Raw genomic sequence first — 72,089 nt, 5'->3', positions numbered from 1 at the left:
TTCGAAGTGTTATAACGTTAGGTCTAGCCTTAGTAAGAACATGTTGAAATTGTATATTGAATCATTAATATAAAATATTACGCTATATTTTCTAGACTACGTATCTTGGCTTATCATACAGAAAAAATTTTCAAGGATTAAAATATTTTATTCGTATCAGATTTAAATTTGATAAATAATCGAAAAATGTACAAAGTGATAAAATAAATCGTGTTTCAAACGAATCCAAATTCATATTCAATTATAACAAAAAGCTATTTGACGGTAATTTAATTATATTATTTTTAACGACGTGAGTAAAACAAAAAATGCTCCAAGGGGTGAGCGATAAAAGCTATTTATAGTTTACCTTAAAAGCTTCATTCAAGAACCAAGGAGAGAATAAATTTAAGCTAGATAAAAACCACAATCGATAACTCGCCGCGTAATCGTTTAACAAACAGTGAGACCGGTAAAGGTTAACCATTCAATTAGCAACACGTAGGCTTGCCGCAAACTGCGCACAAATCAAACAAGCCTGATAATCGCTCTCGTGAATAGACTCGGATGAATAATAAGCTTATATGTAAATTAATGGCGAATTTCAAACATATTAACATTATGATAGTTGTGTATTAAAATTAAGTAAAGGTATACATTAAAAGCCAGCAGTTGGATGGTTATCCCGCCATCAGTCGGCTTCTTAAGTTCCAAGGTGGTTGTGGAACCTTGTTATCCCTTAGTCGCCTCTTACGACACCCACAGGAAGAGAGGGGGTGGCTAAATTCTTTAGTGCCGTAGCCACCTTGGAACTTAAGAAGCCGACTGATGGCGGGATAACCATCCAACTGCTGGCTTTGAAATACACAGGCCGAAGACGGGCAGCAGCGTCTTCGGTGTGACAAAGCCAGTGCTGCGGTCACCAACCCGCCTGCCCAGCGTGGTGACTATGGGCAAAACACATGAGTTCACGTTATTTTTGGCGTAAACTTGTGGAGGCCTATGTCCAGCAGTGGACTGTATAGGTTGTAATGAGTGATACATTAAAAATATCATCGTAAGGATTAAATCTGAAAATGTTATGTATATTATTATAAACATTTTGAATAAAGAAAATCAAATCAAAACGTAAATTAATGTATTCGATTGGGGTACTACCTAAAACTAGTTCTAGATCGCTTAACTCACAACCTAGGCTATGCTATTAGGTTTACCACAAACAGCGCAGAAATCAAAACAATCCGCTAAACAGTCGCCTACAAACCAGGCATGATTAAGTTGTGGTACAAATAATAAATTTATTATCCATGAATAAAAAGCATGCATTAATACTAGATGATAAGCAAACATTGCCAAGACTAGTTTCAGCTAACCGTACAATTATCAACACGACGCAAGTCACTAAATTAGTAGCAGACTGCACCAAAAAGTAAAGTATCATGTTCTTAAGTGGACGCTGCTAGTGACAATTGATAACTATATTACCTTGCAGCTTTAGATTTCGTAATCGTTTCGTTTAATAAAATTAGTTTAAAAACTAAATAAGTATATTTTTGTATTTTTTTTTTTCTTGGAAATAAATATATGTATGTATGTATAAAAGACTAAATTAAAACTGATGATTTGTATAACAGGCCTCATTTACAGCTTTCCATTAACGCATATAATTAGTTGGTTATGTATATTTATGTGATTTCAAACAGCAAACTATAAGGCATTTGAAATAACTCTAGAAATTGAAGTTAGCGGTGACTGTTATTTCATTGTTTGGAAACTTCGAGAAACTTGATATCTACAAGCGACGAGCCTGCAGGCGGTCATGTATGATTTAATAAATAACTAAGCTTTAGCTAACGCGAGATGTTCGATTCATTATTAGAGCTAATTTTGACTTTTATATAAAAGAGGATTGTGAATATTAAAAAGAATATATATTTTATAGTTATTTAACATATTCATACAATACGTATTTTAGCTGTCAATGAAATAATGCTACGTACGAATAGGTAAATATAAAATCGATACAAACTTATTTATCTTTTATCCTAATTAAAGAAAATACAATATAACGAATCGCGATAGAATACTGTAACTGTTAAGCCCGCTAGAATTGAATATTCAAAATGTTGAGACGGCCACGTAGATGATTTGGCAGAAGCGTAACCAATATTTTAGACAAAATAACCGTAGTTTAAGTGCTTTTCTCGAAACGCAAATTCGTAACGGTAGTTTCTGTGGTAACTTAATGTGAGGACCACCGAAGTAGATAATACTGGAACAAATCGTAAAAATTCATTGTATGAGCACTCTCACCCATTATGTAAGGAACGCCACGCAGTCGAAGCTACAGAGTTGATATTTAGTGATTCAATTTTATATTATTCATAGATGAACCGGTTTCACTCGCGTTGACGTTTATGGTTAGTGCTCCACCCTTAGGAGTCATATTGTGATCTGGCTTTCGAAAATAATTATGTTTGCTTGTAAACGAAAATAGAACTGACTTCAATTACATTGACCAGGAGTACAACGTAGGCAGACGAAAGAATAGCCAATACACACAAAAAAAAAATATCGTCGAGTTGAGAACCTCCTCCTATTTTGAAGTGGGTTAAAAAGTAGAATAATTGATCAATGGCGTTTGTCTCTATACTGATTACGACTGATTGCAAGACTCAAGAGTCGGGCTAATTCGCGTAACTTTTACCGATAGTTTCCGTAATCGTAATTATTATAGTACGATACGAATAACTGTAAATCGATTACAAAATAACTTTTTTGTACTTACAATATAACTGAATCTACTTTCTCCATTGTTTCATCGGCATTTATTATTATTAGTCTACTTGGTTCTCTTTGCATAAAATCCTTTGCAATATCTCAAAAAAAAAAAGAAGTGTTTTATAACTAATTAATATAAATCATAACACTAATAAATAAAATTATTTAATATATTTTTACTTGGACACAATTCTCACAAACAACTAGCGGATCGATTTATTTTAATGTTATCAGATGGGTATCTTTATTTATGTAAGCGTAAGACAGCTTCATAGTAATAGCGATTTGATTAAACCTATTGACAATTTCAACTGTTTAGAATGGATTACTTTGTTTGAACTTCCCTAGTATGCGTTCTTAGTGACAAAAATTCAAATAATAATAATAACATAATTACATTAATAAAAGGTAAAAATAGTATAAATTTTAATGTCAAACAAAAAAAAAATTTAGGAAAAAATGTCACTTTCACTGTCACTGGCGAACTTTGTACGCCTTATTTTTTTGTGAATATATTAATTATAATTATTGTAACAAAACATAGCCTATATTTTAAGTTTGGCAAAATTTCTCTAAAATCGGTCCAGTAGTTTCGGAGAATAGCCCGGAGAAACATCGTGACAAGAGATTTTTATATATATAGAAGATACAGTTGTTAAAAAACTAAAATACTTAATAGTTACTAAAATTTCGATAAAATGCTATTAAAGATTAAAATTGAAAAGGTAATAACTTTAAGATGACGCTATTTGCTTATGCTATTTTGGTATATTTGGATAAGTGAAAGAACTTTCTCTTTATTCAAAAATGATGTATGACAATAAAAAAACGTCGCTAGGCAATGACTGTAACATGAATACTGCTGTCTAGACTGTCATTTTTTGTGTCTACGTTTGAAAAAATTCACGTGATATCTGTTCTGTTGCATTCGGTAGCATTTGTATTGAAATGATCTAAAGTATGAGACAACATCATGTAGTAATTATACGCATACATAGAGTATACGCTGCTATTTAGGAAATATATAACTATAATTTTTAAAACTTAGTAAAAAAAACACATGTTTAAAAATATAAAGTTATTACCATATTTTAGATGGTACTAAATAGAATACAGTTGACTAAATACTCAGCATAAAAATTGTGACTTTACGTGAAATATACGTAGGTACCTATATAAGATAGCCACTATTAGTACAATAAGCGTGAAAAAACTAAAGTGGTATAACCACTTGCTACTTTTAGTTCTCTTCTAGCCACTGTACACGCTAAAAACGCTCTCAATATTGTTTTTATTTAGTAAGTAACCTGTGAGAGCTAAGACGGTGTCGCCTCGGATTTAAATCCTGTGCCAACAATATCATTTCGTGCTTGACGTTAGAGAGTATCGAGAGAAAACCAGGATATTGCAGGTAACATTTTTAGACAGGTATCACCCGAGGTAAAGCACCCGTGTTAATTAGGTTCAAATACTTTTCTATTACAGAATAATTGTGTTTGCTCGCAAACGAAAAAAAAACCGACTTCAATTACATCGACGAGTAATACAACGTAGATCGAAAATAATCAAGTAACTACGCGTTATCAAAGATTACTTAAAAAGTAGTAATCAGATCTCGATAAAATTTATATGTGACCACATGATAAACATCAGCTTTCGATTAAATTCAAAATTATCAAAATCGGTACACCCAGTAAAAAGTTATTGCGGATTTTCAAGAGTTTCCCTCGATTTCTCTGGGATCCCATCATCAGATCCTGGTTTCCTTATCATAGTACCAAACTAGGGATATCCCCTTTCCAACAAAAAAAAAGAATTATCAAAATCGGTACATCCAGTAGAAAGTTATGCGGTATAATACAACGTAGGTCGACGAAAAAAGCGTCAAGTAAAAACGCATTATTAGATATAACTCGAAAAGTAATCGTTAGATCTCAAATAAATTTAAATGGGACCAAATGACACATACCACTTTTCGATTAAAAGAAAATTTGTCGAAATCGCTCCACCCAGTCAAAAGTTCTGAAGTAACATACATTAAAAAAATATACAGTCGAATTGAGAACCTCCTCCTTTTTTAAAGTCGGTTAAAAAGAGGCCCCTTCCTAAGTATTAACCGTTCCGTAAACAAAAGTATATATATTGCTTATTAAAACACATAACGTGTTAAGAACGTATATTAATTTAAACATTCATCTGCTGGGTTTACACTCAACACAAATTCCTATATTGTTGCATCGTGGACAATTAGTTTTTGCAATGGACTTGTTGAAGAAAGAATACAAATACCTTACACGACGGGTGTACACATGGTACATTTTATACTTTTAAAATGCAAAAAATATACTAGTGCGTGTAGATCTCCTTCATGATAATGAGCCATGGTTTAATGGTTAGTATTTCATCCATACAATATCAATTTATAGTAATTTTTTCCGCCTCTAAAATGTTCCTTACAAGGCGTTTAGTCGTTAAACGCTCAAAAAGTCAATGAAGCGTTCTACAACTTTTTATTTACTTTATGGGGAAGTAAATTAAGTTTATTTTTGGCATTTATTGTTCTAGCAAAACAGAATATTATTCTCTGTTAAAAGTGTATGCAACGGAACATTTGTACCACTATTCAAAGCAATAAATTTGAAACAAGAATTGCACATTAGATCCTGTGGTATTTCGTTTAAACAACAATTTTGTAAAAAGGAACGATAAGAATGTTGGCAAGATGTCTGGTGCAGACATATCAGAAAATAAGATATAAGATTTTTGATGATAAAATTTATACTTTTCAAAACTTTTTTACGTTTAATAATACATACCTTTCCATTATAATTATAAGAATATAGTCATTATAAATTACATAATTTATTCGTGGGAGCGCATCGTTATAAACGAAACTAATTTAATGTTTAATAAATACATTATTACATATGTTAAATTACTTATCGACTATTAAAAAAAAATTCTAGTATTTAATTAATGAGTTTGGTGGAAATATTCCGGGTTCGACCAGAGTCAACGGCCTCTCAGATGACGTAATCGAAATAATGATTCTCTTACAGAGCGCTGAATGAGCTGTGATAATGATATTCATGGAAACGCCCTAATAAGTAGTATTTGGACTAAGTAAATATATTATGTCACCGACATTAATTTTATTAATTTAATTGTTATGTACCTGATTACATAATAGATTATTATAATATATTTATAGTAAAGTGATATTAATTAGATGTATATTAAACGTAATACATTAAAAAATACAAATTACATACGCTATTATTTGGTACTACGTTAGACATCGTTTAAAAATACAACTTATTCAAACGATATCTTGTTCTTATAAATAAAAACATGCGACATATTTAATTGCCTATTTTGTCTAAATGTTATACGATATAATATTGCAAATTTCTGTAGCAATTGATTTTTTTTATTCTTTATTATTTTGATCAAAAGTTTAGCAAAATCCAAAATAAAAACTATGTGTTCCAGAACTGTATAAATCTACAACTTGTAGTAGGTGTTGAAAGGATATGTTCGCGTGGGTGTGATTTAAGTAAATAATACCAAAAAAGTACGATTCGTTTGCCAAGATTATAAAAGTTTAGGCTAATAAATAGTGAATACAGTATTATTTATTTATTTTAATTATGTATCATGGTCATTAATAGTCAGCAGCTCTGAATGACAGTATTTCGCGGCATTTTGACTGGAAATCTATACTGTTTATTTTTATGCATTCGTGAATACTAGAGCCAAAGATCGTATTTGTGAGGTCGTCGTCCCCAGATTAGTTAGACACGACGAATGTTCAGGTTTTTTTCTCATTTCGCGGCTTTTTGCTCGCGTGCGTTACCCTTTCTATTATAGATGGCCATTTTTACAAAACGCCTACGCTATGTTTTTTAATAAAACCATATAATCACTTACGATAATGCCGTATTAAATTGTCTGAATTAAAAAAGAAATTCTATTGAATATTAATGTATATTATTACGCAATTATCATTATTTTAAATTTAATTTTTTATATCAATAGATTTAAAATAAATATTTACAAAATGTAATAAGTATATAAATTATAAGCTGAATACTTATAAAACCTTTTTTTTTCAATTTATTGTAAATACGTGATGAGAACGCATGTTATTTAAAAAGTTAAATTAAAACAGTTCCTAGATCGGTACAGTCAAGTGAAACCTAGGCAAAACGTTCGGTATATAATCAACAAATTCAGTTCACACATGTAAGCTGATAACATAAATCGGCACGGCTCGTAAAAACAATGCGAATGATCGCGTTTCGCGGAAAACGCTAATAAAAGTCCTTCGTGAAGCGAAACAACTACACAGCATATACGCATTCATACTTTGATCTGCTCTTGAATAAATGTTATTATCTCTGTCTAGAGATATCTCTTATGTCATTATTACGAATTGTATAAATTCTTTTCTCGACTCCAAAATATGCATTGCACTTTATGGGTTAAATTACGATAAAATACTACGTGGAAATGTTAATACTGTATGGGAAAAGGAAGCACAAAACTATATATGTGTACTAGCTAACCCCGCAAACGTTGTTTTGCCATAATTATATGTTATTAACCCCCCCCCCCCCCCCATCCCCTTTATAATTTAGGGGTATGAAAAATAGATGTTGTTCGATTCTCAGACCTACCCAATATGCACACAAAATTTCATGAGATTCGGTCTAGCCGTTTCGGAGGAGTTTAACTACAAACACCGTGACACGAGAATTTTATATATTAGATTACTTTTTCAACATAATTTACACTTATACATTACTTCTGTCTATACATTAATTATCTATTTCTTGAACTAATTTCGAGTTTTTCTTAGCATGATTTTTCATTCATGTGGTATTGATTAATCCATCTTCATCATATTCAAAAAAAAAAAAAAAATAGATCCCAAACATAACACCAAAATTATTTGAGAGATTTATCCACCAGTTTAATGGTGCTTTTCTGTATTATTTTCGCATAAACAGAGACTTATTAACTTTAAAACTTGTATTACAAATGGATAGTTACTATCCTGTCAACATAATATAATGTAAATGAAATTTAAAATGTAAAAAATAGACTTTCGTGAGTAAACATCGAAATTTAAAACGATTCGCTCGCTTACAGTTAGCTCCTCGTAATAATTCTCGTCCGTTTTAATATTTAATATTTCAATTTCACGTACCTATGTGTATAATTTCAATGTAACAAATTGCTAAAATTATTGAGTTTAATATAGTTTTAAAACAAAATTTATTTCAATGAGAGATGATATTATAAATGAGAGAGAAATTCATATTTAAATTTTTACGTCCATATGTGTATGTGAAATTAATATTTAATTACTATGCGACGAATAGTCAAACAATATCCCAGACTATTTACTTTTCGTTACATTGACGGTTATTTTACATTGTAATTAATAAATGAAAATTAATATTTTGAATTATAGTCTGTTTTTTTTAAACGATTACCGAAAACTTGGTTTGGCTACGTTGTTATTGGTCCACGTAATTAACATAGAGTCCGTTTCACACAAACACTGTAGTACACGCACAACCATTTACTCAGCAACTACCTGCGCTTAGCACGTGTTTTAGTAAGTGAACGAGACGATATTGTTTGTTCGTGAGCCATAGCGGACATGTTTCCTGTAGTTAAGCGTACTAAGCGCCCTTTGCAATCTACAGGAAAACTATATACAATTTGTATTATATAATAATTACAAAGCATATACAATTTGTTTAAATCATTTATAGATTCTGATTGTAATAGATCACATAAAGAAATTGCTCAGAATATCAAGAGAGAGAATGAGAGAGAATATCAAGTTGAAAAGGAATTCATGTCTTTACGGTGTACAAGGAAAACATTTTACTGTTGAAGTTAATATTGTATAATAATATATAATTGAAAACAATATTAAATTATACATTACTAGCGACCCACCCCGGCTTCGCACGACTGTAAAAACTATCAGTGTTCCTCTACTATATGATGCATATATACATATAAACCTTCCTCTGGAATCACTCTATTTACTAAAAAAAACCGCATCAAAATCCGTTGCGTAGTTTTAAAGATCTGAGCATACAGACAGCGGGAAGCGACTTTGTTTTATACTATGTAATGATTTTTTATTAATAAATCAATTAATTAAATAGACATTAGTAAATTATAAATTACGTCAAACTAAATTATAAATAAAAAAATCATGTGATATCTATTAACAGATGTGTTTCGTCTTTTTAAGGTTATCGGAGACATGACATCAGGTGAACCACCAAAATCACCGAAAAAAAAATCGCTTGAGTGTTATTAACTAATATGATGATGATTTTACGAAAAGCGTTCTTCGAAATGTGGTCCATAAACTTTATTTTTAAAGTAAAATGTCTACATAAGATAAAAGTCTGGTTTCCAGTCTATGTCAAGATCGACGCTGTCAAAGCACTAAAAACTTTGGGATTTTCCTATAAAAAAAGTAGAATATCTTATTTTAGTAGAAAAACCGGATACAGTTTGTGGCGAAGAAAATCTTCAGACGAAGTAGAGGCAGCGAGACAAAACGAAATTACTATGTATATATTATTTGGATGAGACGTGGGTAAATGCTAGTCATATAAAACTAAGTCTGTCCGAGTCACTGACGGGTGCTTTATTATTATTATTGCAGGAAAAGCAAACGGATTGTAACCGTACATATAGGCAATATTATTTTATTTAAGATTTGTAGAAGGAGGATTGAAATATTTTGAATCTAATAAAATCGGTAACTAACGCCAAGATATGGACGCCAAAGTGTTTGAAAATTGGTTCCAAGACGTTTTGCCTAAATTGGATGAAAATGCAGTTATTCTGTAAGATAATGTATCATTCTCGAAAACTTGACAAAACTTCTTCAACTTCATCTCGCAAACAAGACATTATTGAAAGGTTAAAGTATAAATGTTTAAGTTGCAAATTTTGGATTTAGTTAAAAAAACAAAGATCGCTTTAAAAAATTTGTCGTAGACGACAAGGTAAGTCCACAAACCGTCTCATCATACGTTTGCGACCGTATCATTGTAAGCTCAACCCAATTAAACTTGTTTGGGCTCAAGTGAAGAGCTAAATGGCAGCAAATAACAAAAGTTATAAAATTGATGAAGTTCGAAATATTTTGTTACAAGAAATAGTTAAAGTGGATATTCGAAAATGGTCGTCATGTGTCAATCATGTGATAACCAAGATCAAAACAGAAATGTACGAAGTACAATTCTTTAGAAAATATATTATTCATGTGTCTGTAGAAAGTTCATCAGAAGGAAGTAATGACGATAGTTTTCAAGATTACAAGAATTATATAATAATTATTTTATTTATAAACTTTAACTTAACTACTGTTATTATTTATTTATGAAATTATTTTTTTCACAGTAAATTTTAGAAGTATCCAATATGAACGGGCCTTTACAATTTCAAAACAAGAATAAAGGCGTTGACCCCACCCCTAACATTGGTCTATCTCACTCTGTCCATATCAGAAATGTGCGAGAGACATACTCAGTACAAGTTTGTTAAAAAAACAGAGTAGTAAAACAATTATCTCATTCAACACGTAAACGTCACCCGTCAATTTATTTTTTAATTGCTAACAATATAATAAGTTACAATGTAAGCTACCGATGGATGCCTTACACGGTAAGTGTACACTGAAATAGATGCAATTTAAAACAGCATTCATAAATAAAACAGATCGGATTGTGAGCACCCTTGTGACCTTGAATTGTCGAGGGTTGGCCCCTCCATAGACTGCAAGTAGAACAGACTACGCGATACCGATTTTAAAGTTAAATAACGGATTAGATGCAATATGTGGCTTTATTCCTTTTTTTCTTTTTAAATTAATAAATATCTTCAAAATTTTTGAAGTAAAATTCAGTTTCATTTTTCTTTTTAATTGCAAATCGAAAAATGTTGATTTTGTACTATGAAAAAAATCCCAATTCTAATTAAAAATACTGATTGTACAGCTTAATATTTACTGCAATATTTTATTTTTAATTTAGCAACAATTTATTCTCGTGGCGTATCGCTATTTATTTTTAAATGTACAGCTTTTTTTATGAACGCACATCTAATAATGACTAGAGCACAGTAAACTTATTACATTTTTTATTTAATTTTGTTCTTTTTTTTATCACGGTGCAATTTATCTAAGTAGAATAGCATTTTATTTGAAAATATAGGCTAAACATTATTTTATTATTACACCTTAGTATCGACAATCAATTATAAAATAGCATACGAACAGTTAGAAACTTCCATTTTTCTGTAACATTATTGAATTGTAAGAGCGGGTTTTGTCAGAAGAACAGAATGAAGATAACTACAAAAAATAAATTTAATTTGTAATCATCAAAAATGATCTAATCAAGATTGGATTCAGTTATTCATATATATAGAAAAAACAATCCAAACCAACCCAACAAACTAATTATTTGAGTAAACAATAAAAATTGCCTTGCAATGTATTTGTGTATTAGGTATTTATCAGACTGCCTGAATATCATATGGCGATATTAACAAGAAGCAATGTGATAAGAATATTTGAATTATAATTGTCTTTCGCCTTAAGCATTATTTATAAAATGCTATTTATTTCTTGGTCCGTGAGATCTATAAGATATAATGTTATATCTATATAAATAAAAACGTATGTTGCTAAGTGCATAACTCGAAAATGGCTCGAACAATTCAGCTAATATGTTTTTGTTTGTTTCTTAAGGCCAACCCCACGGAAGGTTTTAATACAAAAAAAAAAATGAAAAACAAAAGACTATTAACTTATGACGGAACGCAGTTTGTCCGGGCCGCTAGTAGAAACATAAATTTTCTGAGCGTGTCATTTGAAATTTCAAGTATTTTATGCCAGCATGTTTTGATATGCTAATAGGTAACTTGCTGCAAGAATAGTTAATTTGCTGTGCAATCAGTATATTTGATATGAAATTAATTTATTTGTCTACAAAACAACTTATTCGTGTAACATTTGAGAAAAAGATACAATCAATATTGATGTTATTTTTAGAAATATTTGTAATGTTAGTTTTGATAATCGATTGCTGTGAAATCATATATGTGATGTAAAATTATTCTTTAATTGCTTGACATAAATTGCTGGCTTAAGTTTGTGATGTGCAATTAAAAATATTCTCTTTAAATATTGAAGAGTGTGCGTAGTTTTTATGGCAACGTGTTTATAACTAGTGTACTTAAAACTGTCTAGTTTGTGACGCAATAGACGGCAATATTGAATTAGTTTAAGGCGAATTAACAATTCTTTCCTGTATATCAACAAAGTTATTCTGTAGCACGATATTATACTTATTGCATATACAATTTTAAAATTTTGTAAGTATACACACCACAAAATCAAAGCATAAAATTTAGCATTATCGCTTTGTCTCAATTTTAATGTTCACCTTTTATACTGTTAGTACTTTATTATATAATTTCGTATAAACTTTATTTTAATAAATTCAAATGCAACAAAAATAAAAACAACAATGAGTATTATCATTATTATTTAATATAAAAAATAAAATAATTACAAACCATATCGTTCGCGCAGCAAATTTTATCATTTATGAATGTTTGTGTTTAGGATTTATGTTATACATACGTATTTGAACTCTGCACGTAGTTCACTTCACGTTGTATTATTTAGTTTTTTAAAAACATTTTCAAACTTTCGGACTTATATTTCCACCAGCGCTAAAAATAAAAATTAAACTTATGCATTGATAATTGTATTTACGTTACGTAAGGATGCAGTTATATGGTGTCTAATTTATTGTTTAACAATTTTTTCATATTTACTATATGATTATAAATTTAGATCACATAAGTATATATATAATGGCTGTGTTAAATTAGGGTTGTTGGATCGTCTCACTTATTCGTGACAAGCTCGAGATACACATACAATTAAACTTGTAAGCCTTGACACGATGCATCGACAGTTCTATCTTGAATGGCCTCTTCTTTAATCAACGTATTAGGTCGGGGAATAAGTTTCTTCGTATTTTATTTAGAAATTCAAGGTAAAATTTTATGAAATTTATTTACATTAATTATAATATGTACCATTTTGTTTGATGACTTAGAGCCATCTCGTAGGTAGTGATAGCATTCCGTGGCAGCAGAAATTTTGGGTCTTCTCATTAAAAAGCCACTACAACTTTTTTCTAACTCTAACTAAAGAATACCGAAGAAACAGAAACAGATGGAAATCTGAGGAGCTATATGGTGGATGCATTAAGACTTCCCAGTCAAACTCTCTCGACTTTTGGTGAGTGGTTAAAGACGGTTGTCGCGCCTCAAATTTTCTGTTGATTAATTCTGACCGCTTATTCTTAATTTCTTGCTAAAGTTTCATCAGCTGTTGCCAGTAGAAATCCGAATCGATGGTTTTGGCCGGCGGTAAAAGCTCATAATGAATAGTGCCCTACCAAATCTTATATCGTATAGCCAGCCTTTTTCAAATGTGTCAAATCTGATTTACGGTTAACTCTCAGATCTTCAGCTATTTCGTAACCTCCATTTTAAAATGTCACCTTTCATCATCAGCTAATTACAAACAATACCACCAAAAATATTTAATTACGACTTTTTACTAGAAAATACGAAGACTTTTTCCGCGACCTATTAAATAACACTTGCCTGGATTTGGCGCTAACTAACCAAAAACAATCACATAAACCAAAACACTTTAAATACCGTTATAAGCCTTGAGACGGTGTTCAAACAATCCTTATAAATTTATGTATTATCTTCATTTCATAATGTTCCTAATTTAAGTAGTAGTATTAATATATAATGTCCTTATGTTATGCTTTTATGTTTGAATTCAAGCAACAGCTTCGGAGCGTGATTCATAAAACAATAACGAATCGATTATCACTCAATCAACACTTCGTGTGCCAAGAATCATGGCCTAATTTTCTGAAGTAGAATATCAGTCTGCATTGATTTATTTTTATGATACGTTCAGTATGAATTTATAATATTATTAGTATTATAGGTATTGTTCAGTTCGCAGTGCCAGCGAAAGTCCCGTTAAAATCGGCTCAGCCGTTTCAGAGATTATTCGGAACAAACAGACGGACAGAGACAAAAAATTTAAAAAACTTTATTTTGGTATAAGTTTCGTGTATAAATCCATGTGCATTTAGTAAAATGCGGTTATTTTAATTTTACAAACAGACACTCCAATTTTATGTATTTGTATAGATTTAAAATATGTCATGCTACTGCGAAAATTTTTATGAATATTTTCAATCAAGTATACTTTTTCGAAGGAAAGTAGAGTAATTAGCAGTGTGTTTACAAATTTTTGAAATATGTATCGAAAATTTGCCGATCAAGGAGTCGTCATAGAGGGGGTTAAATTAAACGAACAGAAAAGCACTCGGAATTGTTCTCGTTCACCGTTTATTCGCATAAATCGAGACTGGAAAAGGAAAAATATTGGCAATACGTAAGCGTTTTCGGAGCAATGCGATGAATAACTCAGTTATGTATGGATTTAGAATTTGATTCAGACATTCAGGAGTCTTGAAAAGTGTTGTGGAACTATCTTCATGGTTTTCAATCACGTCTTAGATCTGCTACTGTAAGTTTATTGTATAGTGAAGACAACGTGAAACTGTAATAGTTATTCGATCATATCTTTAGTTAATTAAGGAATTGGTATTGAGTTTTTTTCTTAAATGCAAATAGTTAATATAATCCAACTTTATAACAGGTGAACATTAATGTTATATATATATTTTTAAATGTTCTTAAAATACAGAAAGCGAATGCAGTACGTCTAGCGTCGGTTAGTCGCGACTCTACGCAATGAGATCTCGAGGCGCCGGCCTGTCCTAGATCGCAAACCAGACGTTTGACTGATCGCCTCACTGAATTGTACCTACACGCAACATGGAAATAGGACTTCATGTCTTTGTGACCCTTTTATTTACATAAGCGAGTCTTTGGTTCATCCGACCGATTTCGTCACTTGTTTGCGGTGTGTGTAACAGAGTAAAATATTTATAGAAGACTATCTTTACGACTAAAACATGTAGTGATAACTTTTAATTAATTCTTAATTTTGTTTCTTTTATAACATAACACACATATTTATTTATTTTAATTTCATGCATTTATACAATGATGACCATTATTATTTCTTATAATAATTTATTTGTGAGAATTTTAATTCTTAGAAAAATTCTTCGAAAATTTTATTATGTGTTTGCAAGTCTGTTTATAGGAATTAGGTTTTTTTTAAAGCCCAGATTGTGATAGTGAATACCACGATAAGAGTATTTTTAATATAATAGTACAGAAATCATTAGCGAATGACTGATAATGATATATGGTATATATTAATTAGTAAAATTATTTTCATAAGTAAAATTAGAGTACATGAATATATTGGGTTATAAACAAACCTATGAGTATCTACTTAATACTTTAAAATTGAACTCGGTTAAAAAAAACTATGTTAGTTTGTTCGCATAAATCGAGACTGATCGAAAATTAGTACAGATAATCATATACTAATATAATAATGTATTTAATGATATAAATATCTTTATTATTATGTTTATTATACTTTATAAAACCTATTTCAATCAACGGAACATCTCGCCTCCAACTGGTATGGAAGTAGGCTAATATTCACTTTACCCCAAATTGTCAGCATAAAAACTATTGTGCTATTTGCACATCATTATAGGATACCTAACAGTCATAGACCGCATATAAAACTGATGAGATATAGATAAACTGCTCGGTTAGACCCGCGTTATAGATTGTATAGAATACTTTTAACTACCTCGACATCTTTGAAGCGAAAAAATAAATTTTGAAATCAGACGTTTAATCTAAATGAAATCCTCTAAATAGACAAAATCTTAACTTCATTACTAGTATATTTATCGCTAGCATATTAGATTTAAACTGCCGAACGATACGGATGTATGAAATGTATGATTTAAAAACGTGTTTTTTGTTTTATTGACGTTCATACGAGCCTGTTTCCGTATTAATTATTTATAAGTTAAGTTTTTCTCCAAAATTGTATTTAATTGAACATCTATGTTAATATTATTTAAGAGTGAATTTTTATACTAACGTTTAGCTGTAAGTAATAGCGTTACTGAAACGATATAGTTTAATTACAGGTTACTCGTTAATCATAAAAGTTTATTACGTTGAGATACTTACGATTTTGTTCATTTTGTTGTGTGACCTTTAATTAAAGTGAGTAAAGCTTTTTTTTAAACGGGCAATTCTTGTATTGCTTTAACGTCACGTGCTGTTTTAGAGTGTGTGCTGCCACGGTAAATTAAACAGAAATTCATTCAGTGACAAACAAAATACAACGCGTGCGCTAAAACACTACATACAGACACGTTGTCGTTTCACTTTTATTACTCATATTCATGTACAATAAAGATACACTGGATTAATATAATGGGCAGAAGTGATGTATAGCTTCTAATGGATGTAATTAAATGCAAAAAATAATTAAATCGAACTTATAAATTAGATTGATGTGCGAGTATACATACAGATATGTATGAATGTATGTATGCATGATTATATATGTATACATATACGTTGGGATGTACTTTATCTATTAATGTTGGAAATCGTTAAAATAAATTTATTCACATAATTTTAGTATTCATAGCTATAGTAAGTTACTTTTTATTTTAACACTGGTACTTACATTGTCTTTCAAAATTTTGTTCAATGGATCTTCATAAATCTTTTCTCTAATAAAACGATGACATGTCAGTTTCGTAGTTGTATTGAAAGAAGACACGCGGGCGCAATATATAAAAAAAATTACATTTACAACAAAACAATAAGAGTATATTCGGTAAAGCTTTAGATTAGGTAAAACCGAATTTCGGGACCGTGGGGGGATGGGGGGGGAGAGGGTGGGGAACGCTACCCCTGGTACCACTGTCACACCTCGGAACCCCATGGTTATGGAGATATCCATGGTTAAAATTTTGAGGTTAGAAGAAGAATTTCGAAAGTTAGAGGAACGCTTGGCTCCGGCGCTACGGGAAGTGCAGCCCTTCCGCCCTTGCGTGCGAAAGCACGCTCACTCATGCTCCGTTCCGCAGCGGAGGCTGGTCGCCGAAGGCGACCAGCCTCAGCCGCTCCTCTACGCATTCGTTCGCGCGCTTTCGCACGGCGGGCGAGGGCTGCCCTCCCTTCGCGCCTTCGCGGCACAAAAAAAAACACTCTAGGGGTAGGACAGACCACGACCACGTGGACAGTGGGGTGCTCCGATTCGGTTTTGGGTATTTTTCGAATTTGCATGCAATGTTACTAATTTTATTAGAATATTATGTCTGACGCGTTATTTTGTTTAAAAGTGTCGATTTGTCACACAATGCAAACAGTACGAGCTCAAAGGTATTATAATAGCTTTAAATTCTTCTTCTAACCTCAAAACTTTAACCATGGATATCTCCATAACCATGGGGTTTTGAGGTATGACAGTGTTACCTTGTATAGATTCCCCTACACCCTCCACCCTCCACACCCAAAAACCCCATAATTCGGTTTTTTTGTACGGAGCATGAGTGAGCGTGCTTTCGCACGCAAGGGCTGCACTTCCCGTAGCGCCGGAGCCAAGCGTTCCTCTAACTTTCGAAATTCTTCTTCTAACCTTAAAACTTTAACCATGGATATCTCCACAACCATGGGGTTCCGAGGTGTGACAGTGGTACCAGGGGTAGCGTTTCCCACCCTCTCCCCCCCCATCCCCCCACGGTCCCGAAATTCGGTTTTACCTAATCTAGATCTTAGCCGTATACTCTTATTGTTTTGTTTAAAATTCCTCGCATATTTAGCCATTAACTACTTGTATTAGTTTTTTTTTGTACTAAACGATTATTGTTGTAAATTTTATCGTTTTATTTTATTATTGCATGTAAGGCTAAACATAATTCAAAAGCAATTACCGAGTATACAAAACTAAAACCAAATAAATCAATGCCTATTGCGGTGTAGTCGAAACTATTACTTTGTGTATTATTCAGGATCACGGCTGTTAGGACTAGAAGTAAAATCATTATTGCAATTTTATCTAATTATTTTCAATATGAAAATATCTTTACAACTTTTTTTTTTCATTCTGGTTAAAGATTCATAGCAAGAAATTTATAAGACCTACTGAATATATTTTAAAATTTTATAAGTATATTTGTCTGTCTGTATGTAATCCATATCCATATCATAAATACAAAAGTAAGATAGATTAAACCCTAGAAAAGGGCATAGGCTACCTTTTATTGCGAAAAAAGGCTTGAATGGAGGCTAATAATTTGGGTTGTCTGGAAGAAATGGCTATTTAGCAATTATTGTACATTTGTTCCATTGTACTTCACAGTCAGTAAATATTTTTTAAATGTGTTTATTGTTTAAAATGTAGTTGTGATGTACAATAAGTATAAATAAATAAATAAATAATAATAAAATGCAGGCAACGTCGCGGGTACCATCTAGTAGGCTAATAAAATAATATAAACGCATGCGAAATCGCGAAAAATTTTTTGTTATAAATAAAGCAAGTTAAAGGTAGATAAAGATTGAAGTTATTATAATACAAAGTAATTTCACAGATTAGTCTACTGGGTTTAGGCATGAGCTGCTCCAGTTTGAGTATCTGTGTTAAGAGGACACCGCGGGCAACGACTGCTGTCAAAATTACACCTTATTTCTAACCTAGTCGAACTACTAGCGATTAGCACAAATATCTTACGGTGGATTTAATATTTTCTTGTTTGGTGCCCCGCGATTTCATCCGCGTTAATTTGAGGAAAAAAAAATAGCCTATAGCCTTCCTCGGTGAATTGGTTATCCAACACAAACATATTTATTTTTCATTCGAACCAGTAGTCCTTGAAATTAAGCTTTTAAGCTTTGCATAGTATAGATAGCCAGAGCTTAGCATTATTTATTAATATAACAAGTTTATCATTTTGAATGATTATTAATAACTAGCTTCTGCGCGCGACTTCGTCCGCGTGGAACACATGCGCGCGCAATATTTGATCATTATTTTGCTGCGATGTTATTTTAAAACTACGGTATCTCCTGAGATACTCATTGAAATCGAATAATGTAAAAGGCTATTTTATTTTAAATTAAATACTTGTGATAAATAACGTATTTTTTTAGATAAGGATTAATATCATGTTTATAAAAAAATCTTGGTTAGCATAAAAAAGTTTATAGAGAGCCAACCTTAAAAGTTAGATATATGCTGTCGCGGACTTTTTTTAGAACTTTTCATCATTACAGCCTATACAGTCCACTGCTGGACATAGGCCTCCACAAGTTTACGCCAAAAATAACGTGAACTCATGTGTTTTGCCCATAGTCACCACGCTGGGCAGGCGGGTTGGTGACCGCAGTACTGGCTTTGTCGCACCGAAGACGCTGCTGCCCGTCTTCGGCCTGTGTATTTCAAAGCCAGCAGTTGGATGGTTATCCCGCCATCGGTCGGCTTCTTAATTTCCGAGGTGGTTATGGAACCTTGTTATCCCTTAGTCGCCTCTTACGACACCCACGGGAAGAGAGGGGGTGGCTAAATTCTTTAGTGCCGTAGCCACACAGCACGTTTTTTAGAACTTTTTAAGAGGATCAATTCTGTCATACATGATTTTTGCGAAACTTTAACTGTTTTCACAGCACACGCAGCGGAAGCTTTCAAAAGGAAAAAAGAACCCCCGATTTTGAAACATTCTTCATTGGTGCTCCGCTCCTTTTGGTCTTAGCGTGATGATATATAGCCTATAATCTTCCTTGATAAATGGGCTGTCTAACAATAAAAGAATTTTGAAAATCGGAACAGAAGTTTCTGAGATTAGCGCGTTCAAACAAACAAACAAACAAACTCTTCAGCTTTATAATATTAGTACAGATTATAAATATCAACATTATCTTAATTCGAAGCGTGTAATGATAAAATGATTTATTAGAAGTAGGAAAGCATCATAAATAATTCTGAAAAAAGTACGCCAGATAAATTTGTGGAGGTACATATGTTCGCGAAATTGCAGTACATATCAGAGAGACAGTAAAAACAATAAGTGTTTAGTATAAATATTTCATCATTTCTCTTTATTTTCATTTTATAAGAGAATGTCTAGATGTTTTCTCATATTATTTTTCTAAGTTTTAATCGCAGAGGTCGAATATAAATGTGGCCTAGGCAGTAGGTACTAGTTTGTCGCAATAAGCCTGCAACTTGTCTACAAGGCAATTGATTTATTTATAATTTTTATTTGATGGAGTATGTGTAGTTTCTTACTTAAAGGTTAATCTTGATTATTAAATATAGTAGTTTCCAAAATCGTATTTCCCCGTGTGTTTATTTAAATTTTTGAAGTAAATAATAAGCAATAAGTTATAGACGATTTCAGTTTAGAGTTATGTATTTTTTAAATTAAAATCATTTGTCGTAAATGGATTTAATTTATTTATTATATAATTTTATTGACAAGATGAAAACGTTAGTTCTGTTTTATTAAAATCCTATAATATTGTTTAAACTTTAGGCATATAATAATAATAATGGGCGCTTCACACTTAACGGCTCTCAGTAGGATTTTTTCCTGTGTCGGGGGTTCGGAAAAACACAATACACAAGCAAAAAGCCCACAATATAAGTAAAATGATGGGCCGACTAGTCGCCGTCTAATTAGACAAATTTAAATATTAATTTTGCAGGCATCATAACGTCACCAATTTATCTAGGCTTTAGTGATTTTTATATCAAATGAGCTAACCTGTACGAGTCCTAAACGGGATAATTATTTTAGCCTACAAGTTAATTATAGTATCTTTATTTATTTTATCGAATCGTTAGCATTAATACTATACATGGGTATAATAGCATTGTATTTATTACTTTTATGATAAATTAAATCATTTGATCTACGCAAGTGTGCCGCCTTGAACTAGTTTCTTATATTTTCTATAATGATAATATACGGAGCTAATAAATTAAAAACTTAGTTTAAGATATGTTTAATTTATATCGATTCATATTGGTCCTGAATTATGATGCTGACATAACTGAAGCGCCATACGTTAAATTCATCCGAAGATAGTATAAAAAGTATTATGAATTCCAAGACCGCGCTGAAGTGGCAAATCCCTGACGAGCTACGAATTTTAAACAATGACGAGTTATTGATAGATGTCGCCGAGTCGTATTTTATTGAAGTAATGTTAACATCGTCCAAGCAAGGACGCACTGAATTATCATTTAGGGAACTGGAAGGAGTCGTATCGCCACACGTTAAGGCGCGATTGATTTTAACACTAAAAATAGTTTGACATTTATCTGTGACGGAGGTTACGCTTTGTACCTTTGAGATGGGTTTCATGACCTTTATTTACTTTATTTACTACTTAAGTAAACCGGCAATATTACAGTCCATGTTACGTTTATGTAACCGTAATAAAAAGTTGATAAGTGTTAACTTCGATCGCATTTAAAGCAGGTTTGTATTGAATAGTGGTGATATTAGGTATTTTTTTTTACATTTCACGGCAATAAAAAGTGCGATAACAGAGAACAGTTAATCAAGATGACGAACTATGAATATTCAAAAGATATTTATAAGTTTATTTAAATATTCAGATAAGATTTTCTCATACGCCTCTAATTAGTAACGAGATATAGCATCTTATCTTTTCTTTCATACTCCCATTTATTTAAAAACCTATTAATAAATGGCGATCTATGTAATATTATTAATTGTCTAACAATAAGATGTTATATTTAGGATTGATTTCAGATAAGTTTAATAGGCGATACCTTGAACGTAATTTACCTCATCAGGTCCTGTATTGATTAATAGAAAGCACGTAAACCGTGTTCTTAGCGTTCATTTACCGCTTGCAAGTACATGTAGAGCGAATTATAGTTTTATGTTGTAATCAGTTTCGAGGCTAAATGAGATTAGGCCTTTGCCCTTGAAGCCTCCCGCCTATCCACTTCATTACATAAGGGATCTTTTTTTAAATCTTCGTTGAGCTTGCGAAATCGTTGTACAGTGTAAATTGGAGGGTAGCTTGAAATTATATTAGCCAGCTACTTAATAAATATATTTGTTCGCGTAAATTTCAAGATATTTAATTATTAAGTATTATTGAAAATTGTATAAGAAAATTATAAATTAAACACTTTTTCATAAAGACAATAACTAAGTTAGGTGGTTCTAACTGTGGGTCTCACCAATTTAGTGACTAATTGTAGAGCCCCTCTAGCACAATAAAACGTATGTTTACAGCCGACTGGTGAGAGTTAACACGTTGTTAAGCGGCGCCCTTTGATTTATAAGTTTATTATTAACAAGACGTTGCTGCGGTTTTGAGCTTTGTTGTGCTTAACTTTTTGAATCTGATATCTTGCCGCCCATAATATTTAAAGTGTTTATAGTAATGTTAACCAAACGAATTTATGGAGTTTATTTAAGTTGGTATATATTTAAATATTTTGAGTAATCATTTAATCATATATCGTAAAATGTTACCATTAAAATTAATTAGCATCAAGTTCGTAACAGACTATTAAACGCAATCATAAGTTCTTTAATACGTAATTACTTATTCACAGTGTAAAGGAATAGTTATAATTTTATTTATAAAAAAAAATATTTATAGAAAAAAGAAAAACTGCAAAAATATGTCGATGATCTTTGCTACACGGGTAGTATAAAATCGCAGTAAAGGGTATTTATGGTAGTATTATTTTCTCGTCTCGAAATTACACGTCACGAGTATCACTGATGACTGACCTGACATTATTTGTAACATCTATTATTAGTTGCGGCTCCAAAAATAACACGTCCTCTAAGACGGTAAATGTTTACAACCACAATTTATTTGTAGAAACATTTCATAATACAGTTTTCTTATGTCGTTAAAAGGTTAACAAACATTTGATTTTAAATAAAATAAACATTTTTTTTAAATGTAGACTTTGTAGTGGTAGTCTGTGTAATAGAATTCAAATATATAGATATGATAGTAAACCGATAAAAATGAATAATCTACATATATTCACAGTATATCGCATTCGCCGACTCGTTTCGATAAATATTATTTATATATTGACTTAGATACGCGTGTCAGGTTGGATGCATTCATTTCGTTTGTATACATTAAATTAATAATATAATCAAGACTAATTAATTCAATTTATTTTAGCACCGCTGTATTTAAACGGTAAAATACGATGCTAATTTATCCACTTTAGCTATTAAAACGGGTTTGACGTGCTCTTGAAAATTAAAAATGTGTGTGGGTTATTTTTGGCGTATTTAATACTTGCAATGGCTATATTTACACAACTGTAAAAATAATTATTCTTAAATTTATTTATTTTTTTATGTATGATAACCGTGAAATGAAAATGAATTGGATATTATTAAATATTAAACATACATGATACTGTTGTACCAAAAATTAACGTTATGGTTGTCTTAAAGAGTTGTATACTACTAAGTCATAATGTACTTTTTAATGTTAAAATATTATAATATAACAATTGCTAGTGGTCCCTTGTAAATAAATAAATTTTAGTAATTTATTCGAAACGAGAAGTATAAATCTAAATTTATTAAAATCTACTAAAATATGAACTACTGAATCTACATAGCACACACATAAATAATACAAAGTTATCGTTCACTTACTTGCATATAGTTTCTTCCAAGGCATATTTCGATATTATACCCTAGCCTCAATATGCCTTCGAGAGGTGTCAAATGACAAGTCGAAAAAAAAAAAAACACAAAACGCAAAGTGGACAAGAAGAAGGTAGTAATGGAAGTAACAAATGAATATCATCACAAAATTACTGCGCATATCACGATATCGCACCAATGATAAACACGAGGTCGTAACAGCTTTTCGCGAGGTCTCAAGGCAACCTTCGCAAAAATTAGCGCATTTACATAACCTAGCGTATTTGTTTAAACATATATATGATATTGATAATACTCGCAAAGATAACAGACCGTGAGATCACTAAAACGAATGAGGAAGCTCCTTACCGAAAACGACCTTGTAAGTGGCTTGTTTACTAAGGTATTGTGCACAGCGTGTGTTAAAGACAATCCAAACAATTATTTGTAGGTTCATTATTGATAATTTAGGCTTGATAATATTCTATAAGGTTGGACCCATCTATTTTAACCTAAAATCTGTCATACAATAAAAATGTTTACGTACGACCTAAATCTAAACGGGGTCAATTTTTACGAGTAAATCTATTCGATAAGATACTGTGTAATTTAAATAGATATTACTCGTACTTCTTTTTAAAGTTCTTCATTATAAATTTAGGTTATTAGAATTATTTATTTCTAATAATATTGAAATTAAAATATACACGATCAAGTGGGTTAAAAATAAAATACATATTTAAATTAAGTTACTTATATATATATATATATTTATTTTTAACTGACTTCGAAAAAGGAGGAGGTTACTCAATTCGACTATAAATATATATTTTTTTATGTATGTTCGGGGATAACTTCTTCGTTTATGAACCGATTTTGATAATTCTTTTTTTGTTGGAAAGGAGATATCCCAGGTATGGTGCCATGATAAGGAAACCAGGATCTAATGATGGAATCCCAGAGAAATCGAGGGTTACCCTCGAAAATCGTAGTGACGACTAGTGCGTTTGTAAATTTTTTTCGCCTACTTACGTTGCATTACTTCTCGATGTAATTGAAGTCGGTTTTTTTCGTTTGCGAGCAAACAAAATTATAATTAATTTATTATTTATGATATCAAATACTCTTATAATCTTATTTATATTTTCAAATTATTTATAGGCAATTAATATAACTGAAAGTGACGAATTGCAAAGTAAATTCATTGCATAAGAACAAAACGAGCCTCGAAATGATCAAAGAAAATTGATCGCGTATTACTCATTCGCGTTAAAAACAAAAAGGACGTGGGTGGCAATTAGCCGGGCAGGGAATAGAGATAGCTTCCCTACAACTAATTATACCGACAATCAATCGAGAGTGCCGTACGACGTACGACACAAATAGAGCTCTTGAGATAATAGATTAAGCTAGCTAGTCGACGGGCTACTGACGCACGCTTTGTTAATATTATTTATGAACGCCATACGGGCAGCAACATTACATTGCTACTTATTTTATTTGACAAGACGCGGCTGTTCATCTCGGCCTACCGAATATCTATTTCGATTTATAGCCTTAGAGAATTGATTTTAGACGCTTCCTTTATGTAACCGGTCTCGAATGGGTATTTTGATTTTATCTGTGTCTTGAAATACTATTATTTTTTTTAAAGCTATAGCATGGTTAATTAGTGGATTAAACATGTTAATTACAAAGTAAATTATACGTTATATTTTATGAGGCCTTCCAGTTGAACGAATTTTAATTTATCGTGATAATTTGCAAATGAGGTGTTTAGTATTTAAATGTTTTAAAAATAAGCGCTAGTGTTTTTTGTTCTATATGTCACCGTTACGTGTTAGGAATAACATCCTAACGGTGTTTCCGATTCCATGTATGGTTTATATGACCGACAGAAAGTCGAGTGAAGTGATTAAATTTAATCGCTGTCAAGATTTGAAGCCGAGCAATTAGTAAGAGGGATTATTTGGACGTCTTTAATGGAATCGATAATACAATGCTGAGAACTCTGGACCGATTAAAGATATGTAACTGGATATTTTGAAGGTTGATCGAGCGCAGTCATGCATTATAATGTGAAAGGATATATTATTAGGAGTCCAGCTATGAGCGACGCAAGGTTTCGTTGTAAAATAAATCAAGGAAACGGATATAGAAAGTTCAGAATATTTAGCAAAACACTTTTTGTTTATAATAATATATTATGGTATAAGAAGCGTAATAGTTTCGGTGAAATCATTCCAACCTCATGAACGCCGCAGAACAAACAAATATAACAAGTTGAAAGTTTCCCACACTTTAAAAAAGCGTCCATTATAAGGGTGAAATATTTATTGGTTGTTTTGCTAGTATATTTAGTGAATAATGTATACGGGACGTGCGGGCTCAGCGGGCCCGACGGGACGGAACGACCTCGTGACCCAGTCCTATCCACTCGATTACTGGATTCAATTGGACAAAAGAAAACACGCTTAGTATGATTATATTCGTTCAGCGACGGGTTTATTTCCGATGTTACTATACAACAGTTGTTAATTTTTAAAACTACGCTAATACATGCAAGATAAAAAAATAATAATATAAGAATTAAAGCAGAATTAAATAATTATTTCTGTAATGTTGTCTTCGATTTTGCATTTAATTGAAGGATAACGTTCACTTATTTATGTAAGCTAAGATGCAGTGGTATTTTCCACGTGTATCTAGTACAATTTGAAAAAAAGGAAGCCTTTTTAAATTTAATTCTGCGATTGGGTTATAAAATTTTTGTTTTACAAAGGCTTCGAGGAAAATTAAAGTTATTATACGATTATAACCACATTATTACTACTAATATATACTGCCAAGCAACGAATTGAAATCGTAGGATATAGCGTTTTCTGAACAAAATATCCAGCATACATACTATTTTTATACTATTTGAAGAAAAAAGGTTTTTTTTTGTGTTTAACGTACAATATAATTAGCGAATATAAGCATCGACAACCACGTTGTAATATTGACTACTTACCATTAATTGGCAAAAATGGCATTTGTTCACACAGATTGCACGACGGCGGCTTACCTGTAATAAAATAATAAATAAACTGTCAAACTTCATAACAGATGGAAATAACAAAACCTAGTTGTCAAATAATGATTAAAGCATTCATCATCTTCATTTTTTCAGCCTATCATAGTCTACTGCTGAACATAGGTTTCATTACACTCACTCCAATGGTTAAAACCGGAACTTAAATCTTCTATATAAATAATTGTGTTTGCTCGCAAACGAAAAAAAAAACCGACTTCAATTACATCGACAAGTAATACAACGTAGATCGACGAAAAAATAGTCAAGTAACTACGCGTTATCAAAGATTACTCAAAAAGTAGTTACCAGATCTCAATAAATATCTAACATTTTATTTTTGTGTTACCCACATTAGGAATTCTAAACATTTTTGAATATCATATCAAAAATTGACCACTCCAGCGGGGTTCGAACCCGCATCTCCGACGTACCGTGTCGGCGCTCTAGCCAATTAAGCTATGGAACGATACACCCGCTCGAGCGAAATTTTCGATATGATACTTTTTTATTTCGGTTTAAGCGAACCGTGGCGCCGTCTATAGTGAGCTCTTTACAGAAACCCGTAACTATTCAAAGTTTCATATTACAATGAAAATCTTTGACAGGAGACGACACCGTGCTATTTTTAATATCTAAGATTTTATTTTTGTGTTACCCACATTAGGAATTCTAAACATTTTTGAATATCATATCAAAAATTGACCGCTCCAGCGGGGTTCGAACCCGCGTCTCCGACGTACCGTGTCGGCGCTCTAGCCAATTAAGCTATGGAACGATACACCCGCTCGAGCGAAATTTTCGATATGATACTTTTTAATTTCGGTTTAAGCGAACCGTGGCGCCGTCTATAGTGAGCTCTTTACAGAAACCCGTAACTATTCAAAGTTTCATATTACAATGAAAATCTTTGACACGAGACGACACCGTGCTATTTTTAATATCTAAGATTTTATTTTTGTGTTACCCACATTAGGAATTCTAAACATTTTTGAATATCATATCAAAAATTGACCGCTCCAGCGGGGTTCGAACCCGCGTCTCCGACGTACCGTGTCGGCGACACGGTACGTCGGAGACGCGGCATTGTAATATGAAACTTTGAATAGTTACGGGTTTCTGTAAAGAGCTCACTATAGACGGCGCCACGGTTCGCTTAAACCGAAATTAAAAAGTATCATATCGAAAATTTCGCTCGAGCGGGTGTATCGTCCCATAGCTTAATTGGCTAGAGCGCCGACACGGTACGTCGGAGACGCGGGTTCGAACCCCGCTGGAGCGGTCAATTTTTGATATGATATTCAAAAATGTTTAGAATTCCTAATGTGGGTAACACAAAAATAAAATCTTAGATATTAAAAATAGCACGGTGTCGTCTCCTGTCAAAGATTTTCATTGTAATATGAAACTTTGAATAGTTACGGGTTTCTGTAAAGAGCTCACTATAGACGGCGCCACGGTTCGCTTAAACCGAAATTAAAAAGTATCATATCGAAAATTTCGCTCGAGCGGGTGTATCGTTCCATAGCTTAATTGGCTAGAGCGCCGACACGGTACGTCGGAGACGCGGGTTCGAACCCCGCTGGAGCGGTCAATTTTTGATATGATATTCAAAAATGTTTAGAATTCCTAATGTGGGTAACACAAAAATAAAATCTTAGATATTAAAAATAGCACGGTGTCGTCTCCTGTCAAAGATTTTCATTGTAATATGAAACTTTGAATAGTTACGGGTTTCTGTAAAGAGCTCACTATAGACGGCGCCACGGTTCGCTTAAACCGAAATTAAAAAGTATCATATCGAAAATTTCGCTCGAGCGGGTGTATCGTTCCATAGCTTAATTGGCTAGAGCGCCGACACGGTACGTCGGAGACGCGGGTTCGAACCCCGCTGGAGCGGTCAATTTTTGATATGATATTCAAAAATGTTTAGAATTCCTAATGTGGGTAACACAAAAATAAAATCTTAGATATTAAAAATAGCACGGTGTCGTCTCCTGTCAAAGATTTTCATTGTAATATGAAACTTTGAATAGTTACGGGTTTCTGTAAAGAGCTCACTATAGACGGCGCCACGGTTCGCTTAAACCGAAATAAAAAAGTATCATATCGAAAATTTCGCTCGAGCGGGTGTATCGTTCCATAGCTTAATTGGCTAGAGCGCCGACACGGTACGTCGGAGACGCGGGTTCGAACCCCGCTGGAGCGGTCAATTTTTGATATGATATTCAAAAATGTTTAGAATTCCTAATGTGGGTAACACAAAAATAAAATCTTAGATATTAAAAATAGCACGGTGTCGTCTCCTGTCAAAGATTTTTATTGTAATATGAAACTTTGAATAGTTACGGGTTTCTGTAAAGAGCTCACTATAGACGGCGCCACGGTTCGCTTAAACCGAAATTAAAAAGTATCATATCGAAAATTTCGCTCGAGCGGGTGTATCGTTCCATAGCTTAATTGGCTAGAGCGCCGACACGGTACGTCGGAGACGCGGGTTCGAACCCCGCTGGAGCGGTCAATTTTTGATATGATATTCAAAAATGTTTAGAATTCCTAATGTGGGTAACACAAAAATAAAATCTTAGATATTAAAAATAGCACGGTGTCGTCTCCTGTCAAAGATTTTCATTGTAATATGAAACTTTGAATAGTTACGGGTTTCTGTAAAGAGCTCACTATAGACGGCGCCACGGTTCGCTTAAACCGAAATTAAAAAGTATCATATCGAAAATTTCGCTCGAGCGGGTGTATCGTTCCATAGCTTAATTGGCTAGAGCGCCGACACGGTACGTCGGAGACGCGGGTTCGAACCCCGCTGGAGCGGTCAATTTTTGATATGATATTCAAAAATGTTTAGAATTCCTAATGTGGGTAACACAAAAATAAAATCTTAGATATTAAAAATAGCACGGTGTCGTCTCCTGTCAAAGATTTTCATTGTAATATGAAACTTTGAATAGTTACGGGTTTCTGTAAAGAGCTCACTATAGACGGCGCCACGGTTCGCTTAAACCGAAATTAAAAAGTATCATATCGAAAATTTCGCTCGAGCGGGTGTATCGTCCCATAGCTTAATTGGCTAGAGCGCCGACACGGTACGTCGGAGACGCGGGTTCGAACCCCGCTGGAGCGGTCAATTTTTGATATGATATTCAAAAATGTTTAGAATTCCTAATGTGGGTAACACAAAAATAAAATCTTAGATATTAAAAATAGCACGGTGTCGTCTCCTGTCAAAGATTTTCATTGTAATATGAAACTTTGAATAGTTACGGGTTTCTGTAAAGAGCTCACTATAGACGGCGCCACGGTTCGCTTAAACCGAAATTAAAAAGTATCATATCGAAAATTTCGCTCGAGCGGGTGTATCGTTCCATAGCTTAATTGGCTAGAGCGCCGACACGGTACGTCGGAGACGCGGGTTCGAACCCCGCTGGAGCGGTCAATTTTTGATATGATATTCAAAAATGTTTAGAATTCCTAATGTGGGTAACACAAAAATAAAATCTTAGATATTAAAAATAGCACGGTGTCGTCTCCTGTCAAAGATTTTCATTGTAATATGAAACTTTGAATAGTTACGGGTTTCTGTAAAGAGCTCACTATAGACGGCGCCACGGTTCGCTTAAACCGAAATTAAAAAGTATCATATCGAAAATTTCGCTCGAGCGGGTGTATCGTTCCATAGCTTAATTGGCTAGAGCGCCGACACGGTACGTCGGAGACGCGGGTTCGAACCCCGCTGGAGCGGTCAATTTTTGATATGATATTCAAAAATGTTTAGAATTCCTAATGTGGGTAACACAAAAATAAAATCTTAGATATTAAAAATAGCACGGTGTCGTCTCCTGTCAAAGATTTTCATTGTAATATGAAACTTTGAATAGTTACGGGTTTCTGTAAAGAGCTCACTATAGACGGCGCCACGGTTCGCTTAAACCGAAATTAAAAAGTATCATATCGAAAATTTCGCTCGAGCGGGTGTATCGTTCCATAGCTTAATTGGCTAGAGCGCCGACACGGTACGTCGGAGACGCGGGTTCGAACCCCGCTGGAGCGGTCAATTTTTGATATGATATTCAAAAATGTTTAGATCTCAATAAAATTTATATGTGACCACATGACAAACATCAGCTTTCGATTAAATTAAAAATTATTAAAATCGGTACACCCAGTAAAAAGTTATTGCGGATTTTCAAGAAGTTCCCTCGATTTCTCTGGGATCCCATCATCAGATCCTGGTTTCCTTATCATGGTACTAAACTAGGGATATCTTTTTTCCAACAAAAAAAGAATTATCAAAATCGGTACACCCAGTAAAAAGTTATTGCGGTATAATACAACTGAGGTCGACGAAAAAAGCGTCAAGTAAAAACGCATTATTAGATATAACTCGAAAAGTAGTAGTTAGATCTCAAATAAATTTAAATGGGACCAATTGATACACACACCACCTTTCGATTAAAAAAAAATGTCGAAATCGGTCCACACGGTCAAAAGTTGTGATGTAACATACATTAAAAAAAAATACAGTCGAATTAAGAACCTCCTCCTTTTTTGGAAGTCGGTTAATAAAAATGAATGTTGCTAAGCGCATAATTCGAGAATGGCTCGACCAATTCGGCTAATTTATTTTTTGTATGTTCCTTAAGGCCCACGGAATGTTTTAAGACTTAAAAAAAAATTAAATAATAATTTTTATTATTAACTTTTGACAGAACGAAGTCTGTCCGGGCAGCTAGTTTAAGAATATATTTGCATCAAAAACTTGGTAATGCGGTATACAATTGCGAATTATGCATTAGAATACAAAGAGTTTAGACGTAAGACAGATTTGACATTGATTTAAACTCGTGCGCAAACAGCGGATATACCTATTGAATATAATAGAATAGATGTTATTTTTACCAATAGGTCGGACTAATTTGTATGCGAGGCATCAATCAAATTTAAAATGACATGAAAATGCATGAAACGTAGAAAGGAAGAAAACATTTGTAGAACATTAATAACGCATATAATTATAGGTATAATTTTATTTAGAACATGTATTTTAGATTTTTATTTTTTTCGGTTCTTGTTTAAATTATTTGGAAAATAAATAATTAAATTAATTGAGATTGTTAAGACAGTTATCACATTTCTCTTCGATTTGTGTCCTTTTAATTGGTTCGACAAGAACTTTCGATTTCCCGATTTCTTTTTATTTAAAATTTAAATATTTATGTCTGTTGTCTGCACTAATCCTTACGTAATATAAATGTACAGAGCGGTCGGATTGTGGTTGCCGCATTGTTTGAGATATTACTTCGTACTTCGTATGCATGAATTTCTTACAAATAAACAGTATGAGCGATAAAAACACGTCGAGGAAAAGGGAAAACACTTTAAACTCAGTACCTACATAATTATATACTTAACACTATATTATAATATTTAATTTTTGGATTGTCTTTAAGTACAGAAAGTAGTAATTACCACTCTGTACTCCATCGTATGTAACTATTTATGTTTAATAATAATCAGTTAATTAGCTCTCCATCCGCGGTTTTTCCCGAGTGGATTACACAATTTTGGCTATTTCGTTTTATACCATTGAAATATAGCCTATGTGAAAGAATGTTTAAATCCTTCGAATAAAATTTGAGTTATCCATGTTTATAACAAACAATATCAAATCTTACCTCTTTATAGGATTAGTATACTTAAATTAAATCGTTATTGTACTTAATGTTTTAGCCGTACAAACAAAAATTGCATAAAAAATCATATTTTACTCTGATATCACCTTTGCTACAAAATAATTCGACATACCTACTGTTAATGACGTAATACGTTTATTTATTTTATAATTAAAATTACAAAGAATATTAGATGTTAAAGTTATTTGAAACAATAAATAAACTGTTATAATAACAGAGTTTATTGAAAACACATTTAACTGGAACGAATGAGATAATGTGTAAATAATATATAATTAAAACGATGTGTGTAGAATATATTGTTTAAAAATATACTGATTTCATGCGTCAAATATTTTTTTTTATCAGAAATAAATCAGTACTATATGGCTGACGTAAAAGCATTAAACAAGTAGATATACATTAAAAAATTAAAAAGGACAAGACCCCAGTTACAAATCTATAAAAATAGACTACCTATATAAAATTTTGAAAATTGTATGGCTATATAAATGAATTATTGGTTCAATAATTTAGCAATGGAGTTTCCACTAAATGTTTTCGAAATTAACATGTCAGAATATTTTAACCTATCTTATACTACGTACTATTGTAAAAAATAAATTGTTCTAGTAATTTAATATTGATAAAAATATCACAATTGTTATTAAAGTCGATCTTATGTAAGCATAGTTATAGGCACTACATTATTATGACATCGTCGACGATAGCCACGCGTTGCCGGGCTGTTATAAATAATACAAATAACTTGGTTTGTGTAGTTATTTTCTTATATAATAGATTTTTTCTTTCCTTTTATACAAGCTTTAGATTTATAATTTTTGCTAAATAAGTTTGAATTTATTTGTAACAATTTTGCACAGTACCTAGTCCTCTTAGTACGTACGACGAATATATAAATGTATTTAGGTAAATTAGGTACACAGGTTAAAAATATTAAACATTTTATAATATTACGGATGATCTGTAATTAAATAATAAAGGTAATATATTTTAAATAAGAACAATAATATATTATATTTCAATTAAAAAATAATTTTTTGTTTTTAAAATAAGAATTCCCATCTATTTTATTTATTCCCATCTATTCATTTAATAAAAAAAAAACAATGCTTCGACTATAAATATTTTAATATAGATTAATTATTCATTATTTTAATATAGCTGTAGGATTTTTTTGTAAATTTGTGTTGTTTGCATTGTTTACATGTTCATGTTTAATTTTTTACTGAAAAAATAAGTGATGTCTGTGGATAATACATAATCGTGTTTGCTTGCAAACGAAAAAAAAAAAACCGACTTCAAATTACATCGACGAGTAATACAACGTAGATCGACGAAAATATAGTCAAGTAACTACGCGTTATCAAGGATTACTCAAAAAGTAGTTATCAGATCTCAATAAAATTTATATGTGACCACGTGACAAACATCAGCTTTCGATTAAATTAAAAATTATTAAAATCGGTACATCCAGTAGAAAGTTATGCGGTATAATACAACGTAGGTCGACGAAAAAAGCGTCAAGTAAAAACGCATTATTAGATATAACTCGAAAAGTAGTTGTTAGATCTCAAATAAATTTAAATGGGACCAATTGGCACACACCACCTTTCGATTAAAAACAAATTGTAGAAATCGGTCCACACGGTCAAAAGTTCTGATGTAAAAAAAAATACAGTCGAATTGAGAAACTCCTCCTTTTTTGGAAGTCGGTTAAAAAAAAGGTAGTAAACTCATTTAAAGAAGATATGATTTCTTATAGAAAAGATATCATTAAGTTTACAAATATGGAATTTTATTAGTGAGATTTAATCCCGTATACAATATTCAAGTTAACATCATAGGGTATAGGTATTTCAATTAAATTCCTTTGATAAACAACCAATAGTATTCTGTAGTTACAGAAGCGAAGAATTTTCTTCGTGTGACGATTTATGTCTATAAACTAATTAAATATAATAACATTTATGTAATGTAAAAAAAAGAATGTTTTAAATTATCAAACAATAAAACACTTTTGGTTCATGTACCATAATGTATAATTTACATATTTATTTGGACTGTAATATCTAAAACTATTAGTTTTATGTATCGATAACAATATCTTTAACGTATATTTACTGAATTTGTTGTAATTAACGCAATATTCAATACTAACAAACAGATTGTATAATTTATGCACGTATTCATAAAAAATCAACGCATATACTGAAATGACGGAGTTGTAACCCTTCGCGGATCGAGAAGCGTCTGGAACTCGAAGCATCTTTAAATAAGTATATAGAACATTCCATGGGCCGCGTACAAGTGCGTTACAAGTGCATCAAGCATGTCACTTAATTATGAACCGTGTTCTATTGTACGTAAGATCATTTTATAAAAAAAATGGAAAACATTAAATACTAACGTTTTGAACGAAAAACTACCTTTTAGCAATTTTTTTACAGTGAGCATTGAGAAAGTAATAATTGCGATATGGGATTCAAAACAATTCGAGTAATATAAATGACATATTTTGGAGAAAAATTCTTAAATTAAATTCAGTAAAAACGTATTCAAAAATAAATTAATGACGACAATACTTAATATTAAATCATATTTAAAATATTTTATCTTCGTTTAATCTATAAAACAAACTATTGCGACGCAATAGTCTTTATTAGCCTGTTGCTCTTGGTTATAAAGTGTTTCAGTATGTATGGCAAGTTATTCAAGCATCAACTTTTTGTTCAGTATAACTTTAATAAAACAAAGTTCCGTTTAACACAAGATTCATGTTTGATTTTATTCTATAAAAGAAGTGTTTCACGATATACTACTCTTCGTTCACAGAGGGGGAGTGAGAGGGCCGCGCTCTACTGATTATTGTTTAACTTAGTTTTTATAGCGCTCCGCCCCTCCTTCCAATGAGTTATTTTGGTTTGTTACGCAACGAACGTTTTCTTAACAGAACAAAAATCTATTTTAACATATTGCGTGAACCTTTAGAAAATTTGTTAAGTATATTATTTTTATCGTCAAATATCATATCTACTCGATACAAGTACATAATATAAACACATGGTCGGGTCATAAATACCATTACAATTAAACAGAAATAAAATATTACATTTGAATTTAGAATCTGTAATTTTATATGACTGTTCAATGTGTTTTCTCATTTTCAATGTTTGGGTACCGGGCTATTGATAGGTAAAATGAATTCTCCTCTGTTTGTGACAGAAAAAGAACTGGCTGTCCAGTGTTCGTATGAAAAAGGCGATCAAAGCCGTAAGGGAAAGAACTCGAAGAAATCCTGTGCGAAAGGTAAAAATTATACCTCGGCTGATGAAGATTCCCAATCCTGCCCAGCGTGGTGACTATGGGCAACACACATGATTTCACGCATTTTTGACGCGAACTTGTGGAGGCCTATGTCCAGCAGTGGACTGCAATAGGCTGGAATGATGATGATGATGATGATGATGATGATGATGATGATGATGATGATGATGATGATGATGATTGCACCTAGAACCATGTCGCGTATTTTAAAAGATGACTTACAGTACTTGCAGCTTATAAGAGACGCACTGGTCATTTCTTAACTGATAATTTAAAAAGAGAATAGGGTGGTAAAATCAATACAACTACTTAAGCGGTACGCGAAGGGAGGTCACAGAAAAATTTTGTTTACGGATGAAATTTTTTTTACAGTTCAACAATATTTTAATAAACAAAATGATCGTATTTGTGCTCAAAGTTCTAAGAAAGCTTTCCAATAGTTAAAAGAGTACAACGTGGGCATTATCCGACTTCAGTGATGGTTTGGTGGGGTATTAATTATGAAGGCGCGACTGAGCCATATTTTTGAGAATAAGGTATCAAATCATCGGTACAAGTGTATCAAGATACCATTCTTGACGGTATTTAAGTCCCTTAACACCATGTTCAATAACCAAGAATGGTCCTTTCAGAAAGACTTGGCGCCGAGTCATAAAGCTCAATCCACCCAATTTTGGTTAGAAACCAACTTCACCAAACGGAAGACTGGCCGTCCTCTAGTCTCGATCTTAATTAGCTAGATTATGATTTATGGTCAGTTTTAGAGTATGGCTTGCTCTTAATGCCATGATAATTTTGAGTCCCTAAAACAACCCATAAGATTAGCAGTGAACAATTTTCTCATGGAAAGAGTGCGTAATTCTATTGTATTGTATGTATGCAGCCAATGGAAACCACTTCGAATAAGCTTTATATAATTTCAATGGTTTTATATTATTGTATTAAACTAACACACTAGAATACAATGTTTTTCACTTTGTAACAATATTTAGAGCAAGACTTGTATATATTTAAAGTTAGTCAAATGCGACAATTAATGTTAAATTATACACATTTTATTTAATAGCTTGAAAATCAATGAATTATCAATAGGAAATTGTTGACTTTGCTGTATTATAGAGTAAAATATTCGATTGTATTTAAAACAATCGCTTGTATTTCTTTCACAAATGAACGTCATTTATAATCACGATTGGTCAAATTATACTTCTTAAGAGTGTATGCTACCTCAAATTGCTTATTTTCCACTCGGCAGAATGTCCATATCTTCTAAACTTCTGAATATTTAAGTTTGAAATTTATGTATGGTAAAGTTCAGGACATAAACTATCTTTCATATGTTTCGAAAACACGATTCCATAAAATTTTCTCGATAGAAAAAAATCGCAAAGTTACCTCTATTTTTGTATTAAAACCTTAATATCTCAGTAAATATAGAAGTTATGGACTTGAGATTAAGCATGGTAATTGAAATAAGTATAACGAACATTTTATATGTTGCGTTTTTTAAAAAATAACTATTGATAATGTTTGTGGGGAGAAAATACAATAATTCGCGCGATGAACAACCAAGCGCTCTCAATTCTCATGTGTATTTAGTACGGGTGAAATCTGAATTCGAGCTGAGGTAGTGTAGCCCCTTAAAGGTATAATAAGATACATAAATACAATATATTTATTACTTAAAAATATTTGCTTCAGCCTGTAATATCCCACTGCTGGGCATAGGCCTCTTTCGCTTTGTAGGAGAAGAATCATAGCTTAATCCACCACGCTGCTCCATGCGGGTTGGCGGATATATTTCCTACTATGAGTAACGATCGCTATCAGGTGTACACGATAACAACCGGGACCGACAGTTCAACGTACTCTCCGAGGCACAATGGGGAGACCCACAAGGACTAACAATCAGACCACACAAATTTATTGGAATTTAATCTTTTTTTTTTTTTAATTAAACATTTATCTTTTTGAAAATGTGTTTTTACGTTTTTATAATCGCGATAAATTTTATTACGTTCACCAAATTACATAACATGGCTTAAATCATTTTATCAAAATTTGCTATGAGTGAATTTCAATCTACGGGAAGAGAGGGGTGGCTATTTTCTTTATTGCAGAAGCCACATAGCTTCTCTCTCCCCGTGGGTGTCGTAAGAGGCGACTACACACACACATACAGTTTGACTACCACCTTGGAACTAATAAAGCCGACCGATGGCGGGATAACCATCCAACTGCCGGCTTTAAAATACACAGGCCGAAGACGGGCAGCAGCGTCTTCGGTGCGACAAAGCCAGTCCTGCGGTCACCAACCCGTCTGCCCAGCGTGGTGACTATGGGCAACACACGTAAGTTAACGCCATTTTTTGACGCGAACTTGTAGAGGCCTATGTCCAACAGTGGACTGTGATAGGCTGAAGTGATGATGATGAATTTCAATCACGAACAGGGCGTACAATTTGTACTAAGCGTCCCTGCACTAACTTTGTTAAGATATTCTGACGTATAGATTAAAATACGCTTATAAATAGTTATTTTATACAATACAATGTATAATAGACTATTATCTACAAATTATAATATTATTAATAAGTAGTAGGTTAATAATAAAAGAAAGTTTATTGTTTTTAGTAGGTACTTTTGAATTTTATAGATTAACAAATCAAATTTTATTTGTAGTATTAGTAGACTGCGGTCACAAACCCGTCCAGCCCAGCGTGGTGACTATGGGCAAAACATATGAGTTTACGCCATTTTTGGCGCGAACTTGTGGAGGCCTATGTCCAGCAGTGGACTGTATTAGGCTGAAGTGAAGTGAAGTGATTAGTAGACTAAAAAATCTTTTTGAGTCCATATTCATCAAACCACTTATGTATATAATGATCAATATGCCTATGTTTAAAAATAAAACAGCGCCATAATTTATCCATATGTATTAGCCAATTCCATACAAGCAATATATTATATAAAAAATCGCATTAAGTATCGCACTCATTATTTACAAAAACATTCAAGTTACAATAAATAATCTAAATGCGTAAAATAAATGAAACGCTAGAATAAAGCATTAACCACTTCTGTTCGGGGGTGGAAATATAGCTGCGCACACATATAATAGATTGTTCTCGTAACGCTAACGCCTAATAATATTTAACCTGATACGAGAGGCGATGCTTTATCCTCTCTATGCTAGACTTGTCAGATAAAAGATATTTCCAGAGTCCGTTGTATTCATTGCTGTCTTATCATAGTAATACACCTTAGAACTCGGCGAAAGTACAATCCAATTGTTTTAAATCATTTATCAACCATTATATAGAAAGTCAAAGTAATATTTTAATAATAATACATCTCATTATTTGCACTAGATGAAAATATTAGTATTTTGATGCTACAAGATAAAATCTTTGACGTGTTTCGATCACGTATATTGATCAATGTGGTGATTGCCGGATTTACCGCCTAATTCTAGTTATTGATAAGATAGAACGTCTTAGACTATTAACGACCAGTAAGACACTTGGAATAACACATTATAAATAACACATTATAATTTATTATGATCACGAGTAGTGCAAAATGTGTGACACGCCACTGGACTTATATTGTAGCATATTAGAACATACTTAACCTATATATGGTTTAGATACTTTATCATCGGCTTTATATATCAGTGCTTAATGAGGTATCTTGCGTTTCAGTCGTTTACAAGAGATCATTGACAACATACAAAATTTAAACATTCACAGTTTTTAAACACTAACGAGGATAGTTCGTATATCTATTATTAACTTTTAACATAATGATTAATATATAACATTTTGTAAATTGTATTCTACAAGTAGTATATTAATTTTCAAATATGAAATCGTATTGAGTTTGCATGGCGTTACGGAATTATCCTGGTGAGTCGTCCTATATTGTTATCGAAAGAGGAAAATGGGATTTTCGGGTTATTATTAATTGCATAATTACAGCGCTATTTAAGTAATAAATTTGAATGGAATGAATTGTCTGTACTTTAAGCTATGGTACAATAAGATAAATTGTCAAATTTTTTAAGATATGATTTTTTTTTAGGAAATTTGTAATAATTTTCTAGGTTTTCTAATTTTCTTGTTAGTTCTAAAAGCTTTTTTATAAAAACTTGTAAAGAACGTTATATATACAGAATAATTTTGTTTGCAGGCAAATGAAGAAAACCGACTTCAATTATATCGACAAGTAATACAACGTAGGTAGACGAAAAAATAGTCAAGTAAATACGCATTATCAAAGATTACTCCAAAAGTTGTAATCAGATCTCGATGAAATTTAAATGTGACCACATGATAAATATCGGCTTTCGATTAAATTGAAAATCAGTCGGAGACGCGGGTTCGAATACCGCTGGAGCGGACAATTTTTGATATGATATTCAAAAATGTTTAAATTGAAAATCATCAAAATCGGTACACCCGGTAATCGTAATCGGTACATCGGTAAAAAGTTATGCGGTTTTTCAAGAGTTTCCCTCGATTTCTCTGGGATCCCATCATCAGATCCTGGTTTCCTTATCATGGTACCAAACCAGGGATATCTCCTTTCCAACAAACAAAGAATTATCAAAATCGGTTCATAAACAACGGAGTTATATCCGACATACATAATATATATATATATATATATATATATATATATATATACGGTCGAATTGAGTAAACTCCTCCTTTTTTTGAAGTCGGTTAAAAAGAAATATCATCGAACATCATAATTATCATCGCAAAAATTCGACAATTCAACTTTTCGGCCTTTACAAATTTCAAAACAAGAACAAAGACGTTGGTCCCTCTCCTAACAATGACCTATCTCCCTCGCTCAATTGTATAGTATCTCAGACTGGTGCATGTTACATCTTAATACACCGTTTTAGAACCTGAGACAAAGATTAACGCTTGAAGGTTAATGTAATTTTTGATGATACGCAATTGAAGAAGATTTATTTCTAGGCGATAATAACAACGTATTGTGTTTAAAAAAAAAAAAACAAGCTATAATTTACGTCTGAGTTTAACCCTATTACCTCAATAGTATGGGTAATTAATACATGTAATTACTTCCACCCTACACCAACAAACAGTGAGTATAAATTAGTACGCAATGATGTTCTTATAACAATCAATTTAATACTAACAAGTTAGTTTAAGGTTATAAGGGTGCGATTTCTACTGCTAAGTGCACGATACTCACCGAAGTTGGAGTAGTAATCGTGAAGCGTATACAATGGATAGTCACCTAGTTTGAACAGGTAGGTGGAGAGAAGCACGGCGTCGTGTCGAGGCTCCATTTGCCCGGGATGCTGAGCGGTGGGCCTCATTAGTGAGTTTATAGAAAAATCTGTGGTTCCCTGCGATCCGCACCACCCGTTCACACTACACAATTTACACTCCTCCTTCATTGTTCCAATGTAAATATAAATATTATTTAAATCCGTTTTTTTTTTGTACTCGGTTTGTACTGGGCACTGGTAAATCACATATAAAAATATCCGTATGCTGACTCGCACATCACAGAAGATATCACAGCAGTGTTCGGCGGCGTCTGCAATCCGTTTTTCGTATCACATATCTATAAAGGTACTGTTGGAGTTTATCAAATGCTACCCGCTAGTCTCTCACTTAAAACAAATATAGAATCTGAAACCGAAATATCAATGGCGAAGGTTAATTAAGTTTGCATTTAAAGTGGATTGCGTTGAACTTGTGTTTCTAAATTATACTTCGATTAATGTTGTAGGTAGGTCATTGATTAGGAAAATTTCGCTAAAAGTGATTGATTTGTATTAGAATATATTAATAGATTGAACTTTAACATCACGAATGGTATGTCAAGGCGTAAACTGAATCCATTTTAATTCGTTCGTGTAATTAATTGCATCATCAAGCATCGAGCAAATATTATTTTCTGATATAGAAAGCTAATTCGAGATCGCGTGAAATTTAATATGTTTATTAAGAGGTAAGCGGTTATGCATGAGACTAAACCAAATCGTATATAGGTTTAGTAGTGTCAGCGAGCTGCAATGCGGCTATATCGGGTCAAAAGGTGCATTGCCGTCGTAGGGTGATTTGCGTTTATAGTAAGCGATGCTCTGTAATCTCTAATGAATGGTTCTTTACAATTTTTCAACAATCTAATAAAATCAAGGAACTTCAAACGTTTACGATTACTATACTAACGCTGAGGATTGCGGCCGATATCTTGTCATTTTACTTTACAATCTAATTCTACTGAATTTTAAACACAAAATAGTTTTCGATTTATGTAAAATTTACTTCTTTGTATTGAACTTTCTCAAAAATCTTTTACATTTGTTCAAAAAGACCATGCATTATATTATTGTTGTGACGCAAGTGTTAAAAAATCATTATTTCTATTAGCTATCGTTTATGTGCGCCGAACGTCGCAATATGCACTGACCTTGAATTGGTATATAAACAGGCGTCACGTGTGCCGCTGGAAACATGTCGGATCGTTGTAATGAAACTACTAATTTATCATTATCCAATTTGAAATTCATAACTAAGGCTGAGGCGATGTTTTATAATTGTGACGATGTATGAGATTGTCTTCTGTGTTCCCCCTGATTGTATTAAAAAATACGTATGATATTAATCTTCTAAGTTTGTAATTGACAAGATGTTTGGAGGAGCCGACAAAAGATTTTTCGTCAACAAGCTGTGCTACGTATTCTTATTTAAGAAGTCTTCCGTAACAATTCCCAAATTAAAAAAAGTATTAATAATAGGTGTAGCCGCACGTGCGATCAAAGCCAGGCAGCTGCCATGACAGCTGTTAGATTCGACGGAAGACCTCGTTCCCCTCGCCTCTTTTAACTCCGCCCTGTCTACCTGCCCCACAACTTGACACGACCAAGGCTTATTCAAAATTGTTATTCGTTAAATACACAGTATTCAAGGTGCGTAACAAAAATAAAGGTTTTTGTAATTAATAAGGTTCTTAATTACAACTTCTAAAGGGCGAGCCAAAGTCGATGAAGATTTTGGGAACAATATTTAGACAGATATTGTTTATGTCCTAAATTAGAACAATTTCATGTGTGTATTAGGGAAAATCAACGTCCGGATTGCAAATATTAATTAGGTTTTATCAGAACACTACTTCAGTTTTAACATTATGTCTGGGCGTGTTAGCTAATATTTAGATGAATGTAATTATTTTGGCAACGTCTTTTGGCAGACACCCAGTAAGAGTACAAGTATAAAATATAGTAACGGAGTCAATATATAATTAATTATGTAAAATAAGACAACCACGAAATGTTTAATTCCGTGTAAAAAACCCAATCTTTTTATTGTTATTTAAAATGATTACGACAGTAAAGATACTTTTAGGAAAAATACCTGAGAGTATTATATAAATTCGCCAATTGTTTCCTGTTTAAGGAGTACTTACGCATATATACGTTTTATAATAATAATTCTGTTATTAAATAGTCAAACATTGCTTAGCAGATGTTATCAATCGTTAGAAAAGGCAGCGGCAACCCTTCAATGCAGTTGGCATTCGAAGTTGGCTTTAGCCCAATTGGTGTCGGATTCATTGTAGACCAAGACAAGTATCAGCAGAACACCGTCAAAAGATAATAATGGCATTATTAGAGTTGTTTAGGTTAGCAGTTTAGTTCGTATAAGTAACATCATTAATTTGATTCTACTTGTACACACGTCTAAATAACTTCAGGTGTATTATATTATGTAGAGAAAAAACTATTACATGCGAATTGCCTTATCACAATTTTAAATTATCAGTATTGATTACCATATCGTGAAAACGCGATAATCTCGATGAGTGATGCTTTCCGACTTTTTATCGTTATATTTAAAAGTAATGAAAGTAGATATATATATATATATATATATATTCTAATGTAATAAAATAGCTCAGTATTTTTTTTTTCGTTTTTAAAATAATGTTCAAATGCAACGAAAATGTTCACAATCAAAATACATCATAAGTTCTGTTAACGAAAGCACGACGTGATTGTACAAGGCTCACTAACAGCTATATAAGCAAAGATTGCGAAAAGTCGTAACTTATCTTTAAGTTCACGTACGTTTTAAATTGTATAAAATATCAAATCAATTATTTCTAACATTATCAAACATTTAATCGTGTTTAGTTAATTATCATGCGACCTAATGGTTTATGAAATACCATACCATTAAAATATAGAAAGCTTATAAGCATTAGGTAAGTGACTAGAATAAAGTAAGTCATAAATCAAAGATGAACAATAAGATTACTTTGACCTACATGTGTCTACCGTGAGGTAGAAAGGTGAAGAAAAAATCTTGAACGACTAACGGACCATTTAAATTAGGGTAATTGGAATAAATAATATTACAATATATTTGTCCAATTTTCTGTTACATTTAAATTAGCCATGTCAAATACTCTGACAAATAAATGAATACTATAATATAAATCTATATTGTAAATAACAAGGTGAAATTGAAACACGCATATGACATGGAAACGGGCAAATAATTACGGGACAGTTATAATTAATGGTCACCTGTAGCTTCGAGTATCAATCAAAACAGGCTTAATAAAGCATGAATTCATATCGGGTTATACTCGTTTCATTGTATTTGGTTTAATATCCCTTAATCTGCGTAAGTGTCATCCGTGACTGTTAGTATAGTGTAAATTTCTGCAATAGAGTTGTCGTTCTGAGGGCCGGAGGGCTAGAGAAAGTTCCTTTCACTCCGCCAGCCTACTATACTTTGTAAATCGCAAATTTAAACATCCATATAAAATTTCGTATTTAATAACTATTAAATTTGAATATAAAATAGTATCGTTATTACATTATACGTATATACAATATATATTTATCATATGTGCTTATTATAATCGTCGTAAAAGTTGTTTATGTTTATTAAATAGTTTTAATATTTTGTTGATTATTACCTTGTACTACGTTCATTTTACCGTTACTGTTTCCAGCATTGGACTTCATAATTAATAATTACGGTTCAATAATTGTAACTAGGATATTAGTTCCATAGTTATACAAAGTTGTATAATGAAACAAGAAACTCTAAAGGTTAAAGTTTCAAAGCCGCCAGCGTAGCTATATTATGTATATGCATTCCTCGGGCAAATATTTTAGTTTGAACTTTATTAAATAATGTTAATAACTTACTAATAAAAGTATGTGTACACATGCATATTAAAGAAAACAACGTATTTACGTCGTAATTTATTAATTATTTAAATACAATTTTTATTATACTTTTTGTTTACGTTTTGGTTTTTGTTGAAAATTTGTTTAAACCAAGTTTGTGTGCTCTATTTCTAGTGTATATGTAATAAACGAGTAATCGTTTATAGAATAGGTGTGACATGAAACGAGCATTTTTTTGTTTTATAGCTGTCATCATCACATCATCACTTCAGCCTATCACAGTCCACTGCTGGACATAGGCCACCACAAGTTCGCGCCAAAAATGGCGGGAGGTCGTCTGTTTTGCCCATAGTCACACAGGCAGGCGGGTTGGTGACCGCAGTGCTAGATTTTTCGCACCGAAGACGCTGCTGGCCGTCTTCGGCCTGTGTATTTCAAAGCCAGCAGTTGGATGGTTATCCCGCCATCGGTCGGTTTTTTAAATTCCAAGGGGGTAGTGAAACTGTGTTATCCCTAAGTCGCCTAAGTCGGGGTGGCTATATTCTTTACTACCGTAACCACACAGCAATAAATTAATTATTAAAAAGTTTAGAATGTGTTTTCTTCCTAGTTGGAACAGCTTGGTAAGTTTTAACTAGGACACCCCGATGGCATTAATTGATAGCGTTGACAAGCTCAGTTTGCCAGCTCACCGGCCAGATTTTAGACTACTGGTTCGGTTATTATTAAACTTTAGACCTTAAATACCTACCATAATTTGCTTATTAGGAAATATTTTACTAGTTATAATTCCGTAGTTCTCTTTAAACGCGTTGAGCTTTTTTGGGTTTCGAATTTTGATTGGCTTGAAATTTAGTTAGACTTGAAAAATGGCAGACATATTTTGTTTTCATACTATTTTATTTTAATACAATGATTTAAAAAGAAATTTTGTAATTTACCCAAAGTAAAAGCTTGTTGATATTCTGTAAGCGGTAATGCGCCACGTGACGCGAAGTTTTGTATCAAATTTCGTCAAGCGCTCTATATCATAGATCATAGATATATGATTCGTTCGATAGTTTTCTAAGAAGAAAGCCGGCCGGCAATCAGTGGCAGCACGGAGATTCGGTAACTTTACAGATAACCGGACAGAACTCGTTTCGCACTTCGCACAGTACGACGACAACCCACAATTTCTTTGCACGATCTGATCAACGCTCGCCGGCACTACACTACGTGACATTTATTTACATACTTATGTAGGAAGTTCATTCGCACTCGTTTAGATTCACTGTTTTGGCACAACACGACACTGACATAAGCGCGGGATTGAGGTTGTTTCGCGAACGGAAGCGGTGCACAGATAGTGCGTCGTGTTTACAGTTAGCGCGCCGCTTTTCTGCGGTGTTCACGAGACGACTACACGCCTCCGTGGTTGACAGTCGACTGGCGGGAGGCGGTGTGTAATAAAGAAAGCTGCGTCGTAGCGCCGCGGCGCGGGGGCATAGAGGGGCAGCGGCGCGCGGGGCGCGGTACACCTGCGGTGGAGCGCCTCTGGCGACGCGGCGAAGCTTCCCGCTGAACTACGCAATAAACGCTCGATAACTTTCTCATTAGGCGCGCCTAACCGTGTGACCGTAAGCTCGTTTCTGTGCATTTTAATGCAATTCAATACAAAAACATGCGTGTAGCCAATTTACACTTGCTCGAGTCGTTACTAAGATTTAGCGGCGCGCGAGCTTTCGTTGACGCTTGCGCAGAACAAAAACGTAACTTTATTATTTAGGTTTACATCGCGAAGGCAATATTGTGCATGTATTATTATAAAAGTAGATGCATAAATTAATTCTAAATTAATACGTTTATAACTCTACGATTGATACGGTATCAAAATAAACGATATATTTTTATTATTCTAAAAATATTAAAAAATATAAGTATATAATATAAAAAAAAATCAGCAAGAACTGAAAAAAAAATTTTTTTCGCCAATTAGCTGCTTAATCTTAAAATTACATTTTTTTTTTCAGCTAAAACATTAAAACGTGCATTAAATTAAAACGTTTTACTCTTATTAGTCTTAGTTTTAATTACATATTTTTAACGCTTATAAATATATTAAAATAAAATTGCTACTACTTAATCTAATTTTAAAGAAAAAGATAAGTACGATTAAGTACGAAATTAATGCTACCGAAGTGTAATCTGAGCTGCGACAAATATGAAATTATCTACACCGTAATAAGGGGAATTGTTTTACGCTTCAAAGCCTTCTAATTAAAACCAATCTGCCCGGAGTGATACACATTAGGATATCATTCATATAATTATTATGAAATAAATGTTTACAAAGCGTTAAAGTGTGCGGTTAAGTACAATTATAAATGAAAAGAAATAAACTTTTGATAGTTGTTTCGATCGCCGAAGATCGGTTGTGCAACGGTAATTGCACCTAACTTAAGAATACTTCAAAGAAGTGCACTTTATTTCCTAGGTGCAACATTTTTAGACATTGTAGAGTTAAAAAAAAATTTCTTACATATTACACTTAACTGCCTAATATAAATTGCAGACAGCTTTATAAAAAAAATAAAAAAAATAAAGTCAATATAACAAGTTTTTGAAATTGAGTAGATTCTTTTGAAACTATGTTTATTGTTTGTACCTAACCTAACAATAAAGAAATACGCAGATTTATTGCACTGGAGAGGAATGTTTTAAAGAAATAACAACCAAAAAGAGACATTATGAAGGCTGACGTTTGGGAAACTGACAGTTACTTCCCTTTGTGTTTCCCTTTAATGTTTAAAAAAATTACCTTGTTTAACAAATCTCTGAATGGTTAGAACAGTTGGTCACATCTGTTGGTTCAATCAATTACACGTTTCAACGAAATGTAAGAATTCTAAATCGCTAATACATTCGTTTCGCCCTTTGCTTGAATGGAAATACAATTTGTCTTAGGAACACCTATGATGACTACACCGTATGACAATTGTTGCTTTTATTGAAACCTTTTTTGCTTTGCATATACTAATTTTCTTTCGTTTTGGTCGCGTAGGTATTGTGTATTTATAAAAGTATAAAGTAACCGTTTAAGTATGTAAAATATTTTGTTATTTACTACGTAACATTTACTGTGTTTTACATACATTCTGTTTTTATAAAACTATAATTACGAAAAGAATTTGCTAAAGACATTAGTGTTTGTAATCTTTTATTTGATCACTTGAGTTTTCTCCTTAGAGCTTAAAAATATTCAAGAAATTAAGGAATCAATGATTCCAACATTACAATTACTTTTTATATATAATACAATCGTAAAGACACAAGACTAAGATTCCGAAGCCAACTTGGCCAATATTTAGCGTACATAAAGGTATTTCAGTATGCGAAAGCATCTTCAAAGTCAATCTATGAGGACAGGGGAATCCACAACAATTACATTATAATGCGATAAATGCCTTTGATAGTCCAATTATTTAATTCGGTATGCGTCCCTTGTTTAAATCGGATGAATTTTACCGCGACGTAAAAGGTTAATGGATTTTTTAACATCTTTCACTAACTCGAACGAAAGTATGTTCGCGACACGCGGAATTCGGGCGAAACCCAAAGATCTCGAAACCAAAAATATTTTTCTTTTCTCGATGTCTTTCAAATAAAATTTAATTATGTAAAGTTGATGCTAAATAATGTTTGAACCTTGTTTTATAAAGAAAATCGACAAGTAACACAACGTAGGTAGACAAAAAATTGTCAAGTAAATACGCGTTATCAAAGATTACTCAAAATGATCTGAAAGATTGAGATCTGATAACTATATCAGATCTCAAGCTCTGATAACTATATCAGATCTCAATCATATTGATATAGTACCACAAGACAAGCATTAACTTTCGATTACAACAAGAAACATCAAAATCGGTATGCCCAGTTAAAAGTTATCGACGAAAAAATTGTCAAGTAAATACGCATTATCTATAGGTACATATAATAAAATGGTAGGAAAGTCAAAACTGTACATTTAATATTTTTTTTTAAAAATACTTGGGGTGTGAACTACAATCGATACCGAAGCCAAAAATATAGTTTGTAGAATTGTTGTCTGTTTGTCTGTATGTATGTCCGGGATAAACTCAAAAAGTACTGCATGGATTTACTTCAAATTTGGGACGAATATTATTAAGAAGTCGGGTCAACCTAGGGCGACATATTATCATGCTATCACCTATCGGGAACGAGCAGTGAACCTTTATTTCCTCAATAACCATGCTATATAAGCTAGCTTCACACTATAAAAATCACGCAATATAAGTAACTAAGCCGATAAACATAATTAAATGAATATAAGCAGACAAGTAGACAAGTGGGTGTCGTAAGAGGCGACTAAGGGATAACAAGATTCCACAGCCACCTTGGAACTTAAGAAGCGGACCGATGGCGGGATAACCATCCAACTGCTGGCTTTGAAATACACAGGCCGAAGACGGGCAGCAGCGTCTTCGGTGCGACAAAGCCAGTACTGCGGTCACCAACCCGCCTGCCCAGCGTGGTGACTATGGGCAAAACACATGAGTTCACGTTATTTTTGGCGTAAACTTGTGGAGGCCTATGTCCAGCAGTGGACTGTATAGGCTGTAATGATGATGATGATGAAGCAGACAAGACAATTTTAAAGCAGCGCCATTTATGAGATTTTTCTGTAGATATGAAATGTAAAGAATAAACCGGTAAATGAATGTTATTTTAAAAGGTAATAATCGTAGGTATTTTTGGTGCTGTATAGTGTTCACGCAGACGACGTCGCGGGCAGCAGCTAGTTAGATATAAACTCGAAAAGTACTTGTTAGATCCCAATTAAATTTAAATGAGACCACGTGACGCACAACCCCCTTTCGATTGAAAAAATATCATCATTATGTATAGGGATGTAAGATTTTGATATCGTTAAACTGTTTACTATTTCAACGAGTCATTCCGTAAATAAATTCTGTTCTTTCTATTTCTGTAAAGTGTGTCGAGGTTTTGTTGTATGATGTTTGAACTCGACTTTTTTGACCTTTAGAAATAGACCATTATCGATACTCTACTAATCGGCAATCGAATCAAATTGATAAATAATTTAGGTGAAATTTGTCGCGTTAGTGTCACACCATCACCGTTATTAAATTTATTTTAATTATGTACACAAAATATTTTTTCAAAGTCATATACGTATTTCGATTGTATGTATATTTGAATTTGTGTACGTGTGTAATACTCGTACTATTTAAAACATGTGATAAAATTTGCACTCTGACGACTATAAACTTATTTCGTTGCGTTAATTTTAATTCGAAAAAAGGTTCACGTGGCATTAATTTTGTAAACAACTTTATCAACATTTTTAGTGTACGTTTCTCTTTCGATTTTTCTGTAATAAATAAACTCATATGCCCAGTTTTGATAACGGTATTTATTTATTTATTTACACAACTATTTTTCACTGGAAATAGATTAAAACTTATATTTAGTAAACAAAGTGCTACTAATATATTATTTACAATGTGTTCCGAGATTTTTTTGTTTTGATATATAGTTTTAGGTGTCTAACGGATAATTTATAAAAAACTTTAAAAAGAGTGTGTGTTTAATTACTATATATTTAAGGCTTTAGCCATTTTTTAATTTTTTCAGCACTACATTTCATTTCTCAAAACTTTGTTGCATTATAATTATATATTCACCCCTTTTAGATTGTGAATTTAGAAAAAAACCCTACCTTAAATGGCACAGAATAAAATCAATATCCTCTCAAAACTTCCAACGTTTATCATTAGTGGTTAGGGTTGGCGGTGATACGGCGGGACATTATCTTTTATATATGTTTCAGTTAAAATGTATCTGTATCAGTATCAGTTTAGCCTATCGCAGTCCACTGCTGGAACTATGTCGCCACAAGTTCGCGCCAAAAATGGCGTGAACTCACGTGTTTTGCCCATAGTCACCACACTGGGCAGGCGTGTTGTTGAGGAAGACGCTGCTGCCCGTCTTTGGCCTGTGTATTTCACAGCCAGCAGTTAGATGGTTATCCCGCCATCAATCGGTTTTTAAGTTCCACGGTGGTAGTGGAATTATGTTATCCCTTAGTCGCCTCTTACGACATCCACATGAAGAGAGGGGGTGGCTATATTCTATACTGCTGTAACCACATTTTTATTTATTCATTTTTATTTTTTCTTATTCATATTCGTAATATATTCCGCTATTTCTGTGAAGAATGGTCTAAATTATAAAGATCAAGGCTATTTTATCTTCACGTAATCAGTCGCACTTTATTGGCGTCACATGATTCAAATGAAGCTCTCATTGTAATAATATAATCATATATGTATAATCTTCTTATTTGATACTACATATAAATAATTATGATTTAACTTGATCAGGGTTGTGACAAAAAGGTCCGGAGCCACAAATAATAAAGTTGTTAAAGTATTCGTTTTTTCGCGCAAATACTACTGTTTAATTATAAGTATTAATACGATATTGCGACTTTGGTTGCTTTATTTATTCTGTAACTGACAATTTTTTTTTGTGTATAATTTGAATAACTTTTTCAAAATTGTAAGATTGATAAATTATATTAGCAGGAATGAGAATATAATTTTGATTAAATTATTATCACAATATATCACAAATAGAAATATAACAGTGATCCCCTCGCAGAATTAACTGTGTTTAGCATCGACCCCTGTCTGATTAGACTTTTATGACTGTACTATATGAGTAATATTTTTAAAACTAAAACATTTATTTAACACGCTGCGTCGTACTGGTTTTATTAAAATCGAATCAGTAATACAAGATTAAAACAAAAACATTGAAAAAAAAAACTATTTCATCAACTTTATAACATTAGTACAGAATAAGGACAGTAAATAATATCAATAACTTTATACATTTAAACTATTTTATGTTCATAAATAAATACCATTTTCCCGTTTTCTGCGTTCGACAAATTTCATGCCGCTATGAGATGTAAGAGCCGACGACACGCTAGACCGTTAATGTTTTCATTATCTGACGTCGCACTCGAGGAAACTAGGGATGTTTGCTTGATTGAATTTAATTGGTTTTTAAACTAGTCCTATTAAAGTCGATTGCAAGGGCAACATTATGACGGCCTATTAAAATATACACGAATAACGTTACATACTTAATAACAGTAATGAAATATTTCTTGCTTGTTTTGATTTTATTAAGGCTTAGTAATTATACAGAAATATATGTCTCCCGCGGTTTCACTCGTCTACAAGCAAGGCTAGTTGACATTTATGATTATTACTCTCATGTACCTTGCATCGAGGTATTTTATATCCCATTTCCCTTCTGGATAGTATATATATATATTTAATGAGTGTAAAAATTATTGAAATCGTTTTAACAGTTTTAGATTGAATTAAATAAAAACAAATAAATCCTTCCTTTCTCAAATGATAATAAATATCACATATGTGATTGGAGAAGGATTGAAATCCGCGTCTCTGTTAATACAATGTGGCATGTCCTCCATCCAGCCCTTTGGACCAACGATCTGGGCAAGACCACCGGCGAAGGCTGGACTAAAATTGCGAACAGCCGTGATATTTGGTGCAGGGAAGCGTCCTGCATCTTGTCGGAGTATTACACCAAAACTATTGAATGAATTCAAATGAAGCTGTGTATGATTTGAGTTGACGTTACGAAGTAAAACACTTAATGCTTTTTGTCTTTAAATTTGGCACAGTTTCCGTAGTGGGACAGGTATATTTGTAATTCACCAACGCGTTGATTACTTTCATTTACTCATTCCATTGGAACATAAGGTATTTTTAAGATTGTTTTGCAAGCTCTACAAGGTCAAGGTCGGTTATTCCAGAAATCCCAGTCATTATAACAAATTAGTATGAAGCCCAAGGAATTGAAAACTGGAAACCATAGAAAACTTTTAACGTAGACTCGTCTTAAGTAAGCTACTTTGTTTTGTATATATGCTTAATAAAAGGGCAATCACGACCGAAGTTGTAAACTTCGGTCTATAACGTACTAAAACGTACTTTTTTCTTTGCGTAATACAGCGATAAATAAGGATACCGTTTAAATAGGTAATCGATTCTGACAGCGGCATCGTCTGACGAAACGAGTAGGTATACAATATCGCTTTAATAACCGTCTTCCCAAACTTACTTCAATAATTATCCATGTTCTTATGTGTAACAGACGTTTAAAACAATTAAGTGCCGGCAATCGAAACCATAATTCTTTTAAATTACAGTCCTGAGTCGGTGCGAGCACATAATTCAACACGTATTGTCGAACGCTCATTAACATTTTCCGTTCCCCATTACGGAAACAAGCACGGGTCGTTCCGAGCTAAGCCGCGCGAAACCAATCGTTTTTCAAGAAAAAAAAAATACAAAAGTTCCAGCCAGCTGCGCTCGAGCATCCATCCTGTCTACGTAACGTCAGCTTTAGCTTTTATCAATGCGACATATTGCTATCCTTTACTTTCGATCTAGACTTGTACTTGAGAAAAAGAGATGACATAGTGGCGCTGCTGGTTTATAATATTAAGATAATAATATAAAGGCAACCTTCCGCAAAGCGCCCGTGTTCTTTGAAAATGTTTTGTGTGGAGACGTGCCTGTTGGTTTTTATTCAGGTGTAAAAGGGCCCGGTTCGGCGAGGCGGCCGATTGTCAATAAATTATGATTGTTGTGACATAATTGTTCATCGTTTGAATCCCCAACGCGTTCATTTCATAAGTCGAAACGACCGCTAATTGCGAAATAGTGTAGTCTTTCCAAACGCTGAGCTAAAATATGATATCAAGTTTTTAATTTAATTGGTTTCGATATTAACACCGAATTGAAACCATCGTTTTGGTTTATTTAAGTGGTAATTTAATGTCTACATTGCTTTAACTTAATGCTCGTATTAATTAATTTAATATGTAAGTAGTTAAAAAGATTTAAGTTATTCGTGGCTGGCTTCTCTTACTTGATTTTGTCGAGACTAAAAATGTAAAGTTTCTTCTAACGAACACACACATACATTTTTTTTTAAATTTCACACACACATGCACGAACGCACACACAAACACAAAAGTTATTTATTAAAAGTTATTTTTTTATCGTGCCTTGTTTTTAGGGTTTTCCTAAAAAGTTTATGCATAATACCAATGTGTACTGAGTCCTTTTTTTCTTTTCCTTCTTAATAAATATTCCTTAGACATTTACAAAATGTTGTAGTTAATAAGCTAATAACAATATTATCCGAATATTAATAATCCTTTACACTCGTAGATAAAAAATTCGTCAGATTTTTTAGTGATCATTTCATACTGTGACTTGTCAGTCATTGTGATAGGAAACTTGATTTCACTTAGCGCGTCGCATCACTATCGCGGTGTTTATTGTTTACTGATAAAATACTTAAGCGGTGCGGTTAAGGTCAAGCGTTATCTTGCTCTTATCTATTACGACAAAATTTATTACGCGTATAAGCTTTTGGTGTGATAATGACTTTGTTATATTTTTTGATTTTTTTGATTTTATCTTTTAAAACAAACTACGTCTTTTCTTGTAAGGTTATTTTTTTTTCCCATGTAACGCATGAATTGCAGCATTTTTATTTCATACTAGTTGCCCGGACAGACTTCGTTCTGTCAAAAGTTAATAGTAAAAATATTTTTTTTCTCAATTTTTTTTTTGTATGAAAACCTTCCGTGGGCCTTGGTCGAGCCATTCTCGAGTTATGCGCTTTGCAACATTCCTTTTTATTTATATAGATTATAATAACGAATATCTTTAAAATATAGCTATTTTAAATATCGAATTCGCTCTCAATTGCATACTGTTGATAATAACAAAGAAAGCAGGTTAGATTTACTAGACCAATTGACTCCAGCGCCTTAACTATCCTTGAATGGAAAACTATTTACTACGAGTAAGAACATAAGTATGCTTTATACAACGTAAGAACGATTGATGAAAAGATTTTAATCAATATATGGTATATAATTTTCCATGTAGAAATGTAACCCTGGTTCACTATTAAGTTTGTAAAATTCTATATAAATAAGCTAATAAATATAATCGTGTTTGCGAATGTCATGCTTAGGTATGCAATAAGCTTCCTAACAAGACTAGGAAATGATAATATCAAGGTTTACGGCAATAAACGTTAGTTTGATTCAACTATGTCATATTACATTTATTAACTATGAATACGTTTAAATTAAAATACTAATATTTATTTTAAAAATACACTTAAATCATGTTATTGTATATTCGTGTATTTTAAACTACGTAAAAGAAAGTTGAAGTACATTTTATAGGATTCAATAAACAGTAAATATTTAGCGTATAAAAACAAATAAAATTTTAGTAAACATAAGCGTGCTGTGTGGCTACGGCACTAAAGAATTTAGCCACCCCTCTCTTCCCGTGGGTGTCGTAAGAGGCGACTAAGGGATAACAAGGTTCCACAACCATCTTGGAACTTAAGAAGCCGACCGATGGCGGGATAACCCGCCTGCCCAGCGTGGTGACTATGGGCAAAACACATGAGTTCACGTTATTTTTGACGTAAACTTGTGGAGGCCAATGTCCAGCAGTGGACTGTATAGGCTGTAATGATGATGATGATGAAACATAAGCGTAATAACCATAACCAAATCCGGTGTTAATTTATGTTTTATGTGTCTACAGAAGTTAATTAAATTTAAATCAAAGTATACTTCTCTATAGAACAAGTTGTAAAAATACGTTCTTTAAAATGTTGTTCGTCAATTATTAATAAAAACATTACTCGCCTCCTTTGCTTGTCGAATAAAAAAACAAAAATTGTATTGGCGGTGAGTTCACAGTTAAGAGCTATCTTCATTAAAACGTAATTTTTGTAACTAAACCGGCTTTGTAGTGTTTCAATGTATGTTAAAATGTAAAAAATAATTAATTTCATAATAATTGCTGTAGTAGTCGCTGCATATTCGTGTAGTTAGTTTATAGTAGGTATATAGGTATCATAAGTAATTGTATATTTTGCTTTTTTTTGTAATTATAAGACTTACAAAAGAGTGTTTTGTTAACAGGTTACCAAGTCGTACCTAATTTAAAACAGAATGATCGCCCTAATCAAATAATTTCGCTTATTTATACAAATAAAGTCTTTCACTAGCCAATGAGAGCAGTGATGTCATTTTATACTTATTCTATTTAAAACTAAACTTAATTACTGAAAAGAATGTATATTTCTCTTTAAAGTATAAAATATAATGACTAAATTATGTTAATATCATTAATAGTCATAAAACAAATGCAGCTTTGATAATAATTTTATTAGAACATCTTATACAAGCATCTGTATAAATTACAGTTGCAGTAACGCGGAAGCCGGACAAACTCTGGTTGCGGGCCCATAACATCGCAGGTACAAATGGTTTAATACTGCGAACCAGTTTTAACGGTTACCGTGGACCGTTACTGCGAAATCTGGCCTTTTCGATTCTTTGTCCGTATTTTATTAGTTGAGAAATTATTATCAGCTTTAATTATCACTTTCTTAAACACACATCGCGATAGAATGATTGATGTTAAATGAAAATAATCAATTTTGTATAAACTTTTCTATGTATTAGGTATTTGAAACTCGAATCTATGCTCGTATCCATTTAGAATTGATTAGGAATTTTAGGAGGATAACTCATATATAAATAACTCGAAGTAATTATCTTGGTATTTTCGTATAAAATATATCTTTGAGAAGTCGTTGTGTTTAAGGCGACTAAAAATGTTAAAGTTTATTTGTGTAGGTTGAAAGTATCCAAATAATTGTCCAACAGTCATATCTAATGTAAACAGGCAGGCCGACGGATGGATTGATATGTCTGGTGAGTCAGAGGCAGAGCAATAGCTCGTTGGAACAAAGCGGAATGTGTTTTTATTCCTCATTGTGGCCCACAAAGAGGTCCAACAATCGAGCATTCACTGACGACAGATTAGGGTTGATACTTATACTTTTTTATTTAAAGTTTTTATTACACAACGTCGGTATTTATTAAGTGAAGACACTTATGAGACTGTCGATTCTTAAGTGACGATTAACTCTTATCAATGGTTGAAACTTTTTAATTTACAGTCATATTAAAAATATATGTAGACCTTTAGGGGCGAGTACTATACACGACACTACTTTTTCAGGCGGCTCCACGCGAACTGTGTGTAAATACGAAATATTTAACACAATAAATTTTTATAAATCTTCCTGAAGGTTTTTTAAATATCTGTATTAAGGACTTTTATATATATGTACGTGGCAGTCATATACTAAACTTATCTAACTAAAGGTTATTATGCAAATAAGAAATCGATAATACACTTCTCGTTATAGAGTGATAACTACACTGCAATTGGTAGACACAGTAAGTTGATCGACCAATAAAATACTCGCATTTCCTTCTTATAATAATTGTCCTTGATGTACAGCCCTATTGTATTGCATTTCTATGGGATGGGTTTCGGAACGGAGCGTCACGTCTGTAGCGTTATAAAGCTCGAACGGATTCCTGAACGCTTTCAAAGCCGGTAGTGACGATGATAAAATTTTCATGTGAAAGTGTCGTAATAGTGGGTGTTAGAAATCGCGGTTACGTCGCCGCGATTGACATTCCCATCTGACCCTAGTTAAGTGCCAGTATAAAGCTGGCTTAGTGACGTTATTTATAATGTAGTTAGAATTTTGCTTCTTTGGATTTGATTAAGACAGATCAGTCTATCATTTAAAGTCCTTGCAAGTTGTTTTATTTCCTGTATGCGTTTACGAATAACCAATCAAAGCGACGTAAAAACTTATCATATACTCATCATCAGCCCACGGACGCCGCGGCTGGGCATAAGCCTCCCCTATAGCTTTCCACGACGATCGGTTCTGCGCAGCACGCATCCAGCAGCTTACCGCGACCCTGACCAGATCGTCGGTCTACCTCGTGGGGGGCCTGCCAAAACTGCGGCGCCCGGTACACGGTCGCCACTCGAGAACCTTTCCGCCCCATCGGCCATCGGTTCATCGAGCTATGTGTCCTGCCCATTGCCACTTCAGCTGTGCGACCCTTCGAGCAATGTCGTTTACCTTGGTTCTCCTACGGATCTCCTCATTTCTGACTCTGTCACGTAGGAAAATACCGAGTACTGCCCTCTCCATCGCCCGCTGAGCGACTTTAAGCCTTCTTATGAGGCCCATATTAGGGCGACCACGTCTCGGATCCAAATGTCATCACTAGCAACACACACTGGTTGAAGACTTTCGTCTTCAGATACTGCGGGATATTGGACGCGAAGATTCTCCGTAGTTTCCCGAACGCTGCTCATCCGAGTTTATAATATACTACTTACTGATAATTTTTCGCATTCGTTTTACCTGTAAGAACAATTAAAAATTAATGATAAAGAAAAAATAAAATAGAACATTACATTGTGTTCATCAATAAACTTTTACGTATCAATGAAATTGCTAGTATTTAGTCTTCTAGAGCCTACAACATAAAAATCCACAACCAGAGCCTTCAACGTATTTAGTGAATTACGTCAAATCTAATCTTTAATCTCTTATCTCTCTAATCTAGTCAGTTTTAATTACTACGTTTAAAGCGAATATTCAAATGTAAATAAAAATTAGAATTTAAATCTACATTTGACATAGACTCTATCGTTCAAAGTGAATTATTCGTGTAAACTCACATATCCAATAATCTGTTGTCAACGTTATTTTTCTAATGTGTTTCGTTCATCTCCTATCATCATCATTAAAAATATGACTATAATTTTGATAACGGTAAATTATTTTATCATTTCGCATGATACGAAGTATCTTACGAAATAATTATCGCCTGAAGCACGTGTTTATTTAGACTGATATAATATATAAAAACAAATAAGAACAAAACAATCTGTAATACAAATAAGTCAAAGGTTTTCAAGAAGGCCAATTAATAGTAAAGTAATCTTAATTATTTAAATTCTAATGAATATTAAATGTAACTGCGGTCAATATCTTCTTTCATACGTTCTTTTATTGCACAAAATATTCCCACAACTCCTTTATTAATTTAAATTGATTTCGTACATATTATTTTCTCCACTACTAAGTAACTAATTACATAACTTAAAAGTAAATATAGGTTTATATATTCTTGAGTTGTTACTGCCTAGTTTATGTTTATAAATTGTATATCATCTACTATTCGACAAAAACAGTCAAACAAAGAAAATAGTCATAGTCACTTTTTTCTAATGTTTTTCACAAGTATTTTTAAAAATTTACCTTTTATTACAAAAATGTGGAGAATACAATTAACTTAAAACACGTTTATTTTAAAACTGAATTAGCCGGAATCGAAACGATGGTAAAAACTTTAATATTATAAAAATTTGTAGTTCTTTTTATACAATTATAACAAGGCAAGTTTTTCCCGATGTAATAATTTAGCTCGGCGTCCAGTGGATTAGAGCGTAGATAAGATTTGAGTCATAGAGCTATTTCTGTACAAGTTCACTCGTAACTCAATGTATTTTACATTTATTAATTTACACAGTATTTTTCCTTGCTTAAAATCAATAAATTATGAGCAATAAATCTACTCTATTCATTTTTTACTAAATTATTGGCCAATAAACTAAATAATTGATACTTAATTTTTGAAATAGTAAAATTAGTTACAAAATCTAACAACGCAAAAGTTTAAACATTTAAAAAGTTTCTACTACGAATTATTTATATATTTTACCAGCTTTAATTCTCAGTTCTGCTCGCACGAGACCAGAAGAAAGTTGTTTGTATTTATGTCTGTGAAATGCTACTGGCCAGCCTTATTTTTACATCATTCTTCATGGATGCTCGTCTCTAATTGGTCGTAGCATGATATTATATAGCCTTACGCCGTTTCTCAATAAATCGGCTATCTAAAACTAAAAATAAAAAAAATCAGAACAATTATTTACAGATATGAGCTCATTCTTCTTACAATATAGTGTAAGTAGATATAGACATCAAATTCTGTCAGTAGTCGGATTTCAATAAGTTTTAAAACTAATGATGTACAAACGTTAAGATTATCTATCATTATTTATTTATTAGAAAAATATTGTAGTAAGCACAATGTGATATAATTTCGTTCAACCTAATCGTCCTTAATGTGTATTTGTAGATGACTTAACAAAAATGAGAAAAAAGAAGGTCCCATTAAGACAAAAGTAAGATTGCGGACGCTGAACGTTTATTTGTTGTTTGGAATTTACAGCGTTCCACTGAAGTACCGGGGAATCCCGTCGGTATGCTAGCTACCTGTCACGGCAATCCGCCCGAGTGAGATTGAACATCAGATTATTCGATAACACAGCGGGAAACGGGATCTTTTGTAAAAGCCGTGTCGTATTTTGTCGATCTCTCAAATCGTTGCGACCATTGTGATTTTGTTAGAGTAGTTGATACGAGCAACGGGTAAACTTATCAGTAAACATTTCTTTGAGTTTAATGAAGAATAAAAAAACAAAAGTATGACGAAAAGATAACGACATACCTATATACGTATCTGTCACGATGTATATGTATGTATAGTCTATTGAATTTTAGAAATTGTGGTTCTAAACTTTGTTATTTAATGTAAAAAATTATATTCTCACAATATTTATGTTGTAAGTTTCGCTTTAGATTTTTAATAGTAGAACATGATTTCTTTGAAATATACAGTAGTATTAAATATAATAAATATTTTAAAATGCTACTCGTCCCATTAAGCGTTTCAAAATGCAAATTAAAAGAATATTTATTTACAGTTACCAATTTTTCATTAATGTGTATACTTTCAATTCGATTGTCATTTGTTTCTAAGCTATAAAAAATTCTTTTTTTGACAACCTATTGGAATAAATGTTGTACAAGCTACGACAACCTATTACGATGGGTATACGAAAATTATGCTAATAGGAACAGTATAAGTTCAAGGAACCCAATTTACGTAGGTATACTTTAATATTAAGATAATCGAGTAAATTCAAACCGTTTTAATTATTTATTTCATGGATTGATATTTTAGACAAGTTAAATTAAATCTTAATATTAAAAATTTTATTGGACATAACGATATTATATGTATTTAGTTTGTTAAGCGAATATTTATTTATAGAAGTTTTTTAGTATCACTCACTCATGTCACTTTGACTTGTATATAGATTTACAGTGGCTATATTATATATGGAGCATCGAGAGATAGCAATCTACTTGCATTTCCTATAGAGTTATCAGTTTGGTAAGGCTGTGAAAATAGTGGGTTCAAATATTAGTTAAAGCCATACATGACCATAACAGTGTAACACTATTATACATTTCCCACACTTACGGATTGCGTTGTTTGCTGAATCACGAATACCTACTTCTACGGTATTATCAGTTCACGTTTTACGTCTTTTCGAAGAGATTTAGTAGCTGCAATCATCGTGTACTCAAAGCTGGGTTTTATTGCTTATTTTAAATCTTGCTTCGTTCAAACCTGTTTACTAGGTTGTAAAAATATAATACGAGAATGATGAATAAATTACATAATAATAGTTTTTTGTCTGAGCAGTTGTAGGTATGTTATCAAACAACCAATGATATTCTTAAGAAAAAAAACTTAATTGCCTAAACTATCTTAATCGAAACGATTTACATAATTATATTACATATAACTACATAATATATAGTTATATACGTTATGATTCACACGTTTATTTTCAGTAACATTAATAGCTTTATGCGTGAATCAATACCGTTTAGATGATTTATTCGTTCAAACGAGTGATAAACATTGAATAATTGTAAGATAATTCAAATCGATACGACATAAATAACTGGACATCAAGATATCACTGATCGTTTAACGTTGATGAATACATATGTCGTAATGGATTCATTTGTCAATCACAGGGTTTCATTATGTATATTTATTATTATACCTAAATATTGTTGCCAAAGTGATATGAATCATATTCAATACATTTTTTTAAATTTACTTTTAGACACAATATTACAATAATGAGATGGTCGTGGTTATTCTAATACTATTAAAATATGAAAATAAAAACTTTACCCGATTATAATTTTATGCTTCATTCTTACAAGTGTAAACAGATTTAAATTAAATTTTCTGAATCATGAGAGCACATTAATTACATGAGTTGGACATTTATTACAATATTTAATCATTTGTTGCGCAAGAAAACAAAAAAGGATATGTGTTTAGTGTTATGATTTGCGATTTAATTGCTAGTGTCTGAAGTCAACAATTACTATGTTTTTTAGTTTTTGATAATAAATACGTATTCTTTAGCAAATTATACTATAAACGGTTAATAATGATCATTGTATTTGAAATGAGATGGCAATTGCAGAAGGTTATATTATTTACATTGAAAAATAAATTAACATGTTAATGTGGGGTACGAGGTTTATGTCAGCGGCTTTGTATTTAAAATCAGGTATTAGATTCGTGAAATAATAAGTACATACATCAAGAACACAACTATAAAAACCACATCTAACTTTACATATAAATTTGAAAAACATAACAATAAATTATATATTTATATTTATAGCTTCTATTGCTCAAAATGAAGTCAGTTGTAATATAGCGAAGCAATATCAAATCAAAAACGTACTGAAGTAAATAGGTATCTAGAATACATGTCGTCGATAAATAGGTTCACCAAGCCTATGACTGTACACTGCACAGTATTACTCAGTCTGTATTTAATACGCTAATAATGGCAATGTTGTATGCAATCTAAAAATACGTGTATACAAAATCATTAAAATCTAAAAAACCTGAATAATTCTAGAAAATATATGTAAAGAAAAATATAATTCTGTAAAAATAATTATCTATTTTCTATAAGTATTAGAATTTAGACATTTGTATGTAAGTTTTATGTAAGTTTTATTACACATCTACACCACCTACCCAATTTTGATAATAAGTTTCCTTTTTATGTCTGGGTTATGTGGAAGAAATGGCTAATTAGCCATAAGTCCGCCCATTGTAGTTCACTATCTGTAACTATCTTTATGCTTTGTTTGTAATATATTTGTGGTGTACAATAAAGTAAAAAATAAAATAATAAATAAATAATAATAATAATAATAAATAAATAATTCATATGATTTAAATAGTTCCGCTCATTATGTGTCGTCGTAAAAGATTGGCCATCTATAGACTATAGGTAATCTATGAAGAAGCAATCAGAAGCTAAACATTTTAAAAAACGTGCGAACTTTGTTAAATATCTACTAATACCGTAATTATGATTTCGGAATCGACATAATGATTACTAGTATTAAATGTCGTTCAAGTCACAACAAGTTTAAACAACGAACAAAACATACGAAAAAAAAAGATTGTTCGATTAATTATTAGTCAAAACAAAGAATCGTACCCATTTCGACGAACCATCTCTTCGAAGTTCAATCGTAAATATAGAGCCGTGTCCGATACGCGCCTTATTTAACTTGTTAGTTATCTTGATCCCGAGTTTCACAAAAGTTTATAACGAAACAACTTACTGAAAGATACTTAGAGGATTAGAAAATTAATACTTGGTGGATATCGGAGCGGTCTCGTTCAGAAGTCGGAGAAGTGAAATGTTCACTTTATTTAACGTTGGAAATGTTTCAGACGTTTTTTCCTGCCAATTTATTATTTTTGCCACTGAAAATGTATTCCGACCTAAAGCTGACGCAAGACGTGTGTTTAATGTTCGCTGTCACCGGGTTGCATTGCGGGCGGTTCAACTGTGGTTGGATTTTGGTTACCATGTTTGCTGATATATATGTTAATTACTTTGTATGTACCGTATCGTGATTTTTCATCTCTAAAATCACTACCAATAAACGGGCTATCTAAATAAAAAAATAATAAATATTACGTTGCTAACAAACTGGTAAAAGTTAAAAATTAACACTGGTAACACTTGCCAGTGTTCAACAAAATTCTTCTTCCTTCCTTCAACAAACCTTCTAATTTTTTCGGCTATATAACGATCGATAAATTAAAGAAAACGTGAGAAAAGTTGGACTTTAGGAATATTTAGGGCTAAAACCCGGATTGATTTGGTGTCAAGACATACATTACGAAATTGTTAAATCCGAAACTTTAGGACAACTGTGATGCATTTTTAAAATTAGAAAAAAAAAAATCTTTAGAAAAAAGTCATGAAGTAACAATGCGTAGTTAAGCGGCGTAACAATCCTTTAAAAAAAGTCACCTTTTGGTTTATACCTTTACTTTATTGCCGACAATTTTCCCGTTAAACTAGATGTAACCTGCTCACGTTGCTACGCTTTTTTTTGGTCGTACCAACTCAGAAACCTTTGTGGGCTCATGCACAACACTTTGCTGAAGATCACGACATGATCAAATAAATGCATAGTTTACGATTCTATAAAGGACGTACAGACAAACAATATATATAGATTATAATGTATTTGCGTTAAGAATTAGTGATTCATCGCTGTCAATAAGCCTAGCCACGCCCCTTGACCAATCAAATCGTATTAAATTAGAACACCTGTCTGTAAGACTTATTTTAAGTCGTCAATATAAACCTAGCGTTGTAATTTACGACGGTTTAGTATTTATTTATACTTTACTGTATAACATAAATACATTGCAAATAAAGCTTATAGATAGTCACATATAATGATGGACAAGGGGTGGGTTTTTAGCTAACTAGCCATTTCTCTAGATAACTCAGATTTAATTACGATGAGTAACTATTTCCTTAATGCGTATCAGTTATTTTACTATGCATTCTTATAAAAATGTATTTAAAATTTATATAATTAATTTCTGAACAGTAATCAAAACAAATCTAAATACGACGAATATAAACCTCTGCACGTATAAATGTAGAGTTTTAATCTATCATCCATAAAAATCCGTTTGCGTCAGCACCAGTGAGACATCTGTAGTCTCAAGGATCATTCAGAATTCCTCCGTTTGGTAAGAACGCATCTACTCGTACATGCCGCGTTAACTGTATCATCGCTTGTTTAAGATTTATGTTTTCGACTTCAAAGTACTCAATTGTATTAAGATTTAATGAAAGAAAGAAAAAAAGGAATAGTGGTTTACTTTTCAAATATATGTATATTTAAAATGTTATAAATAATGTGGTATATCGTAAATTAATTTATGCCACACTTCTGTACAACTGTAAATGGATTACAGAAGTATTGATCAGTAAATATTTCTAGCCGTACAAAGAATCCCTTTGCGATAAGGAAAAAATAGAAAAAATATAAAATAACGCGTACGCTGTTTTATTATGACAGCACTAGTAGTATAATATCTACATCTACATATTTCGGATTTTTCCCTTTATAGCCGAAAATAATATACATTTTTAAACAAATTTATCATTAAAAAAAACACCGGCACACAAAAAAAATGAAGTGGAATGTGCATTTGACCGGACCTACTTACGGGTACGTATTTTGGTCCGCTGAATCCGAATTTGAGGTCAGTTTGACCTGTACACCCTCAGAATTTCGAGAAAACTTAAAAAAACCGTAAAAATGATGAAAATCGACAGTTTTAATGATGTAAAAAAATTTTTAGAACTAAACTAAGAGTGATTTTTGTGTATTTCGATCCGCTGAATATGTTTCGAAACTTTATTGAAACCATGGGCCGCTTTAAATGCAAAAAAATCGCACAAAACCCTCGAAAATTCCAAAAAAAGTATTTTTTTTTGCTTTTTCGCTTTTGTTTTTGACTTTTGAAGGCTTAATTGCTTGTGCCTGTAACCAGTGCACCTCCACGTGGTGACGGTGGGCAACAGAACCATCTGGCACTTCATTTTTTTTGTGTGCCGGTGAAATTGATGTACTACTACAGATTAATATACTTATTATGTATGACTAACATGTACGTAGTTTTCGCATCTATGTATGTATGAACATTTTACAGTCATTATCGCAGACATAGTGGTTATGTTGTTAGTACTCACACTCTCTTGTAAGTACTAACACTGTAGTTAATATAATATTTTAAGCCTCAACGGCACGTTTTAATGACGTTGTTCTCTGCTTTGACGACTAAGCTATTAAAAATTTCGTTCAATATTCATACTCGTACTCATGCACATATCCTTTGTATATGTTTATTTTCGTCTTATTTATATTATTTTATAAAGAAATGTAAATATATAATTTATACATTTCTTTACATATTTTTGTTAGTTACGGAACGTTGCCATGTTTAAAATAATAATCGGAAAGACCAAGTTTTGTGTTTATTACTATCTTAAATTGAAGTATTGCTCGGAAATACCAATAGTACAATTACTGTCCATTCATTTGAAGAGCAATTCATAAATTGTGACAAACGACATTCCTGCAGCGACAATGAAGGCTGGCGGATATTTTATGGCATAGGTCAAAAGTATTCATTGCGTTCTGTAGATAATAATTAACAGTTAAATACATTTTACTACTCACTTCGCATTATTAGGTTATAAATCACTGCTCGAACTGAAAATGTATATTTATATTTACACAAGAATTACTCTGAGAAAATATTAGATAGGTGAAAATAATGAAGTGCGGTAATTTATTTGACTAATAAATATCGTACACGTTCAAACTCATTACTTACATTAAGAGCATTAAAAGCGATTAATTAAAATGTATGTTTCACAATTCAGAACTTTAAGAGTGGGTACTTAATTATATACAAATATGTACGATATATTTATCAATTTGTAGCGTAGATAAAAGTAAAAAGCAAATAGTGGTGCTTGACAGTGCTGACAGACTGTAGTTATGCTGCTCTCAGCTGGTCATTCAGTGTTGTTGGAACTTTCGAGTACCGAGTGCCCACCGACTGTCGCTTCTGCTTCAAAAAGATTTTACTGACGTAATTGGTATTTTTTAAGTATTAATATTTTTTATTTAGAGTAATATTTTTTTTAATTCAGCACGTAAAGCGTGAGTCATCTATTTTTGATAAATAAACGAGAGATTAATAGTAAATCGCTAGGAGGGGAAATATATTCGTTTTGAAAATTGTGATGTATAAAATGTTTATCTTGTATCACAAATATACATAATTATGTAAAGATGAAATTTTAATTAATTTCCTGTAGTATATAAATTAATCGTACTGAATACTGAAATTATTGTTGCATGACGAAAACATATTTTCAATGAATCATTTTAGATAACTATTAAAACTCATGACAAATATATCCAATCCACCATATTCGGTTTAAGCACGCTGTTTTTGATTTTATGTTGAACTGATATGCAAACTGTGACGTCCGCCAAAACTTAAATACCAAAATTACAAAATGTAAATTTTCGACATAAACTAATAACCGATTTTTTATGTATTTTATTATTATTATTTATAACAAGGAGTAACAAGGAGTCCCTATATCAATTTTCAGACTATTTTTAGAAATTTGCGAAAGTCTCATACAAACTTCCATCCCCTAGTTTAAGGGGTTGGGGGTAAAAGTTCCAAGTTTTAGAATTTTTTTGTTGTTTGTGTACTAATACTAGCTTACGTACCAAATTTCAGCTTTCTAGGACTTCAGGAAGTACTCTAAGAACTTTGATGATCATCAGTGAGTGACGAAATCGGGGTTTTTTAGATATCAATAAAATCTGAAAACGCGGGGGCACTACCGTGCCCCCAGATTTGAAACATTTTAACTCAAATATTTATCTCCTGAAAATAAATTACTTGTAAATGTATACGCAAAAAAAGGCTATGGAAATTTTAAGATTTTTAAATAATATGTTTTTTTAGTACATGTACATTACCCGCTCTGGCCGTCTAGCGATAAATTAGGTTGACCTAATTTAAATCATTTGTATTCTAATTTTCTCCTAACAAAATAGTGTGGTATTCGAACTATTTCGTTGTTACAGTAAATTGTTTAATTATTTCAATGGGAAACGTTGAATAATCCAATTACTAGGAACCAAAAGATTCTCTCATTGATATGTAGTGTTTATCCAACACGTGAAAGATGAGATGACGTAGATAATAATCATATTTAATCTGTACATATTTTTTAATTTTAATATATATATTTTATTTCATCATATTTGATCATTTATTAGAGATTATACGACTATTTTAGATTGATTAAAACCTAAATTGCAACCTATTTTTAATTCACTCGGGTGGTAAACAAACGTGAGGTCTGCTTGATGATAAGAGGTTACCGTGATGACACACAACATCACAAAAGGGTTGCCGACTCTAGCCCCCCCCCCCCCCCCCCCCCGCAAACAAAATATCACCGTTATGGCTTGTTTTTTCACCACAAAAAGACTACTTGAGTTAAGTATTATTTATGGTCTTCTGTAACGTGGAGCTACTTTACCAGTCGGGCTTTTCTAGATTTTGATCAAGATTTTTCCAGCTGTGATTTTCTGCTGTGTTGTTGTAGGCTCAATTTATAGAAAACAGTTCGTGAAATTTTTAAAACTACTGCCAACCTCCGATCCTAATTCACGGCATCCAGTGTTGCCAATTAGATGTCACATGTTACTCTTGTTAGGGAAATTATTCGTCATTTTCAATAGATTTGTGTAAGAACTAGTATTTATTACTTACAAGAAAGGAGCAGATGTGTGTATATTGTAATAAAAGGTTTTGTTTTAAATATAAAACCTTAATCGTTACTGCATACTTATGAAGATTGTAATGTAATGAATAAAATGCAATGTATGAGTAATAAATATAAATAATAATAAATTAATTACAATGAATGTAAACCACCTGACGTAATAAACGTTAATCATTAACAATATTACTATTAAATTCTCCGATTCATGTAAGCAAGCGCAATGTTGAAATATAACGTAGAGTTTGCGGCGTGTGCGGCGCGCGCGCATCAAGCTTGATAAGAGAGGGGCGTTTATTCAAACGGCAAATTACCGACACCCCGTTCTCTTAGCTCTCTGCTAACACAATTATGTCTTAATTTATCTGTTTTTAATTTGCTGCAGTAGGGTCATAATTGAGCTAAATGACGTTTTGTTAAAAATGTCTAAAATCATCTTATCGACGTAATAGCTATAAATAATAGAAAATAAAAATAAATGATATAAAATAAAACAGTGTTTAATAATAATAGAAGATATTAATAATCGTAAGTATGGTTAGATGTTTAAATTTAATTTTATTTTTTTTGTTTTATATCCATATATGATGGTGCTTTATGGAGCAGTGCGATAAAAAGGAAATTTTTGGTATTTTATCTACTATCTAATTAAAACAGAAATATTAACAATTTAGCTTTTACCAATGTAAATTTTTATAACGGTTTTCAATCGTCTTGTGTATACAAATATCTGAGAAGGCCTAGTAACTAGGTACTATTCTTAATGTCTACGTTAGTTAATTTTTTATTGAGGAAATGTGTTTCTTAATGTAACAGAAATATTCTGGAAATAGATGTGATATAATACTGTAACTAAAAAAATGTTATTGAAAATTAATAAAAATAATTTTATCACTATAACATTTTGTTCGTTTTAGTTTTTTATACATTTACTTTCAAATTGCTGAATTAATGTTTGGGTAATTGCGTACATAAAAGTCAAGGTCCGCTCCAGTAAATTTCTAAACGTAAACTGAATTTTCGAACGCCAATCACGACCGTCACCCTCCCTCTTTTCTATACCGTAGCTTCGTCCGTTACTTTCAAAATACAGTTAAGTTCTCACTGTAATTACATAAAACAAGAATAATTTACACTTCAAAGTATTTGTGTATACAAGTTTGATAAGACCAATCCATTGCGTTTAACGACCAATATTCTTTTCTTCAGCATCTCTTTAATATAACATTATTTATATGTTGTGTGGTTATGGCAGTAAATAATATAGCCACCCTCTCTCTTCCCGTAGGTGTCGTAAGAGGCTACTAAGGAATAACACAGTTCCACTACCACCTTGGAACTTAAAAAGTTTTTACTAATATTCTTACTCAATTACAATGAATACGCATTGTTCACGGATTCATATAAAATAATCGATACTATTTTTCAATAAAGGCAGCCGTATTGAAACTTAGTTGTTAAAAAAAATGAATTGCTTTTTCTTAGAAACACTTTGAACTCGAATAGAGATTATAACGAGTTTCGATTTCCGGATTTGGCAATAACAGAGAAAAATTCATTTTTGCATATTCGTATATTTGATTTGGCTTTCGATAAAAAATCGCCTTGGAATTATCTTCACTGCATTGCAGGGGTACTGCAGCTATGACCTTAATAAACCATCTTTAGCATATTTTGGGTAAGTAAACGTAAACAGCAAAAAAAATTTTACTCTTTAAAAATATACCATACCTAAATGTTATGTACAAATATTAATTATTGAATCTTAATATAGAAAATATTACATACACACACACAAAAAAAAAAATTATATGTTAAACTATGAATAGGTTTTGTCAACAAATATTCCCAGTGGTTAAAATAAAGACAGTAATTTTTTTTTGTAAGCATTGAATAATGGTACGATTCACATTGCGATACAAATATTATTAAGTTCCCGCCTTTTTCGTGTCCTGTAACGTATCATTCATAAAACATTACTACAAGAAGATTTGTGTCTTGAAGAATTATAGTGTTTAAAGGATAGGACTAAATACTTTAATAGACTATTATACGCCTCCACCGTCAAGTATCTATTTTACGTTATTACATACGGACTATTGTCCGAACTGAAAATTTAATAATCTTACAATTTTTTTTTTAAATAAATATATCCCTTTAAAAATAAATTTAGTAAAACATTAGTACATTAATAACCGATTTATTAATGTACCGCCGCTATGAAAAGCTGCGGTCAATGTTTACTGCGGCCAGTCCTGAGTGCGGCACCATTTTCGTATAGATTTCACTGCAATTCCTTATAGACTTATTGTAAACTAAATAAACACTAAATAGAAAGACTGTAATGGATGAAGTCATTATGTATAGATAGTAGGCTCAAATATTAAATTAATAATTATCTTTATATAATACTCTTATATTTATATTTTTGCAAGAATCTTGTAAAATATTTCCTCTCGAGTCGATGACTCTCAGAGCGCTAGTCTGCGCTTTAATACTATTACGTTGTCTAGGTAGTTTTTAATGTCACAAAGAACTTTTACACGTAAAAATGAAAATATGATAATAGAACGGAACATAAGTGTTTCATAGAATGTTTTATGTAAATATTAAGTCTCAAAAATGCTAATATTTCTAGAGGTACAAAATAGTCATTAAATTTATTTTTTTTTCAAAAACGCTGATGTTTTAGTTTAAACCAGCGTAAACGAGTCAAGAAGATTAACAAATGCTAGATGCATTTGTTAATCTTCTTGACTAATAAAAGTTAATATACTTTTTGTCATTCGTATTTTAATATCAAGAATATTCTCTCTGTTTATCACTGCTTCGAACAAAATTATATTCCTACTTCACTTAAGTATATTTTTTACCAATTTTGTTAATATTCGATTAAGAAGAACATTTTTATATGAACCTTTTATCAAAATCTTCACAAATAAAATAGCTACAGTAGTATGTATTTGGTTGTTCAGCTAAAAAACCTCAACAAAGAGATATTTTCCAAATAAATATAAAAGAAATATTATATTTCTACATTTGAAATGCTTTTTAATTAGTAAGCTGCTCTTAATCTTTTTGGCCGCAGTTCTGTTTATTATTCATATGTAGGTAATGTACAGCACCAAGACGAAAAACGTTATATACATTTAAGTATTCCGAAAGATTGGATGTATAAAAGGAATAAACATATAAAGCAATTATCTTCAATTTCGAAACTTCCTTACTAAATTCATAAACATGTTACATGAAAAATAATTAACATTAGAGTCACAAAGCGTAATTTCACAAACTAAGTGATTTCACTTTAATGCTTTGTCTACGCAGAAAATGTTTAATATAGTCCAGTAAAGTGATACAGGACACATTGTAATAGCAGCTTTCACTGTACAAATGAGAATAGTTTCATTACGTTTGAAACGAATGCCTTTATCATATAGAGGGATTATTTAAAGCGAGTTTAGCCGCCAAAGTGGAAACTTTGATAAAAAATTCAACGTACTTAAATCAAAAGCCATTTGTTCGAGCGTATCCTCCGTTGTTACATTTTACGATGGCATT

At 32.2% G+C, this 72,089-nt stretch overlaps 1 long non-coding RNA gene across 1 annotated transcript; it reads right to left on the bottom strand.

Moving 5' to 3' along the window:
* Positions 1 to 26,435: 26,435 nt before the first annotated feature.
* On the bottom strand, positions 26,436 to 46,307 carry LOC123661013. The gene is made up of 3 exons (XR_006744272.1): positions 46,091 to 46,307; positions 40,890 to 41,335; positions 26,436 to 26,619 (listed from the first exon to the last, which is right to left on the bottom strand). It is a non-coding gene; the product is annotated as an uncharacterized LOC123661013 (long non-coding RNA).
* Positions 46,308 to 72,089: the final 25,782 nt, after the last annotated feature.

Source organism: Melitaea cinxia, chromosome 16, assembly GCF_905220565.1.
Source record: "Melitaea cinxia chromosome 16, ilMelCinx1.1, whole genome shotgun sequence".
Taxonomy (NCBI): Eukaryota; Metazoa; Arthropoda; class Insecta; order Lepidoptera; family Nymphalidae; genus Melitaea; species Melitaea cinxia.
The sequence above is the reverse complement of the archived record's forward strand: the minus strand, read 5'-3'. Positions and strand labels throughout refer to the sequence as shown.